General features: G+C 39.3%; 2 protein-coding genes across 5 annotated transcripts; both read right to left on the minus strand.

Moving 5' to 3' along the window:
* Positions 1–36704: 36704 nt before the first annotated feature.
* Positions 36705–54359, minus strand: LOC132040995 (protein tesmin/TSO1-like CXC 5). Of its 4 annotated transcripts, XM_059431714.1 has the most exons (9): positions 52091–52201; positions 51848–51866; positions 51531–51652; positions 51007–51184; positions 46383–46739; positions 46040–46143; positions 45871–45965; positions 38054–38443; positions 36705–37237 (listed from the first exon to the last, which is right to left on the minus strand). In XM_059431714.1, the coding sequence occupies exons 3-9, from the start codon at positions 51563–51565 to the stop codon at positions 37014–37016; spliced, it is 1383 nt and encodes a 460-aa protein (XP_059287697.1). In that variant the 5' UTR covers positions 51566–51652; positions 51848–51866; positions 52091–52201; the 3' UTR covers positions 36705–37013. The 4 variants fall into 4 exon arrangements, with proteins under 4 accessions (XP_059287697.1, XP_059287695.1, XP_059287696.1 ...); XM_059431712.1 differs by lacking the exons at positions 51531–51652; positions 51848–51866 and adding an exon at positions 53404–54356; XM_059431713.1 differs by lacking the exons at positions 51531–51652; positions 51848–51866; positions 52091–52201 and adding an exon at positions 53404–54359.
* Positions 54360–69503: 15144 nt separating this feature from the next.
* LOC132039037 (zinc finger BED domain-containing protein DAYSLEEPER-like) lies at positions 69504–70328 on the minus strand. The gene is made up of 2 exons (XM_059429587.1): positions 69803–70328; positions 69504–69659 (listed from the first exon to the last, which is right to left on the minus strand). The coding sequence occupies exons 1-2, from the start codon at positions 70142–70144 to the stop codon at positions 69504–69506; spliced, it is 498 nt and encodes a 165-aa protein (XP_059285570.1). The 5' UTR covers positions 70145–70328.
* Positions 70329–72089: the final 1761 nt, after the last annotated feature.

Raw genomic sequence — 72089 nt, forward strand, 5'->3', positions numbered from 1 at the left:
TCGGGTGTCCATCATGCCCTATCAGGATTGGGGTGTGACATAAAAGGATTCATACCATGGTTAAGTCTTAAAGACACTCTTAAATTCAAACTAGAATAATTCATGAGTTAACGAAAATTGGACAGCATTTCTCCTATTTCATCGACCTCCACCATATCACAAAACAACTCCCCAACAACTATAGTAACATCCACAATATCATAATCAAGTAGTCATATTCCATTAAGTCTCAAAACATTCTCATATTCAACTTATATCAACAACTTCACACCAACCCTTTCCACAATTGCATACAACACTTCCTTGTCATTATTATCACCCTTCACAACAAGATTATACTCATAGCATTCTAAGAATCATATCTCAAGCTAATTTATTACTCAAAATATCATTAGTTCTACATTTGAGCTTCATTTTCTGCTTTCTTCCCTCACCCAAGTTATTCAACAACCAAGCATGCTTAAGAACATGAAATAGACACGAAAACTAACCTTTTATCTCATAGGAATGAGTATTGGATCAAGTTACCAACTTGTATGAAAACCCTAGCTTCAATACCAAAGAAATTCTTGAAGTCTACCAACCCTAGTGAGTCTCCCAACACATGGATATCATGATTCTTGCTATTTGATCTTTGATTTCTATTGGGTTTGAGTGGAATATGCTTGGGAGAAGGTTAAGTTTGGGAGAAGTGGGAAATGAAAAATAAGACAAGGGTCGTCCATATATATAAAAGAAAAAAATTGGCCCGACCGATTTATACGGCCATTTATATGGTCCGTATAACTTATACGGTCGATATAAATGGACCGAATAATCCCACCATGGGATTACCCTTCCCTGGAATGGTTATAAGGACCATTATACGGGCCGTATAAGTTATACGGTCCGTATAAGCAGTCGTGCAACCCAAATTTTTCTGAAACTTTCTCTCATCAATTCATTCAGCCTCCAATCCTTAGGGAATCTTATTGTCACACCCTAATCTTGATCAGGGTGTGATGGGCACCCGACCCCGTAACCGGAGCCGAGCGAACCCGCTGACTCTTACTACGTACTGAGTTTTTTTTTTTTTTGAACCTTTAAAGCAAACATACTTAATAAGATTACTCATACATAATGAGACTCTTTCGTTGCTTTTAAATCAAATAAGAGATATGACTGTACACAACTCATGTCATGATACAAACTGGCTCTCAAAACCCACGACTCTGTCTGCAAAGTCTCTAACTTCGAATGAAACATCATGGCATAGTATGCGACTCCTGCGACACTCCCGGAGACAAAGGAGTTTGCCAACTTCGCCGGAACATCTTCCATCCGTCCGGGTGTACTGCGCGGCATGAAACGCGGCCCGAAGAAGAGGGTCGGTACGAGCATTGTGCGAGTATGTAAGGCATGAACAAGAACATAATAAGAGATGTAGAGCATGTCACGTGAAAGAGAGTATCCGTACATAAGAACATATCATGCATATCGTGTGTAAAGCATATTATGTAATATGAGTGCCTCTTAAGGCGGAATCATGCATGCTTAATGCGCGGACGTGCGACCGATCCATATACTATCTTGCGGAACGTGCGGCCCGATCCATATACATTCTTTGCGGAACGTGCAGCCCGATCCATTTATATATATATATACGTATTCTTTCTTTGGAAACATCTCATTTTCATATATAAAGAAAATAGAACATACCATATTGCCGAGGCGTCGGCTCCGATCCATTTAACCACTTGTCCCGCGTCCGGGCATCCCGCGTCCGGACGATATCATATCATTCTCCAACTGATCAGGTGGCTGTGCGCCTATAGCGCCTGCCCTTTTCCCCATCTTCCCCATATACATATACATATACGTATACTTATACATATATCATGTGCATATATCATGTAAGCATGCAGGAGAGCCCGAAGAAAAGTCATGTATCCGTCGGAGTGACGTAAGGTCGGTAACCTCCGATTACTTTATGGAATAATCATGGGCGCTTTGTCTCACCTTGAAGGGACAATTATAAGGCGAGACTATCAATCAAGCTAGCATCACGGGAAAACATACAACAGGGTCATAACATATCATTTCATATACTTTGAAACCTTTAAAATAGTCATTATCCAAAAATAGCTTAACATTTCATATCGTCGTATTCATGGTAAGAACATATCCTTGACATATTCGTCCTAATCATTTTCTCATATCTGGCATCATCATTGTCGTCATAGAATCATAGTCGTTGTTTTGGTCATAAAAACTTTCAAAAATCGTAAAACTTGGTTTTGGAGAAAAATGAATATTTTGGAAAACATTCATAAACTTTTAGAAAGGAAATCATGCTTTGAAATCATAACTTCTAACTTTTGAAAATAAGGACGTTATGGGAGCATTTATAAAATCGCAACGTATGATTCATGCCATAGAAGGAAAAAGGACGAGCCTTAACATACCTGCGCCGCGCCTTACTAGCTACGCTTACTCGTCCGAACTTGTTGGTCTACCTTCAAGAAGATTGACGAAAGCATTAGACTCATTACCACGTACTTGTCTTAACCTTTCAAATACATTTACTTGTTATCTGCCGAAATTTCGGCAGCATCTCCTCTGGAAATACGCCATCCCCGAGATTCCAACTCGGCTTATTTTAATCAACAACCATCCGGGAATTCAACCCGGCCAAACTATCCACAATACCAACACTTATTGTAGCAACACTTCAATATCCAATCCAAACCAATTTAATTCAATTCAATTCAATTTAATTCAATTCACATAATCTTCCATCAACTCAAATGACATACTACTTTATCCGAAACCTTCAATTTCCACAACAACCATACATTTCATTACCATTCACATACTTTAACTTCAACAACAACCTTTATTCTACATAACATAATCCATAACGACAACAACTAAAATGTCAAATAACGTCAATTACCATAACTTACCAATTCTATACCATTCGGCCACACCCACCATACATAAGTTTTCATGAATTTCCATTCTTTTCTATACATTACAACAACAACCAATATACATGCACATACGGCTACAACTTCAACATTGCATAACTTCACACTTTTCATCTATTCTACATTATGGAGTTCATTGCAATTAGAACACTAAGTAAAGTTAATTCATCATCACACACACACCACCCGAAATTTTTACAACCATTACAACTTCAACACGAGTCATCAAACATTCATTTTCATCATAGAATCTACACAACAATCGATCAAGAATACTAAATCAATTCAATTTATTCCTCCTACACCAACCACCTATATCCACGGCTACCCTCTTAATCATGCAAGGTTTCATGAGTTCCACCTATTTCAACACATGACAACATGTTTAAACATCCATAACACATGCAAGAAAGTATTGAATTTTACCTTCTCCCTTCAACTTCTTCACACGGCTAGGAGTATTTTTGGCAAAACGAATGGTTTTCTTGTTCCAACAACTACTCCACATCGAAGAGGACCCTCCAATTAGCATGAAAGCATGAAGAAACATTTTTTTCATGATCAAGTTTCAAAGGGCTGGTTCGGCCAGCCCCTCTTGGCCGCCCTCCCTCTCTTCTTCTTTTTCTTTCTCCACCTCTCTTGAATTCTCTAGAGAAAAATGATGAATTTGTCTTACCATCTCATCACACACATATATATATATATATAAGTAGTGGCACATGACCATCCATTCCTCTCTCTCTCTTTTTCTCTAGACTTTTCTTTCTTTTTCTTGCATTTTTTTTTTTCTAAATAAAAAGATGACTTATTCTAGTCATCCTCCTTCATTCTTTTCTTCACATGGCCAATATGGCCTTCTTGGAACTTTCATGAAACTCATGTGAAATTCCATTTTGCCCTCGACTTTCCTCAATATTACCATTTTGTCCCTAACCTTCCGCATTATTTCCACGGCCCATTTTGCGAATTTCTCTTCTTGCCCTTAACTTTTCTCAATATTTCCATAATACCAATGTTCATAAATAATATTCCTAGCAACTCGTTCATTAAAATTATTTTAGAACATAGTCTTGTCCTCAACTTTTCACCATTGCCTCACAATATCCGAACGTACGAAATACGGGCTATAACATCCTCCCCCCCTTTAGAACATTCGTCCTCGAATGTTCGACTAACCTTATGGGTGCCATAATATTTCGGGAGGGTTCCTTTTATAGCTGCTCCTTCCCTTATGCCCGTTCTTTATCCTTTACCTCGTTTTCCTTATAATCGAACTCCTTGATCTTTTCATGAGCCCTTGCTCCATGTCATAGGTTTTGCTAACTCGCTGCGTCACCTCCATATCCTTGTTCTTTCCGGGTCCTTTCTTCTCTATTATTGTCTCGTCACCGCACCTTAACGGTAGCCATGTCTTAGTACGTATTCTTTACTTAACACTCCAATGTGGCTGTAGGCTATTCCTTTATCCCCAGGTCTATCTCTTAGTATACCCATTGTTATTTCGTTTCTACTTTTCTCCCAAGTATCCTGGCGACATGCCGACATTTTTTGAACTCTGATTCCAAGCTAATAGATTTCTCTTTTTTTTTTTTTTTTTGACACTTGACAGTGTTGCGGTTCCTTTTTGGGTCTGATATAATATGGTCTCCCCCCCTTTAAGGGGCTCCTTATACCAACAATCTTTCTATCAAGTCTTCGTTTATACCTTGTTTCTTATCTTTCTTCTAACTCCATGCCTGGCACCCCAGAAATTTCTTATCCTAAATTTTCTTTTACCTTCCATCCACGTCATCCCTTTGTCCGCCTTCCCATCCACTATTCGTCCTTTCACTTCCTTAGTTCGCTTGTTCGTAATTCTTCCTTGACTGCGCATTAGTGCTGTAGCTGTGTGTCCATATCTTTCAAGCATTCTGCTACTCTTGTTCTTAGCACAGAATCCTTACAATTTTACTCTCCCTATCCTAGTTACTATTCCTCTAGTCTTGCTTATCAAAATCGGTCCTCAAACCTCGTACACTCCTTTCCTGTTTCCTTTTATCACTTTCTGTTCTTTTTCACATGTCTACTTTGAGTCCTTACCCAAATAATCTCGCGCTTTGCCGGTAATTTCTCTCGGGAGCCTCCTTTACTGAGGTTTCTTACCCTTCGCCTTCTTTCGACACTTTGTTCTCTTTGTTTTCCATTAACACACTCTCTTTCCTTCCCAACTATCTCCATATTAGACCCTCCAGCCTTAGTCCATAACAAAATAATGACAGCTTTCCTTGTAGCACTTATACCGTCCACTTTCGCTGTCACTCGGGCTTCGATTCCCTTACTTGACTAATGTCCTTCTCACCGTAGCGTCAGTTGCTGGGACTCACATGTCCTCCGATACAATCATATATGGGATATCCTACACCTTCATATATATATAATTACTATCAACTAACCCACAAACTATTTCCAAACACTGTTCAAGCCTATCCTAATTCCCGGGGCTGTAATGCATTTTCTGTCTCTTCACCGAGTTAGTCTGCCTCGTCTCCCGTGACCTCTTAAGGTTTCTAGCCATTCCATACACTCTGGTTTTCCTTAGGTTACTCTAATCTCTCATTCGTCTCTTATACTTAAATTTATGGAATTTCTTCATACTTCCCAGGGGGGTCACCCATCCTCCCACCTGAGCACGCTTAACCTCGAAACCTTGGTGAGATTCGATGCCTTAATACTGATATTTTTGCGTCCACTTTCTCATATGACCTTTATTACCTGATTTTAAGCCAGTCGAAGCCTCACAGCTCCCGAAACATTTTCGTAATACGTCCTTTCTTTTACATTTACCGTTTTACCCTTTTCTCTTCTCGATATTCACCTTCCACGTGCATGACTATTTCTGTCCGGCGCCCCTCGATCAACTCCACGCCACATTCGTAACAAATATATTCATCAACATCTCACTCTTTTTTGACTTCCATATCATTCCTTGCCTTTTTCTCGCCCTCCGTCGCCTACGGAAATCGACGATTAGCATAAGGAATCTTATTTCCTATGACTTGGCTCTATTGCACGATCTAATGACAGAAAGAAGGTCAACCATTCCTAGATGCCCCGCAGCCTCCTGTTTATAAATGTGGCCGGCTTCACACTCATAAACAGGACTCTACCGGACACGACTTTGCAGACAGCCCTTAGACCGACCTCGCTCTGATACCACTTTGTCACACCCTAATCTTGATCGGGGTGTGATGGGCACCCGACCCCGTAACCGGAGCCGAGCGAACCCGCGGACTCTTACTACGTACACATTTTTTTTTTTTTGAACCTTTAAAGCAAACATGACTTAATAAGATTATACAAAGTACAAATTTTCAAGACTCTTTTTGTTGCTTTTAAATCAAATAAGAGATATATTAACATAATGTATAATAAAACATATCAGTGATTTTCAAAGCTCGCTCTCCAAAACCCACGACTCGTCTCGCAAAGTCTCTAACTTCGAATGAAACATCATGGCATAGTATCTTGACTCGGCGACACTCCGAATGAAAAGGGAGTTTGCCAACTTCACCGGAACATCTTCCATCCGTCTGGCTGTACTACTTGCTTGGCATGAAACGCGCGGCATGAAGAAGAGGGGGTCGATGCGAGCATTGTCTTGAGTATGTAAGGCATGAACGAAACATAATAAGAGATGTAGAGCATGTCGCGTGAAAGAGAGTATCCTTTACATAAGAGACATATCATGTGCAAGTCGTAAGTAAGTACATGTAAAGCATATCGTTGAAGGCGGGATCATAAGTATGAGTGCCTCTTAAGGCGGAATCATGCATGCTTAATCTTTGAACGTGCGCCCGATCCATATACTATCTTTGCGGAACGTGCGGCCGATCCATATACATTCTTTGCGGAACGTGCAGCCCGATCCATTTATATATACATGTATATATACGTATTCTTTCTTTGAAAACATCTCATTTTCATATATAAAGAAAATAGAACATACCATATTGCCGAGGCGTCGGCTCCGATCCATTTAACCACTTGTCCCGCGTCCGGCATCCCGCGTCCGGGACGATATCATATCATTCTCCAACCGATCGGTGGTACGCGCGCCTATAGCGCCTGCCCTTTTCCCCATCTTCCCCATATACATATACATATACGTATACTTATACATATATCATGTGCATATATCATGTAAGCATGCAGGAGGGCCCAAAGAAAAGTTATGTATCCGTCGGAGTGACGTAAGGTCGGTAACCTCCGATTACTTTATGGAATAATCATGGGCGCTTTGTCTCACCTTGAAGGGACAATTATAAGGCGAGACTATCAATCAAGGCTAGCATCACGGGAAAACATAAAACAGGGTCATAACATATCATTTCATATACTTTGAAACCTTTAAAATAGTCATTATCCAAAAATAGCTTAACATTTCATATCGTCGTATTCATGGTAAGAACATATCCTTGACATATTCGTCCTAATCATTTTCTCATATCTGGCATCGTCATTGTCGTCATAGAATCATAGTCGTTGTTTTGGTCATAAAAACTTTCAAAAATCGTAAAACTTGGATTTTGGAGAAAAATGAATATTTTGGAAAACATTCATAAACTTTTAGAAAGGAAATCATGCTTTGAAATCATAACTTCTATCTTTTGAAAATAAGGACGTTATATAAGCATTTATAAAATCGCAACGTATGATTCATGCCATAGAAGGAAAAAGGACGAGCCTTAACATACACACGCGCGCGCCTTACTAGCTACGCTTACTCGTCCAACTTGTTGGTCTACCTTCAAGAAGATCGACAAATCGTTAGATTCATCGACATATACTTGTCTTAACCTTTCAAATACATTTACTTGTTATCTGCCGAAATTTCGGCGTGGTATCTCCCCGGAAATACGCCATCCCGAGATTCCAACTCGGCCCAATTTTTATCAACAACCATCCGGGAATTCAACCCGGCCAAACTATCCACAATACCAACACTTATTGTAGCAACACTTCAATATCCAATCCAAACCAATTTAATTCAATTCAATTCAATTTAATTCAATTCACATAATCTTCCATCAACTCAAATGACATACTACTTTATCCGAAACCTTCAATTTCCACAACAACCATACATTTCATTACCATTCACATACTTTAACTTCAACAACAACCTTTATTCTACATAACATAATCCATAACGACAACAACTAAAATGTCAAATAACGTCAATTACCATAACTTACAAATTCTATACCATTCGGCCACACCCACCATACATAAGTTTTCATGAATTTCCATTCTTTTCTATACATTACAACAACAACCAATATACATGCACATACGGCTACAACTTCAACATTGCATAACTTCACACTTTTCATCTATTCTACATTATGGAGTTCACCACAACAATTAGAACACTAAGTAAAGTTAATTCATCATGGGCACACACACACCACCCGAAATTTTTACAACCATTACAACTTCAACACGAGTCATCAAACATTCATTTTCATCATAGAATCTACACAACAATCGATCAAGAATACTAAATCAATTCAATTTATTCCTCCTACACCAACCACCTATATCCACGGCTACCCTCTTAATCATGCAAGGTTTCATGAGTTCCACCTATTTCAACACATGACAACATGTTTAAACATCCATAACACATGCAAGAAAGTATTGAATTTTACCTTCTCCCTTCCACTTCTTCACACGGCTAGGAGTATTTTTTGGCAAAACGAATGGTTTTCTTGTTCCAACAACTACTCCACATCGAAGAGGACCCTCCAATTAGCATGAAAGCATGAAGAAACATTTTTTTCATGATCAAGTTTATGGGGCTGGTTCGGCCAGCCCCTCTTGGCCGCCCCTCCTTCTTCTTTTTCTTTCTCCACCTCTCTTGAATTCTCTAGAGAAAAATGATGAATTTGTCTTACCATCTCATCACTTATACATATATATATACATAAGTAGTGGCACATGACCATGCACATGCCTCTCTCTCAATTTCTAGACTTTTCTTTCTTTTTCTTGCATTTTTTTTTCTAAATAAAAGATGACTTATTCTAGTCATCCTCCTTCATTCTTTTCTTCACATGGCCAATATGGCCTTCTTGGAACTTTCATGAAATTCATGTGAAATTTCCGTTTTACCCCTCGACTTTCCTCAATATTACCATTTTGTCCCTAACCTTCCGCATTATTTCCACGGCCCCTTTTGCGAATTTCTCTTCTTGCCCTTAACTTTTCTCAATATTTCCATAATACCAATGTTCATAAATAATATTCCTAGCAACTCGTTCATTAAAATTATTTTAGAACATAGTCTTGTCCTCAACTTTTCACCATTGCCTCACAATATCCGAACGTACGAAATACGGGTTATAACACTTATTACACTTCATTAACCATCTAAGAGGCCCTATAGGTCCTCCTCAATACATTACTAAGTAATTATTAGCTCGATTGTTACGAAACCTTCCCAAACATTACTTACATTTCACTTCCTTCGACGAACTTAGTTCCACTGATTTATATGACTTCAAAATCTTATGGTTCGCACTTTAAGCTATCTAATACTTTGCTTAATCTCCTAAGGACTTCATATTCACCTTAAGCTCGCATTAGTCCACTCACAATGCAACAAGTCCGAAATTCTTGAGATGTAACAACCTCGATACCAGAGTACTCTATCCCCTACAATCACAAAGGATGACTTTTATTTCTGAGGAGCTGTATCCTGATAATGAACTAAAACAGGATCCTCATACTGACGTTCCTTTATCTCAACCACTAAAGATGACATCGCGGTATCTTGAACTGTAACTCCTGTATCACCTGAGTCTAACAACCGAACTCCAAGGTTAGTGTTATATCCCATATTTTGTACATCGGGATAATCCGAGCCGACCATGATAAGTTAAGGACAAGACTACTTCGGGATGCGAGGTAGAGACTTTTGGACACGATGTTGTTTTAAGGCATAAGTTGCTTATAATTTTATTGGATGGAAATATTAAGGAAAATTTGGGGTTAAAAGTGAATTTTAGAAACTTAATATTTCATGAACCAAGGGCCATATGGCCGTGTGGCACATGTGGGCCAAGAGCCACATGTGTTAATTATATATGTAGAGAAAGATGACTAATTAAATCATCTTCATCATATCCACCCCTTAGAAAATTCAAGAAACTTGGAGAACCAAATGAGAAGGCCATTCGACCATGGTGAGGAAAAATTGAAGACCAAAAATAGTGATCAAAAAATTATTTTCTTCTAGCAATTCTATCAATTGAAGGGTCCTTATTAACGTGGAGTAGTTGTTGGAACAAACAAAACACTCATTCTTGCAAGAACAAGCCCTAGCCGAGTGAAGGAATTGAGTGAAGAAGGTAAGGTTTAAACTTCTCTTTTATATGTTATGGATAGTTTGTGTATGTGGTAGTATGTAGAAATGAATGAAATTCATGAAAATAGGGATGTTGATGTTGAACCGTGTATGTTGATGTTTGGCCGTGCATATATGATGTTGTGTAGGAATGGTGAATTAATTGTATTTAGCATGTTTGGGTGTTGTTGTAGTGTGTGGAAATGGATGAAAATCATGGAAATTGTGTGTTGAGGTGGTGGCGAAAATGGTACATTTGTATGTTAGGGAATGAACTAATTTTATTTAGTATTCTTGGGTTGTTGTGTTGTGGATTCTAGGATGCAAATGAAACTTTAATGGTTCAAATTGAAGTTAGAATCGTTTGTGACTTGTTGTAGAAGCTAATGAACTTTTAAGCTAGTTTCTTGTGATTATGGGAATGATATTGTCAATGTGTGAGTTGTTGGTGTAGATGATGAATTTGGAAGAAAGACATGTGTTGTTGTGTTGATCTTGGGTTTGGGGTGATTTCGGGTGGCATTGTATATTGGTTGGGTTGTTTTGAATAGTGTGCGGATTATTTGAAGCGTTCTTGAATCTTGTTTGAATGGTTTTGGATTAGTACTTGAATGTGAGATCATTGGTATTGATTTGAATGTATGTAGTTGGATTGAATATAATTGGATTGTTGTCGAAGTATGTAGAAAAGAATTACTAACGCTAGAATGCATTTTGAATTGATTATTGACGTTGTTAGTATGCTTGTTGGTATTGTTGTTGAAGATTTGGCCGAGTTGAATTCTCGGGGTTGTTGAATTTCCAGGGGAAATGCTGCCCAAATTTCTGTAGAATTAAGTGCTAGTTTGGGATTGAATCCCTAAATGTCTATAGCTAATATTTGGTGTCAATGATGTTATTGTAGACTTTGGGAAGCTCGAGACTCAAGCCTGATTAGCGTAGGAAGCGGACAAGGTATGTAAAGCTTACTCTTTCTTTCTTTTGGCATGTCTTAGATGTAAGTAAGATATGACATGATACGCGCCGAGGGGTAACTCTATTCTTATGATCAAGCATGCTTACGATTTTTATTCATCTCTTGATATTGGTATTCTTAAGGTAGTAGAAATATGGTCCTTATGTCTTTGATATGATTGGATTTGAAATGTTGTATAAACGGTTTTGTTCCTAAAGGATCTTATGTCTAAAAGTGTCCGTAACTTTCATAGACAGAACCGGATTGCTTTGATATGCTCGTAGGTGATTCCATAACGTATAACGACTTTAACTTTCATGGGCGGGCCCGGATTGGGTTGACGCATATCCGTGGGCCCCGAGACTTTTCTATGTTTGAGTCTAATGGCATTTGGAAAGAATTTAATATGACTAGTGTCTTGACCCTCGAGCGTCGGTTACTTCTTTATCTATCGGGCCTGTAATGACGATTATGATCTTGATGTCCATAAGCGACTCCATATGGTTTGATACGTACCTATGATTTCTAAAATTCTATTTGACACGTTCCCGAGTGATCTTCGGAGGAAACTTGATTTGACTATTGTTTGGCTTTTAAAATGAGGGTTCGTTTTGTTCATTCTGTTGAATCGGTAATGATGATTATGTGTGTGTGGTTACTTACTACTCTGCTCGTGCGTGGTCGTTACATCTTTCACTGAGTCCCGGGCCAGGACATGCTTTCGTGCACAGCTCTACTGTATTATTCACCGAGTCCCTCATTAGAGGGCCGGGACACGCTATGTATATGATGATGTGATGATGGTGCCAGCCCACAGGATGGGCCGAGTATGATGTACATATGATGGAGACAGGATCTCCTCCACCGAGTCCCTCGTTAGAGGGCCGGGACACGCTATCCACCGAGTCCCTCACTAGAGGGCCGGGATACGCTATTCATCGAGTCCCTCATAAGAGGGCCGGGACACGCTATATGTATGTATATTATGGTGATATGATCTTACTTACCGAGTCCCTCACTAGAGGGCCGGGACATGCTATATGTATACACAGGTGCAGAATGATTGTCTGATTGTGTCACTAAGCCCGATAACAGGTTGGATATGACATTGTTATGCATGGTTTATGTTTAAGAGTAAGCAGGTGGATATTCGATTATCGTACTCACTACCGTACTCTTATCTCGGTTATGCTCTGTTACTATATTTCACCTTTACATCTCAATACATATTCGTCTTGCGACCCCCCTTTCTTCGGGGGCTGCGCTTCATGCCCGTAGGTACAGACGATCGTTTTGGTGACCCGCCAGCGTAGGACATCCACTCTGCCGCCTGAGAGTGCTCCTTTGTCCCGGAGCCCATATTTGGTATAAACTCTTCTGTTATATATGTATATACGTACATGTCTATTCAGGGGTACGGCGGGGCCCTGTCCCGTCATATGATTCTGTTATTACTCTTAGAGGTCTGTAGACACATATGTGGGTTGTGATTAGTTCTTGTATGGCTATGTTTGTGTGATTTATGTTTTGGGCGGTCCGTTCGCGCGGTGGCGTTGTCGGCTGCGTGTACATATGTTCGGACATATTGTGTATTTTACGACAGCCCTGCCGGCTATTATGCAGTATATATATATTCGTATGTGACAGGCTGAGACGACGTTCGATTTTCGTATATGCTTAAGTTATCCGTATACTGATTATAGCTAGCAGGTGTGTACGAGTGCCCAACTCGGGCACTAGTCACGGCCTGCGGGGTTGGATCGTGACAAAAGTGGTATCAGAGAGGTTCGTCCTCGGCGTGTCTACAGACCGTGTCTAGTAGAGTCTTGTTTATCGGTGTGTTGTGCACCACATCTATAAACAGGAGGCTACAGGACATTTAGGATGTTATCTTTCCTTCTGATCCTAGATCGTGCGATAGAGCGGTATTATCAGGATGACTCCTCCCTAACGAATTGTTGTGTTTTCAGCGATGCCTCCGAGAAAGGCGACGGCTGCCCAGAAGGCAGAGTCGGCATCGAGGGGAGAGACTAGCCGAGGCCCGAAGAGTTACTAGGGCCGTACCCGGCTGCACACGAGGTTGTGTGCTCCGGTCGGCGAGCTGCGCTACATCGTTACTATCGAGAGGGAGCATGGAGCGGCGGCGGTCGGGCGAGGCGGCTCCGCGCCGGCTCCGAGGGTTCGAGCACCGAGCCTCCGAGCTCCCGGCCCGGGGGCGGAGGATAGGGCCATGCGAGATGCGGTCCGGTTGTTGACCGGACTAGTGGCGGGCGGGCTCGCGAGGCACGGATTAGGGGGTGATTATGCGGACGGGCGTGATGGTTGAGGACCTTGTGATTTCTTGACTTGTAATCCCCCCCGAGTTACACGGTCCAAAGCCCGAGGAGGACCCCGAGAGTTTATTCGACGGACCGGCACACACCTTTGGGGTAATCGGAAGCACGGGGGCTGGGTCTGTCGGCGGCTTCATATCGGTTGCGTGATGTAGTGGTTAATTGGTATGAGTCGTGGGAATTGTCTAGGGGCGAGGATGCTCCTCCAGCAGTATGGGATGAGATTGTGGAGGCCTTTCTTGGCCACTTTCTACCTCCGGAGATGAGGCGGGCCGAGTTGTGAGATTCTTACGCACAGCGAGAATGGCGGGAGTGTTCGAGAAGTATAGCACGGAGTTCGACTCGGTGGCTAGATATGCACCGTATGGTAGGCGTATGGACGATAGGATGCCTTAGGTATGTGATGGGGTTGGATCGTTATTTGGTTGATAGTTGCCTGACGATGGCTTCCCAGCCCGGTATAGATATTGCTCGAGTGCAGGCCTATGCACAGGGGATGGAGGATCGACATCGGGGCGTCGCGCCGGGGGGATTGTGATAGGGGCCGGCCTAAGATGGCTAGATCGGTACTGTACCGGGGAGTTTCGGCGGGCGGCGGTATCGGCGGTACATTGGGTATTCTTCTCGGCCCGGCGCGAGTACACCTACGGGTCCCCGGCCGCGGAGATTTGACGGCCACGGGGTATTCGGGAGCGGTCGGAGCTCCAAGGCTCGGATTCGCGGTCGAGCGAGTTTTGAGCGGACGAGGCCATCTATGCCTCGGTGCCTCGGTGCGGCGGCCCCTGGGGGAATGCCGTTACACTACAAGTGCTTGCTTTGCTTGTAGCCGTCAAGGCAGCCATATCATGAGGAGTGTCCGTATGTGGGTAACCCGGTGGTGCGGCTCGGTCTACGGGGTCGGTTGTCGGTTCATCTTCCTCCTGGCCTATGCGCCTGCGGGGCGGGGTTTCGAGCACCGGCGGAGTCGTGGTAGAGGTCGTGGCGGAGTTTCCGGTTCACCGGGTCCTTCGAACCGCCTATGTCGTGGCCGGCGGACAGGACCAGGAGGCGTCACCAAATGTGGCTACAGGTATATGAGTTCTTATTTGAATATTTTTATGTATGTGTATTTGCTGTATGGGTGTTACTTAATAGCGGCAAGTAGAAGTCCAGAGGCCGATAACCAAATATTTATAAATAACGGCGATTAGGGTGTGTCCGTCGCCACTAGGAACCCGGGAATCTAAGATGGAAAGTAGTCGTACCTATAGGTGAAAAAAAAGTGAATATTGAGGATTGAAAAAGGGCTAGAATAGTACCTGCGGAGTCAGGAGGGTAAAAGACCCTTTCTAATTCGGAGGGAGATGTGTTATGAGAGCGTTTCGAAATCTGTTAAGACTTTAATTTACTCTAGATTATGTGATGAAGGTCAGGCGCTGAGGTGGACGCGATCATATTAGCATTAGAGCATCGTATTCCATCGGAGTTTCAAGGTTAAGCGTGCTGGAGTGAGAGAAATTTTAGGATGGGTGACCCCCTGGGAAGTGTTCTGAAAATCTTATAAATTCGGACATAGGAAGCAAATGAGAAGCTAGAGTAGCCTAAGGGAAATTAGAGTAAACAGAGTGGGCGAAAACCTTAAGAGGTCGCGTAGGCCGAGGCGGATTAGACTGGTGAAGAGAAAGGAAGTGCATCACGGCTCTAGAATTAGGGTAAGTTTGAATAGTGTTTGGAAATATTTTGTGAGCAAGATAATAGTAATTATGTCCATATAGGTGCGCACATGATATCCGGTACATGGTTATATCAGCGGATAGGTGTATCTCGGCAACCAACATGGTGGTATATGGAAGGCATTAATCGGACAGGGTAACGAAATTCAAGCGAAAAGAAAAATAAATGGCACAAACGTCATAAGGCAACTGATGCTGTTTTCACTACAGGTTAATCTTGGGGAGTACTAGCACAATGATATTGGGAAAGAAAGAAAGGGAGTAAATGAACGGCAAGAGGATCAGAATGTCGGGATAAAAGTGCTGCCTAATTGAGATTGGAGAATTTGGACATAGGGCAAAGTATAATCAAGTAACAGTATAAGTACACCTTTAAAGGGGGGAAGCGGGTGTGAGACATGCAGGGGCGAGAAGGAGACCATTTAACACTACAATATATTTGATACGGATGCTCGGGCTACCGGTAAGATTCCCTGCTGAGACAAGTTAGTAAGATCTAAAAGCCAGCAATAAAAATGGGGTAGGAGTTAGGATGGTAATTGGGATAGTGCTGAAAAATTAATTATAGAGATCTTGAACGATATGATATTGGAAAGTGGAGGCTTAAAGGAGAGTACGACAAGAAAACAATAATGAGTAACTTACACTGCTGTGCTGGATTAAAGGCTAAGATGTGGGCAATAGGTTTGTACGCTAATGATACTGCGACCTATGGGCTGTAAGAGAAGAGAGGCGAAGACAAAGTAAAGCATAAGGATTAGTGAAGCCATGCTAAGGTATTTTTGGGCTAATTTGAGCACTTTCGCATATTTGCGTAAGATTGCCACATAATGTGCGATCGGGAAGTTGAGAGCAAAAATCTGAGCAAAGGGACAATAGACGCGTTCAAATTAAAGATAAAGAGATGACACGGGGTAATGTGCCTAGAATGTTCCAAATTAAGTACAGGGAGATTATCAGAGGATTTAAGCAAGATGGTCAAAGCTAACTAGTTACTAGAAGCGGGTGAAATTATACGACAAATTCTTTCAGAATTATACCAGCTGATGATAATTAAGGTAAGAGTCGGCTATTAGCAGCTCAGAGACGATAGAAACCCTATGACGACGATCGGCGTCGACATGTAGAATTCTAAATTGGCGAGTGGGTGTGCTCGAAGATATCACCCGTGGGAGGTGTGATGAACTTCGACAAGAAGGAGAAGTTCAATCCGAAATATATCGGACCTTATTACATGTTCGCAAGGCAAGAAGTATTGCGTACTAAAGACGTGGTCTCTTAAAGTATTGTGGCGGAATAATAACAGGAAGGAGATGACTTGGGAAAACTGAAGAAGAAAAATGATTGGTAGACGAGACTGCATGCTAGGGTAATAAAGGAAACCCCCTAAGATCCTTATAAGACCTTATGAGACTAGTTGAACATTCGAGGACGAATGTTCTAAAGGGGGGAAGGATGTTATATCCCGTATTTTGTACATCGGGATAATCCGAGCCGACCATGATAAGTTAAGGACAAGACTACTTCGGGATGTGAGGTAGAGACTTTTGGCCACGATGTTGTTTTAAGGCATAAGTTGCTTATAATTTTATTGGATGGAAATATTAAGGAAAATTTGGGGTTAAAAGTGAATTTTAGAAACTTAATATTTCATGAACCAAGGGCCATATGGTAAGTGTGGCACATGTGGGCCAAGAGCCACATGTGTTAATTATATATATAGAGAAAGATGACTAATTAAATCATCTTCATCATATCCACCCCTTAGAAAATTCAAGAAACTTGGAGAACCAAAGGAGAAGGCCATTCGGCCATGGTGAGGAAAAATTGAAGACCAAAAATAGTGATCAAAAAATTATTTTCTTCTAGCAATTCTATCAATTGAAGGGTCCTTATTAACGTGGAGTAGTTGTTGGAACAAACAAAACACTCATTCTTGCAAGAACAAGCCCCAGCCGAGTGAAGGAATTGAGTGAAGAGGTAAGGTTTAAACTTCTCTTTTATATGTTATGGATAGTTTGTGTATGTGGTAGTATGTAGAAATGAATGAAATTCATGAAAATAGGGATGTTGATGTTGAACCGTGTATGTTGATGTTTGTACATGCATATATGATATTGTGTAGGAATGGTGAATTAATTGTATTTAGCATGTTTGGGTGTTGTTGTAGTGTGTGGAAATGGATGAAAATCATGGAAATTGTGTGTTGAGGTGGTGGCCGAAAATGGACTGTTTTGTATGTTAGGGAATGAACTAATTTTATTTAGTATTCTTGGGTTGTTGTGTTGTGGATTCTAGGATGCAAATGAAAGTTTAATGGTTCAAATTGAAGTTAGAATCGTTTGTGACTTGTTGTAGAAGCTAACGAACTTTTAAGCTAGTTTCTTGTGATTATGGGAATGATATTGTCAATGTGTGAGTTGTTGGTGTAGATGATGAATTTGGAAGGAAGACATGTGTTGTTGTGTTGATATCGGGTTTGGGGTGATTTAAGGTGGCATTGTATATTGGTTGGGTTGTTTTGAATAGTGTGCGGATTATTTGAAGCGTTCTTGAATCTTGTTTGAATGGTTTTGGATTAGTACTTGAATGTGAGATCATTGGTATTGATTTGAATGTATGTAGTTGGATTGAATATAATTGGAATGTTATCGAAGTATGTAGAAAAGAATTACTAACGCTAGAATGCGTTTTGAATTGATTATTGACGTTGTTAGTATGGCTGTTAGTATTGTTGTTGAAGATTTGGCCGAGTTTAATTCTCGGGGTTGTTGAATTTCCAGGGGAAATGCTGCCCAAATTTCTGTAGAATTAAGTGCTAGTTTGGGATTGAATCCCTAAATGTCTATAGCTAATATTTGGTATCAATGATGTTATTGTAGACTTTGGGAAGCCCGAGACTCAGGCCTGATTAGCGTAGGAAGCGGACAAGGTATGTAAAGCTTACTCTTTCTTTCTTTTGGCATGTCTTAGACGTAAGTAAGATATGACATGATACGCGCCTCGGGGTAACTCTATTCTTATGATCCGAGCATGCCTACGATTCTTATTCATCTCTTGATATTGGTATTCTTAAGGTAGTAGAAATATGGTCTTTATGTCTTTGATATGATTGGATTTGAAATGTTGTATGAACGGTTTTGTTCCTAAAGGATCTTATGTCTAAAAGTGTCCGTAACTTTCATAGACAGAACCGGATTGCTTTGATATGCTCGTAGGTGATTCCATAACGTATAACGACTTTAACTTTCATGGGCGGGCCCGGATTGGGTTGACGAATATCCGTGGCCCCCGAGACTTTTCTATGTTTGAGTCTAATGGCATTTGGAAAGAATTTAATGTGACTATTGTCTTGACCCTCGAGCGTCGGTTACTCCTTTATCTATCGAGCCTGTAATGACGATTATGATCTTGATGTCCATAAGCGACTCCATATAGTTTGATACGTACCTATGATTTCTAAAATTCTATTTGACACGTTCCCGAGTGATCTTCGGAGGAAACTTGATTTGACTATTGTTTGGCTTTTAAAATGAGGGTTCGTTTTCTTCATTCTCTTGAATCGGTAATGATGATTATGTGTGTATGGTTACATACTACTCTGCTCGTGCGTGGTCGTTACATCTTTCACTGAGTCTTGGGCCAGGACATGCTTTCGTGCACAGCTCTACTGTATTATTCACCGAGTCCCTCATTCGAGGAGGCCGGACACGCTATGTATATGATGGTGTGATGATGGCGCCCGGCCCCGGGATGGGCCGAGTATGATGTACATATGATGGAGACAGGATCTCCTCCACCGAGTCCCTCGTTAGAGGGCCGGGACACGCTATCCACCGAGTCCCTCACTAGAGGGCCGGGACACGCTATTCACCGAGTCCCTCATAAGAGGGCCGGAACACGCTATATGTATGTATATGATGGTGATATGATCTTACTTACCGAGTCCCTCACTAGAGGGCCGGGACACGCTATATGTATACACAGGTGCAGAATGATTGTCTGATTGTGTCACTAAGTGTCACACCCCAATTTCTGTTGGGGTGTGATGGGCACCCGACCCTTGTTTAGGGCCGAGCGAACCCGCTGACTCACATAACACTCATAATCACGCTGGCTCTCAAATCATAACATAAATACATGCCGAAAGTTTTCTCGAAAATAACATGCTTTTTACCCTTCTCGAACCAAAGAAAATTTGTATCATATAGAAACATATGGAACTTATAATACAATGCATAATAACACATCGACTTACATAGCCGCTTACATAACCGACATCCTATACCCACAACACTGTTTGCAAAGTCTCTAACACAGAACATGATACTATAACATAATACTTTGACTTGGCAGTACTCCGGAGCAACTGGAGCTCGCCAATCCCGTGGAACATCTTCTACTAATGTCTTCAACTCATGCGGGTGTGCACTGCGCACGGCATGAAAACGCGACCCCGAATATAGGGGGTCGATGCGGAATATGTGCCGAGTATGTAAAGCATGAAATGTAGTAAGCGGGATCACGGCACGAAGTAAAGAGTACGAGAAATCATAAGACTTGCCTTTTGAAAACATTTGTCATGTATATGCATATATCGGTAAGTAAAATCTTATCATAATCATATCGTCATATCATCGTATATATATACTAGTACCCGGCCCTCTAACGAGGGACTCGGTGAGTAAAATCATATCATAATCATGTATGCGTACGGATATACATATATACGTACCGTGCCGGCCTACAGTGAGGGACTCGGTGAATAGCGTGTCCCGCCCCGCCCAGCAAGGGACTCGGTATGCCATCTCACCGCCGTCTCCATCTCATCACATCATCATATCATCATATATATATATATATATATATATATATATATATATATATATATATATATATAGCGTACCCGGCCCTAGCGAGGGACTCGGTGAATAATGCGAGAGAAGTTGCACGAATGCGTGCCGGCCGGGACTCGGTGAAAGACATATTGAGCTTGCACGAGCGAGTAGTGAGAAACCAAATGCAATTAAAATATTTCCAAGACTCGATGAAGTAGTCCAAACGGAAGGTCATTTGAAAGTCAGACAATAGTTATATCAAATATCTTTCGGAAATTATATACATCATAAACGTATTACCAAAATCATCGGGATCATAGTCATATTTAAACCATAGGGATCATAGTCGTACGTCAAACCAATCCGAGTTCGCCTCGGAAAGTTACAAACTTTATTCACTTTAGAACTTTCTACGAACAAATCGAAGCGATCAAGAGCCTTTCCGTGAAAGTTACGGACGTTCGTAGTTTCGGAATCACTTAAGAATAAAACTCTTTTTGAAAACGAACTTTCATGCAATTTTCGACATTTAGTCATACAAAACGTAAAGATCATAATTCGATTACATTAAGGGTATGAACATCAAGAAACAAATAAGAATCATAAGCATGCTCAGATCGCGAGAATAGAATTACCTCGAAACTCGTGTCATAGCTTACTTACACTAAGACATGCCAAAAGAAAGGTGAGCTTTACATACCTCATTTGCTTCCTATGCTAGTCCAAACTTAAGTCTCGGCTTCAAGATCTACACAATGTCAATGGATATCGAATATTAGTCATAAACATCGAAGAATCCAATTCCAAGCCATTACTTTTTCTACGAAATTTCGACGAAGACTTCCCTATAAATTCATCAACCCCGAGAATTCAACTCGGCCAAATCAACATCAACAATACCACCAATCATAATAACAATGTCGACGATCCATTCAAAACGCATTCTAACATCAATAACTCTTTCTCACATACTTTGACATTTCATTAAATTCAATTCGACTGCTTGCATTCAAATCAACATAACCACTCATACATTCAATTTCTAATCCGAACCCATTCAAATAATATTCGAGAATGCTTTAAACAATTCATACAATATTTCAAACAACCCAAATAAAACTCCAACTCACCCGAAATCACTCTCAAACCCGAAAACAACACTAACACATTTCCTTCCTCCACAATCATAAATTATGTCAACAATACATACGTTAACAACTTCATTTTCATAAATTCAAGAAAGCATACTAGAACCACATTACATTCTAAATCAGCCCACAACAATTACGACTTCCATTTTGAGTGATCAAACCTTCATTTTCATCACATAATCCACAACGAACAACAACGAAACACTACATAAATTAGTTCTACACTTTTACACCACACTATATGTATTCGGCCACAACATATCACACCATGATCACATGAATTTCATTCATTTCCACACTCCACAACATACACGACAATCAAATTACACTAAATAGAATTTGTTCATCATACTTACTCCAACAACATAGGCTCACGGCCACAACTTGCAACACACATATTTTTCATGACTTCCATTCAATTCTACACACTACAACGTACACAAATCATGCATAACATATAAAAATAGAGATTGAACTTCACCTTCTTCACTCCACTCCATCTCTCGGCTAGCTTGTTTTTGCAAGAAAGAATGTTTTGCATATCCCAACAATTACTCCATGGTGTAGAGGACCTTTTAATTGGTATGAAAACTAGAAGAAACAAGTTTTCTTGATCAAGTTTTCTTGGAGCATATTCGGCCGACCATGGCCGTTGCTTTTCTCCTTTCTTTTTCTTTCTCCACTTCTCTTTAAGTTTAGAATTTTAGAACAAAAGATGAATAAGTCTTGCTTATCCATATATATATATTTAATCTCCACAAATATAAAATGAACACTTGTGCCCTCATAATTTGGACTAATTACATTTGGCCAACCAAAGGGGAGAGGACCCCACCATACATGGCCATATGCTATTTTTTTTTCATGAAATTGCAAGTTTCCAAAACTTCACTTTTGGCCCCATATTTCATGAAATATTAGTTTCCATAATTTCACTTTTAACCCCAAATTCCTTAATATTCCATACCAATAACATCATAAGCGGCTTATGCCTTACAACAAAGTCGGAGGATAGCCTTGTCCATAACTCTTCGCAACCAACTTAAAAATATTCCGACGTACAAAATGCGGGATATAACATCCTTCCCCACTTTAGAACATTCGTCCTCGAATGTTCAACTAGTCGTATGGGGTCTTCAGGATCTCGAGGGGGGGTTTCCTTTATTACCATAGCATGCAATCTCATCTAGCGATCCTATTTCTCTTCCATCCTCCTCGCCCGAGTTCGCAAGTCATTTTCACCTGTTATTATTCCGCCACGGTGCCTTAACGGAAGCTACATCTTTAGCACACAACCTTCTGGCCTTACAATTAGTGTAATAAGGTTCGGTGCATCTCAAGTTAAGCTCTTCCTTCTTGTCGAATCGATTACGTCCTTCCTGAGATGATATTTTCAAGCATACCCATTTGCCGATGCGGGATTCTAAGTGTCGATACCGGTTGTCGTCATATGATTTAAATCGTTTACGAGCTACTAATAGTCGTTCCCTGTTTTAACCATTATTGACTGATACAATTCTGAAAGAGGTTGGCGTATAAATTCACCCTCCTTTTTGTGGCCAACTAATGCTGATCACTGGCTTAAATCGTCTTACAATCTTTCTTTACTCATCTTGTCACATTTTCAACACATTGCCTCATGTCATTACCTTATCTCTAATCCGAACTCTGCTATCGTCCCTTTGCTCGGATCCTGCTCTCGGCTTTCACCTTGCCATACATAATGTTGCAATCTTTACCGAATGTACAAAAGGGGTCAAATTATTCTATGAACCGCCTCGACGCGAGCTTCCACTAATCCTTATATTTCACTTTATCTTTGCTTCTCTTCTCCTACCACCAGTGTCGGAATACGTTTTTGGTTCAACCATAAGCATATCTTGTTCGTTCTCAGTACTAGTTCCACCTCAGCAATTTATCTCAAGCCATCCTAACATCTTTCCTTAATGCACCCAAAGTATTATCACCGTATTGTTGTCCCGACCCTAAACTTACCTCGTTAAGCATTTACTTGGTCTCACCCCCAGTGTACAACTATTCATAGGTAACATGACTGTCGTCGCACGACCTGCATATTTTATCTTAGTCACGATCGTTCCTTTTCCTGGTTCGTATTATTCCACATCTTACTCCCGCGCTCACATTTGCTAGGAGTCTACCCTGTCATGCTCCTTTTCCCTGCTTTTCTTACTTTCTACCATAGGAAACTTTCTACTGCTAGCAACCACTCCATTGCCTACATCTTAACCTCTGATCACGTATAGCCGTACTACGCTTTCACGGTGCCTCCGTAAGCTACTCGTCACTTTCCTTTATCATATCCTCTTTTTAAGTCTCCATTTCCTAATATCATGTTATTCCGGATACTTACAATTAATTCTCAGCGCCATCTCGATTATTGCCCTGACTTCTATGCTTTTGCTGCTGGCTTTTCGTTCTCTCTAGCTTGTCTTAGCAAGGAACTTTTCATGCGGCCCACGCATTCGTATCTAGGACATTGTAGCTTCGATTGTCTTCGCCTTACACTTGTATCTCTCTCCCTCGCTTCCCCTCTTTAGGGGTGTAGTTATACTATCGCCCAATTCTACCTTGCCCTAAATTCGTATTTCCAATCTCAATTGAGCGGTACTGTTATTCCGGCATTTTGATCCTCTTGTCGTTCATTTACTCGCTTTCTTTCCTTTCCAAATATCGTTGTATTAGGACTTTCTAAGCTTAACTTGTGATGAAAAAAGCATCAACTTGCCTTGTAACATTTGCATTCTTTATATATTTTTTCCTCTTGAACCTCGTTGGTCTGTCCGGTTAATTCCTTCCATATGTCGCAACGTTGATTACCGGAATACACATGTCCTTTGATCTAGCCATGTACAGGGTATCTCATACATACTTATATACACATATACTCTCTACTGTCTTGCTTACAAGGTATCTTCAAACACTATTCCAACTTACCCTAATTCCAGAGTTGCGATGTACCCTTTTCCTCTTTATCGGTCTAATTCGCTCCATTCTGCGCGACCTTTTAGGGTTTTTGCCCACTCCTCAGATTCTTAGTTTGTCCTTAAGTCACTCTAACTCCTCATTTACTTCTTGCATATGAATTTGTAGAACTTTCAGAAAACTTCCTAAGGGGTCACCCATCCTAGAATTTCTCTCGCCTCAGCACGCTTAACTTTAGAACTCTAGCTGAATACGACACTTTAAGGCTCATATAACTGCGTCCACTTTACCGCATCACCCTTGTCACGTATCTTAGAGTAAATCGAAGTCTTAACAGATTTCGAAACGTCTTCAGAACACGTTTCCTCCGAATTAGAAGGGTTTCTTGGTCTCACGACTTCGTTTTATTTCAACTCCCTTTAATCCTCAATATTCACGTTCACTTCTAGACATGACTATTTTTCTGACTTAAACTCCAGATTCCCAACGGTGAGAATACACCTCGATCGCCGTTGCTTATAACTACTCGGTCATCGCCCTCTGGGCTCCGTTCTCAGTGTCAGCCGTACTCGTAGCTTAGTCAAAAAAAAAATCATTACTATTGGCGCGATCTTCCGGGACATATTACAAACTTATATCTCACTCTCACTTTATTTCTGGAAAAATTTCGGCAGAGTTTCCCCTCAGAATGCTTATCTCGAAACACCGTACACGGGAAATACCAACGATACCTCACGTAATAACATACATATATATGCATATCACATCGTATCACAGCCTCGCACTGGCTCCCAACATCATCGACGGTAAAAAAATAATAAACATACCTTGTATGCCCACTCGGTCGGCATCCGTCACACTTTCTTGTTTACTTTCCCTTTTCGATCTCAACTTGTGTTCCAATCGTCCTTCCATGTCGACCCGACGTGTATCTTTCGTACCGTCGCTTACATTCATGCTTCATAGCTTCCAATACTATCGTCCACTTTCCGCCGCCGTTCTTCTGTTTGAAATCAAATATTGTATCGGGAATCTCGTTTCCTATCGACTTGGCTCTATAGCACGATCTAAGAAGTGAAAGAAGAGTAACCACCCTAGATGCCCCGTAGCCTCTTGTTTATAAATGTGGCGCGCGCTTCACATAAACGGGACTCTCTGGACACGACTTTGCGAGACAACCCCTAGGATGAGCGCTGCGATACCAATTGTCACACCCCGTTTCTATTGGGGTGTGATGGCGCACCCGACCCTTGTTTAGGGCCGAGCGAACCCGTGACTCACATAACACTCATAATCACGGCTCTCAAATCGTAACATAAATACATACGAAAGTTTTCTCGAAAATAACATGCTTTTACCCTTCTCGAACCAAAGAAAATCATCATATAGAAACATATGGAACTTATAATACAATGCATAATAACACGTCGGCTTACATAGCCGCTTACATAACCGACATCCTATACCCACAACACTGTTTGCAAAGTCTCTAACACAGAACATGATACTATAACATAATACTTTGACTTGGCAGTACTCCGGAGCAACTGGAGCTCACCAATCCCGCTGGAACATCTTCTACTAATGTCTTCAACTCATCTGGGTGTACCTGCACGGCATGAAACGCAGCCCCCGAATATAGGGGGTCAGTACGGAATATGTACTGAGTATGTAAAGCATGAAATGTAGTAAGCGGGATCACACTGAAGTAAAAATGGAAATCATAAGACTTGCCTTTTGAAAACATTTGTCATGTATATGCATATATCGGTAAGTAAAATCTTATCATAATCATATCGTCATATCATCGTACATATATACGGCGTACCCGGCCCTCTAACGAGGGACTCGGTAGAGTAAAATCATATCATAATCATGTATGCGTACGAGATATACATATATACGTACCGTGCCGGCCTACAGTGAGGACTCGGTGAATAAACGTGTCCCGGCCCCGCTAGCAAGGGACTCGGTATGCCATCCTGGCCGCCATCTCCATCTCATCACATCATCATATCATCATATATATATATATGTTACATCCCGTATTTTGAGCGACGGGACGATTGAGGTCAGGACCATTCCGGGATACGAAGTCGAGACGTTTGACCTTCGATTTTGTCGTCAGACTTAAGTGTGTATGATTTTATTGTCATGGAGCATTTAAGAAAAAATTGGGACCAAAGATGGAATTATGAGAAATGGCCAATTATTGAAAAAAAAGGAGAGAATGAAATAGGGCCATGTGGCCCGCTCACCATAGGAGTGGGCCATGGCCACATGGTTGGCTATTATATGAAAAGAAGATGACTTAAGGGACCATTATTTCATCTTTTCAAGACTTAAGAAAAATCAAGAACTTAGGAGAAGAACAAGCTTCACCGTTCGGCCAAGAACAAGAAGAGAGACCAAGATTAAGCCTTCCCAAAATTATTTCTTCTAAGCAAATCTACTAATTTGAGGGTGCTTGATAACGTGGAGTTGTCGTTTCAAGCGTTGGATTACTCGTTTTCACCCTTGGCCAACTTTAGACAAGTGAAGGAGTTGTGAAGAAAGGTAAATTCTAATCATGTTTTATGAGTTATGGAAGGTTTATGTGTGTTGTTGTATGTTGATATGGATGAAATTTATGAGATATGGTATGTTAGTGTTGTAGCCGTGTGGTGTGTTGTGTAGTAGTAGAAATGGATTAATTGTATTTAGTATGTTTGAGTGTTGTTATGAAGTGTAGGAAAGGATGGAAGTCATGGAAGTTGTGTGATGTTGTTGTGGCCGAAAATAGACAATTTTGTATGTTAAAGAAATGAATTTATATTATGTAGTGTGTTTGGTTATTGTGGTGTGTTGAAACGAATAAAAATCATGAAGTGTGTATGTTGGTATGTTGGCCGAATAAGGCCCTTCATGTGTGCCAAGAAATGAATCAACTTGTCCTTAGAGTTTTGGTTGTGTTGTTGAATTTGGCCGAGTTGAATTCTCGGGGTTGGTCTATTTATAGAGGAAGTGCTGCCCAATTTTCCATAGGATTATGTGTTAGTTGGAAATGAACTTCTAAATGCTTATGGTTGACGTTGGTATTTATTGATGTCATGTAGATCTTGGGGAGTTCGAGTTGTAGGTTTGATTTGGGCTAGCGTCGTGTGCGAGCAAGGTATGTAAAGCTTAACTCTTCTTTCGTTGGCATGTCTTAGTTGTGTATAGGCTACGACACGAGCCTCGAGGGGATTCTATTCTCATAATCCGAGCATGTCTATGATTCGCGTTTGTCTTTTGGTACTCGTATGTTGATGTGAGAAAATATTGGTTTTGATGTTGTTAGAAAAATTGATTTTAAAGTTGCATAAAAAACTTGGTTTTCAAAGAGTTTTATTTTTAAACAATGTTGAAACTACGAACGCTCGCAACTTTCGACTAAGGGCTCGGATTGCCTCGATATCGTCGTGGGAGGTTGTATGACGTGTGATGAGTATGTTTTCCATAGGCGGGCTCGGCTCGGGTTGACACTCGTCCGTGGGTCCCGCGACCTTCCTTTGTACCCTTCTGATGACGTTTGAGAGAGTTTGGTATGACGATTTTCCCGATTCCCAAGTACGGTCATTTTACTTACTTTTTGAACCTGTGGTGATGATTTTATGCATATGGTTACTCACGACTCTGCTCGTGCGGTTTGTCGGTACATCGTTCGCGGTTCCCCGGCAGTTTGTTGTCGTGCGCACTATGATATATTCCGGTGTTATCTTTGTGTTACGGTTCCGAGACCTCGCCATGGTGGCCGGGTTCCGTTTATGGAGTTATCTTGTGATATGGCTTATGATGGGTTGTGATGATGTGTTGCGTTCGGGGTTGTACGGAGATTTGAAACCTTCGGTGTTATCTTGTGTTATGGCGCCGTCGACGGGCGGGCGACCATATTTTACGTGCCCTTTTGCATGCTTTCTATTTTAAAAATAAACATTTGGCATTTTGGAAATGTACTTACTTTTTACGATCTTGTTTCGAGTGTGACTCGATTATTTATGTATTTTCGCTTTGCATACTCGGTACATATTTCGTGCGACCCCCTTTCTTCGAAGGCGTTTCATACCGCGAGTACGGACGACCGATTTGGCGACCCGCCGATTTAGGAGACCTATCTGTTTGTGTTGGAGTGCTCCTTTTATCCGGGAGCCTATATCTTGGTATATACTCGTTCGTTGCATATATGTGTGTGTGTGTCGGGGGTACGGCGGGGCCTGTCCCGTCATATGATTCCGTTGGTTTGTTTAGAGGCACAGTAGACGTATATATGGGTTGTGTGCCTACCACGTACGTGTGTGTTTGTATATTATATGTTTTGGGCCAATACGCCGTCGATAGCACTTGTCGGCTCCCGATATATATATGATTGAGTTCAAGATGTGTTTGAAACAGTTCGATTTTTGTATATGCGTAAGTCAGCTGTGTGTGATTCGGGTTCGATGAGTGTGTTTGGATGCCCAACTCGGGCACTAGTCACGGCCTACGGGGTTGGGTCGTGACAAAAGTGGTATCAGAGCGGTTTGTCCTCGGAATGTCTACAGGCCGTGTCTCGTAAAAGTCTTGTTTATCGGTGTGTTGTGCACCACATCTATAAACGGGAGGCTACGGGACATCTAGGGTGTTACTTTTCCTTGAATCTTAGATCGTGCGATAGAGGCGCGCTATTAAGATAACTCTTTTCGACCCGATTGTTATATCTTTCGGTGATGCCTCCCGAAGAAGGCACCCGCCCGAAGGGCAAGGCGGCGGATGAGGCTGGTCGGGCGCCGAGGGTTACACGGGCTCGTGCGCGGAGACTAGGCCGTTTTTTACATTCGGAAGAGGGGTTCGGCCACTCCACCGCCCCGGGAGGGCTGGGTAGGTCCCTCGGCGGCTCCGGCGCCGGCTCCCCGGCGGGTACGGAGGATAGGACGGCGGGGAGGCCGTACGGTTATTGACAACAATAGTGGCGGGACAAGCTCGCGGACGCGGCGGAGGGCACATGATGATGACGACGGGCGTGATAGCACGAGGGTTCGCGACTTCGACATGTGGCCCCCACGAATTTTTTGGTCTAAGCCCGACGAGGACCTCCATGATTTCATTCGGCGGATGAGACGCTCGTTGGGACGGTCGGTCGGGGCTTCGGAGACCGAGTCGGTTGAGTTAGCCTCGCACGGGTTGCGAGGCATTTCACTGGTGGTATGAGTCTGGGAGCTCCGGGGGTGAGGGTGCTTCCCGAGGCGCGTGGGGACGAGTTTACGGCCGCCTTTCTCCGTCACTTTCCTGCCGAGGTTGCGGAGGGCGAGGGTTGATAGATTTTTGCGGATACGACGAGAGGGGTCGGAGCGTTCGTGAGTATAATTTGGAATTTTATTCTGGCCGGTTCTCTTTGTGGCGGATATGGCCCCAATCTCGATTGGATGGGGGTTTGGCGGTACTTGATTGGTTTGCTGAAAAGGGGGCCGGGAAACCCATATGGGGGCCGCCGGTTACGGGGGGCCCCGGGGGGGTGGGGGCGTCGGGGACGGTCCGGTGAATCGTGAAAGGGGGCCGCCCGAGGGCTGATGGGGGGGGTATGGGGGGGAAATTCCCCCGGCCGACCTCGGTGTCGGTCCGGTGGATATTTTTGCCGCCGGGGCCGGGGGTACACGGTCGGTGGGGGATTTGATGACATAGGACCGTCGGGCGGATCGGGGTTCCGGGCCGGTCGCCGGGCGGGGGAGGTTCCCCGGCCCGGGTGAACCCCCCGGACCTGTCCCCGGTGGGAGGGGCCGGGGGGGTGTTTCGTGCCGGGGGTGCCCCTGCTTTGGCCGTCGGGCCGTCCACGGTGAGGAGCGCCGCCGTCGGGGGTTGGTTTGGGCGGTGCGGCGCGGCCTCCGGGTCGGTGCCGGTTCATCTTTTCGGCGACTACGCGCCACTATGGGTCGGTGTGCGGCACCGATGGCGTGGCGAGAGGTCGCGGTGGAGCCCCCGGTGCTAGCGGTCCTTCGAACCGCGTATACGCTTTGGCGGTGGGCGGGATCCGGGCGGTACCGAATGCGGATGCGGGTATATAAGCCATTTTGTAATATTCTTATGTATGTGTGTTTGTTGTATGAATGTTGTTTGATAGCGGCGAGTAGGGATCCGAAAGCCGATAATTCGGTATTTATAAATAACGACGCTCAAAGTATGTTTGTTGCCATAGAGAATTTGGGTATCTGGAACGGAAAGTAGGCATGTCCGTAGGTGAGAAGTTAGTGTCGAGGTTTGGAGAGGGCTAAAAATAGTAAGTGTGTTATGAGAGCGTTTGAATACATTAGAACTTCAATTTACTCCGAGTTACGTGATGAAAGTCATGTGATAAAGCGGACGCGATTATGCGGGGTAAAGCATCGTATTTCATCGAGTTCCGAAGTTAAGCGTCTTTGGGGTGAGAGCAAATTCGGAATGGGTGACCCCGCAGGAAGTTTTGGAAATCCCGCAAGTTCGGATGTAAGAGGCAAATGAGAAGCTAGGATTGCGGCATGATGTGTGCGTGGAAAATTGAAAAAACGAAATCTAAGCGAGGAGCAATAGAAGAGTCCGAATTCGAGATACGAATATGATTGGCGAGTACGTGTGTTATGGTAATAACGGGAACTTTCCCCGAGATCCTTAGACAACCTCATAAGATTAGTTGAACATTCGAGGACGAATGTTCTAAAGGGGGGAAGGATGTTACATCCCGTATTTTGAGCGACGGGACGATTGAGGTCAGGACCATTCTTGAGGTACTTTCTTCCCTTAAATAGGCGTACCAATCATGGGTTCACATCCATTCTCCTAGTTAAATCTCAGGAGTTTAAAATTTCCTCGTCGCTCTCATAGGACCTGTTTATTTCTTCTCAAGGATGCACATGTGTCCATTATTTACAACCTTCTTGGTGCTGGTTATGAGGATGTCTAGGTTGGTTCCAGGGTCCTCATGTTCATCCCTTGTCACGTGCAACCTTACTCTATCTCCCGTTGATTTATTTAAATTTGATCCTATCATCTGCCTTCTTGCTTTCATCTTAACCTTTTCCTCAAATATATTACCTGATCCTCAATGGGTATTCGTTTTCCTTGTCCAAGTTTCTCTCCCCTTCATAATATCATAACCATCCTTTTTCCTAATGCTCGTGCTTACATATTTGGTCGCATTACCGCTATCCGATTTTAATTCCCGAGAAAACCCAATCCTGATTTTTTTTTCCGTAGCCCTTGCTACCTCAATTTTGACATACAGCACCATCAATACTTTTAACATGTCGCAACATCAATCATAAGGGTGTACATAATACTCGATGTAGCCACTCATGACTTATCTTTTTCTCGCTTTTCAACACCTTCTCTTGCGAGATCTCCCGTTGCCATTTGATTTTGTCCTGAATCTGTGGCTTTAATACATCTCCCCTCTCTTTTTACCCAGCTAGCGAGAGAATTCTAATTGTAAAGTTCATATGCTCCTAATTTCTCTCGGGCTATTCTGGTTTCTCATATTCTTTTTTTTTCGTATGTCTAAATCTGTAGGTCTTCCTAGCATATCTTTCTATGTCCTAACTGTGAGCCCCGGCGATATAACTTTACTTGAAATCTTTACTCGTACTTGTACCCTGTCTCTTTGTCTAAAATAATCAACCTCGCATCCTTTACTTTCTTGTAGCAACCGAATCGATCTTTGCATAATTTTATCTTCACTTGTACACCTACTCTCTTCTCTCCTTTCACAAAGCCCGACATCACACCTAATTTCTCTATCGTCAATAACCTTCACAACACCCGTCCGAAAAAAAATTGAGGTAAAGCCTTCTTAGAAGGATTAGCTAGAAATACACCACATATTCCTAAGGTTGATACAATGTCTACTTCCTTCGTCGGCCAAGCAACATCACATTTAGAAGTTATATAAACAATCCAGAAAACGATCATAATTATAAACCAACTGACCTAACCATTTCTCATTCTTGAGTTCAAGGTCATTATTAATACCCGAAGTAACTCGGCCATAATGATTCTCAGAATAGTATCAACTATCAAATACTCAGAATCCCCTTGAAGTCGAATGACTGGTGACTTCTAAATCCCAATGTAAACTCACTTCATATAGGAAAGTTCGATAAAACGAGTCTGAGTGTCTGTCATCAACCCGTCCTGATCTTATGTACATATATATAAACTTCTAGAGTAAAACTTTCCCCTACTCGTTAACTTTTTTCCCTTATCAATATCTCTTCGTTATCTCTTACTCACCAATCTATAAATCGTAGTACTGTATTTGAATTCTTAGTGCCAACTTTCCCTATATCTTCAATAAATCTCAATTCTCTGAAATCTCGAATGCAACTCATTCCAGTTCCTTTAAGCACTAATCATTTTTCCCCTCCAGGGTTCTTCCCTTAAATTAAAATCATTCTAAAACTTCTCTTTGAAAGCGTCTCATAATGATTCATTCAATCATGACTTACCAAACATCCAATTGTCATATTTTCCCTCCATTCTTTCTCTCTAACATAGACATTCAAACAATTCAATTTGTAAAAATTTCGGCAGAGTTTCCTCTATACTTCTTACTGCCTCATTCCTGTACACAGCCTAAAAAACACATCCAATGCCTCACAGGGCGATCACAAATACCCGTAACATCTAGCTCGAGCTCTTATATCAAAGTCTATCAATATCAATAAGGCAGGAAACATACTTTCGAAGTAACAACTTCAATTCTCGTCAATTACCTCATAGCGGCATAATCAACTGCTTATCCATAATCAAAACATTTAGGGTTAGAATCATAGACATGACATCCTATAATTTAGCTCTACGGCACAATCTAAGATGAGAAGGAAAGGTCAATCATTCCTAAATGCCCCGCAGCCTCCTGTTTATAAGTGTGACGCGCTTCACACCCATAAACAAGACTCTAATGGACACGGCTCGTAGACATTCCCTAGGACGAACCGCTTTCCGATACCACTTTTGTCACGACCCAACCGGAGGGGACGACGGGCACCGAGGATAACACACCGAGCACCTCCAAACATACATCTCATAAACATTCTGGGTGGACCATAAAGATAGCTCATGGATATCATAATCTGTAAGGACATATATCACAACATAACGGCACATCTCTAGATAATCTTCAATAATTAGGTCCATCATCACTAGCCGACAAGGCTACTAAAATGTTATACAATGATATGAACCGGTAGGGTTATGAAACGTCTACGAGCCTCTACATAGAATACAATCGACCATAAGGACCAACACCAACGATCGCAGAAATACCGCTCCCGAGATTCCGCTCGATTTAAGCTGCTTATGGGTTAGATCGATCTACTCGGGGCATGAACGCAGCGCCCACAAGAAAGGACGTCAGTATGAACAGTGTACTGAGTATGTAAGGCATGAATAACATCATAATAAGCAATATGGAACATAACAGGAGATAAAGAGATAACCTGTACATCTGATTGCCTCATAAGGCGAATACCACGCATGCTTAGCTTTCTTTTAAAAAAAACATTCCTCATATATATATATATATATATATATATATATATATATTGTCGCGGAACGAACGGCCCGATCCATTTATCCATATATCCCGCGTCCGGCATCCCGTCCGGACGATATCATAATATACCAACTGATCGTGTGGCTATGCGTATATAACGCCTCACCTTTCCCCATATCCCTAATATATATATATATATATATATATATATATATATATATATATATATATATATATATATATATATAATATAAGTAGATGCATGAGAGCCCAAATAAAAGCTACTACTTTATCCGAGTGACATAAAGTCGGTAACCTCCGATTTATATTATGGAACAATCATTATCGCTATATCTCACCTTGAAGGAACAATTATCATAAGGCGAGATCAACAACAATGAATAAAATAATGAAATAAGTTCAATAATCTCATAATAGCATCAAGACTGAAAACTTTGGAATCTCTAGAAATGGAATCATCATCATCATCATTATCATCACAGAAAACATCTATCTTTAGTATCATAAGAACTTGAGAATTATGAACTTCTAGCTTTTGGGGAATAAGGCCGTTATGGAAAACGTATGTATGTTCATAAGAAAGGAATCATGTCTTTAGAAAGAAAGGGATTAGCCTAACATACCTTTTTGGTCTCCTACTACTTAACGTTTATCCTGCCAAGCTAGTAAATTTACGTTCAAGAGAATTCATACCACTGTTAGGCTTATCGTCATATGCTTATCTTAGGTCTTCAAATTAATTCCTTTTAAAATCTGCCGAAATTCGGGCAGCATCTCCCCTGTTTATACCCCTAGCCCGAAATCACAATACCAACAAAACAACAACAATAGCAATAGTAATATCAACAACATCATTATCAACACCAATATACTCCATAAAACATCCCACACGATGTTTTTCCCAATTTCTCAACCAACCATAACAATATCCACAATACCATAATCAAAGAATTATATTCAATTTAATCTCAAATTAATCCAAAATCTTCTTTCAAATTCATTCCATAGTCATCATCTTCACTTTAATACTTTGCAACTTCTCTACTATGGTTCTCTTCTTTTATAGGACTTGCTAAACCTTCAAATCAACTTAATAATGAGAGATAGGATGGAAAACATACCTTACCCTAGAAGAACTTCACCCCACTCAACTTCTTCCAAGACCAAATTCATCACAACATTAAGTAGAGACAAGAATAATCCTTCTCCATGACTTAGCTTGGGGTTTTGGAGTTTAATCCTCTTTTGTGATGGTATAGAATGTTTTGGAATGGAGGAAAGCCTTCAAGAATACTCTTATAGTGGAGAGAGAAGTGTGAAAAATTCTAGAGAGGTGTGGAGATGTTAGGAGAGTTCTAGGGGGTTATGGAGTTGAAGAAAAATGACTAAAATGAAGTGTAGAGGCCCTTTTATAGGGCCAAATTCGGATTCGGCCGGGTCAAAAGATAAGTGGGCTTTAAGTGGATTTTCCGGATTCCCGCTCAGGTTCGGGTTCCTCTGACTGTCCGTTTTAAAATGGCCATAACTCCCTGCTCCGATGTCGCATTGACGAACGGTTTGTTGCGTTGGAAACTAGACTCGACGAGCTTCATTTCCGGCTTTTGAAACACCTTAAAACTCCTAATATACCCAGAGATATACCCCTCCAAAGTTGATCCAAAATTCTATCCAAAATTTTGCCAGCTTTTTTCAAAATTTTTGACAAATTTATTTTCTTCGATTTGCTTGATCCCGGAATCTTCCAAAACTCCTCATACATGATATTTATCATTTATTATACTTGACAATGGCCATGTCCTTTGGTTTCAAGGCTGTCCTTCCCGGTTACGACTTACAAGATCGTAATTCATCCTTTACTTCATTGTTACGTACTTCCCATGGCTTGTTCCTTCCAAAACTTCATGGGACGTCTCCGATACTCCATTAATACGATGAAGTATGTGGCATGCTCATGCTCTGAAAATGCGAGGTGTAACAGATTTTGACGTGTTGTATATATAGGAGTAGTTGCCGCCTTCAACTTATGAACAAATAATTAAGGCTGACAACTAATAATCTGTGTCAAGTTTAGGGAGGTTTTAAGTATTCTAACTTAATTTTTGTACCTTGTTGCATAAATTCAGTAGCGAAGAATAAATGGAAAAAGATAAAGCAAACAACACAGAAGATTTGAGCTTTACATCTTTGCAAAGAAATTCTAGCCTGATTTTTGTTTGACTTTACTGAGTACAGTGTTGCAACTCCATTATTTTGTTTACACCTTTTTATTTGGCTAAAAATAATGAATATCTAGCAAAGATTTTCTTTTTAGTGATTTGGCCCGGAAAAAAATCACAATTGAAACAATAGTCGTTGCACCTGAAAAAACAATACACAATTGATACTTCATTATTGTAGCTAAAACTTTTTTTTAATTTTTGTCTAAATGATGGAGTTCCAGCCAAGTTATTTACAAAAATTGGCCCAAAAAAAAAAGTAAAAACATACCGTTCTAACGAATATTTTTAGAAATACAAAGGAGATATAAAATATGCATTGCATATTATGATGAAGCACAAAGAAATAGACAACTATAACAAATAAGCCATTGCATATGACTAGCAATTAACGGCCGAAAAATTCCATACCTGAAAGCTGATTTTTAAATTTTCTCCGCACATTCCTAAAAACAATATATGCATACTTTTCACCGCTTCAGCGTCCAGGAGGTCAAAGCTATCAAATAAGTTAAAGGGTAATTAAGACTGCAAATAATTTAGGCTGACAACTAATAATCTGTGTCAAGTTTAGGGAGGTTTTTAAGTATTCTAACTTAATTTGTATACCTTGTTGCATAAATTCAGTAGTGAAGAATAAATGGAAAAAGATAAAGCGAACAGCACAGAAGATTTGAGCTTTACATCTTTGGAAAGAAATTCTGGCCTGGTTTTTGTTTGACTTTACTGACACACATGGATTTCAGAAAAGAAAGTATTAATAAATTTAACTTCTAATGAAAATATACTATGGGAACTGTAGTAAAAGTTACATGAGTGGGACTGGTTATTTCTAACGAATGAAGCCTGAAATAACCTTGCCACTGCATCGAAGAGAAAGTCAAAAAAGAACAGCCTAATATTACAAAGATGCAGCAGCTTGAGACAATCTCATCCAAAAACTCTTTACAAATTATTTCAGATTTTTGTTTTCACCTGCCTATATTCCCATCCGGAGGATGAACTATAGGACATGCATTATTAGCAGAAGTAGTTGCAGGGACAACCTTTTGCAGTGGAGGTGGAACAGTATTGGCAACACCATTACTGAAAGGTTCATGTTGATTATTTGAATCAGTCATGGCTATGCCGTTGCTGCTCACATCATTTTTGCTACCTGAATCGGCACCTCGCACCATTGAGGAACATTTTGTTTCTGTATTCAGAATAGACGTGTTTAGTCACAAATACTCAGGACATCCCAAATGAGACACAGCAGTACCAATAAATGACCCAAAGCATAATTGGCATTTTCAAAGGTCCCTTCCCCCTTAAACATAATCAGAAAGAAAGAATATTGCTGACTGACAGGCTACGAAAATTTCAAGTATATTGCAAAATAGTTGTAAGAAAATGCTTAATTCAAGTTTTAAGGACAAGAAGGGAAGAGGAAAGTAAAATCTTTACCTGCCTGGTCTCCGTAAATATTTAAGTACACAAACTATATCCTTTTTATTCAGATATCTTTTCTCAAAACTCAAAAGATATAAATTACATGTGCATACTTGAAGAAAATAATCCACATAGGGAATACTGACTAGCTGGAAATAAAGGCCAAAGTATTGTTTTGTCTGGTATTTGGTAAGTCTTTTGAGCCTGGTTAGAGGTTTGCAATGTCGGTGTAAGTAAATGTAAGATTTATTCTATTTTAGTGAACTCCAAGTTTGTCTTGCTTAATATTGGAATGAGTTGGGACAGCATACAGCGGAATGGTTACAAGAGGATTTATTCAGCCGGTCCCTACATAACTTCAAATTGAGGCATAGTTGATTGATTGCTTTATTGAAGCTTTCTTGTAGTATCATTCTGAGGGCACATTTTCATTGGAAGGAATTTTATGGCTTTATTTTTTGATAAGGTAACAAACATTTTATAGCTTATTTATGTTTTCATTGATGCAGATGCATTTGACCAGTGCTATCAATTGATGAAGTAGAATCAAATTTTCAGACATAAGAAAATAGGAACTTGCCTTTTATTTCTCCTAAAGTGATCAGCTTATTAAGGCAATCACGAGTCTGTGCCAACACGATCCTCTCCAGTTCTGGGTAGATTTCTGTCATGCCCTGCCCATGAGGCAGTTGGAAAGATGTATTATAGCTAAGGCTTGTTAGGTCATTAGGGGGAGCAGCAGCAGCAGTAAAAATCGTATCGTGTTCATCACACATGAGAGCTAATGTTACCGGAGACATTGGCCTTTCTTTTGATCTATCAGCACCATCAAACCTAGACTCATCCGCCCTGATATTCTCAGCCTGAATTCTAGTTGAACAATCATCAGGCATGACCTTCTCAACACCTGAGGAAGGATAAGAAGCTTCTCTGTGGCACTTGGCCTGTTTTAATGATCCATCCCTTTCATCTGAAAGCATTAACACATAATCAATTAAAACATCATGTATTGAATACTGGAAATGTTAGCTAAAATCAAGCAAATCACATGGAAAAACGTCCAGATGATAGACCCAAAAAAAAAAAAAAAAAAAAAAAAAAGGATAAACAAAAAATCCTGGTGATTGTCCAAAGATGATTTAGCATGATAATTTCCTCTATCTGGCAAAAGAGATAAAACGATTTTCAATCTTCTCTTTATAAAACTCTTTTTCCACATCAGAAGAATTTGTAGGCGAATTTAGATTCTAAATTAGCTATCTTCTAAAAGAAGCGTCGTGCCAGCATATGCATAAATACCTACCGCAGCTTAGCCGTCCTCCATATAGCGCCTCGAAAAATTTCGAGTTAAATTTAGTACTTAAGGCACTATAATAAGGTTAGAATCGTCTTGTGTGCCGAAGAGGATAAAGATTAGTACAACATAACTTGATGTGTTTGACTGTCCATTCGAAGGCCACATCACATTTACTATTCTTTCCAACAACCGAAATTCGGGTTTAGATACTCCAGCCTACTATCCGGTCAAATCTCTCTTCTCAGGCACCTTTTCTGCTAATTTTCTTCAGTGTGGGGGTCGCCTAAAGTTATTGCACTCTTCCATTCTCTTGTCAGAATTTTTCGGCATCTTTTCGGCCAATTTCAGAGAATCAGAAGCTCTTTGTCCATTTTGATATTGTTCTTTGAAATATACTCTCTACGTATTTGGTTAGCTTTTTCTAACAGGCCATTTTTTGATGACCTTACGGTTAAGTGATCTTAGACTCCCAGACTCTAAGCAACATAACTCAACAGAGGAAGCTCGAGTTAAATAGTTTGAACTTCAAACTAAAGGTTCTGAAGTAATCATATAACTTGAATTTCCAAATCGTGTGTTGTTGGAACCAAACACATTAGACCTGAAAGACATGGTTAAAACGAAGGGAGTACAATCAAACAAATTAGCAACACCCTTAATGGACAGCCAGAAAAGCTAACAAGGGAGGAAAATGATAACAGTTATGCCGGAAAAGTCGTTGGGAAGCGGCTGGAAGACCGCTGGTACCCTGAAGATGGTCCCCAGTGGCAAGCAGAGGGCTCCAATAAACCTTCAGTGTATAAAAGACTTTCAAAAAGTGTTGCTAGAAATAGAGAAAGTCTCGGGAAAGTTGGCTGGAAAGGATGGATCTCAACAACCAGCGGATTGGCTAGAAACAGGATGGGTGAGGATGACCAAGCAACCCAAGGAATAATGATCTGCGAATGGAGATGGCTGGAAAGTGCCTTACGTGCTGGGGCGTGGTCTTGATGCGGCGCCGAAGATCTTACTCTTGCTTGCGTATGAGAAGTCAGCCTCCAGAGAGGTTTGTTGAGCTTTGGCCACCGGAAGGTCCCTAACCTTGTGGTGGTGCCGGTTTTCGCATAATACTCACGAAATAGGTAGTTGACACAAACAGCCTAAAAGTCGCTGGAAAACATGCGGTGACTATCTTTTCCTTTTCTGGACGACACTGGTGACTGCACGACGAGAAATTGACAAGGCTATGATTCCATGCGAGAAATAAAGACACTGGAGAAAAGATTATACAGATGCATAACTCAATTGTCTTACGCTGAGCCCTTTATCCACACTTTACATAGCACATAATCATGTTTTCTGAATGTGGGATACTAACACAAAGTATAACTGGATAACCTTCAACTATGTACATGAACTATCTAGCAATACATAAGGTATATCTCTCTAATTTGTAGATCACTTCCAGCAACATGTCCACGATACCCCAATACCCAATACTTAGTCTCCCTCCTTTTCTTTGCTCTTGTGCCCGTTATTCCTGTCTTTTCCATTTTTAAAAAAAATTGCCCTCTTCCTACTTGGTTCTGTTCAGAAAAGAGATGGAAGGAAAATGAACCAGGACCAGAGAAAAATCGAGTCAAAGAAGTCTTTGACATCATGGAAACTACTCTAGTATCCTGTGTGAAGGCCGTACTAAGGTATTACCTACGTATCCCAAACTACCCATAGGCCCAGTCCAGAAAACGCTAAAAGAAGTGGACGAGAATCAGAAACAAAACTTGTAGCCTCTGGAAATCCTTAGTAATGGATAAAAAGTGCTACACACATCAATGACTCATTTGGCTAAGATTTTCATAGTTCTGAAGTTTGACGTTTTCAGTTTGGGGCAATGTTTTCACTTGAAATACTTAGTTCAGAAGGTAAACATTAACGCCTCCATTTAAACTATTACCTAGAATCAGATTCAGAGAAAAATTAAAGGTATTGCTGCTGCTACTTAGGTCAAAGCTCCCAAGTATTAAGAAGAAAAAAGGCTTGATTGAAGTAATAAATAAATATAGACAGAAGAAAGCACTTCATATTCAGCGAAAGACTTAGAAACAATTGTTTCTATCAAAAAAAAAAAAAAAAAAAAAAGAAGACACAATTGTAAGTATGTGCCATGGAAAATCAAAACGAACTTAAACGTAAGAAGCTGGAAAGTCAATTTAACAATGAAAGATATACTTAAAATATTGGTGATGCAAGTAGATGTGTGAAGATTTCAAGAAAAAGAAGAAACTTCTTTGTATTTCTTGATGAATTTACATCCCATGAGAATGGGTTCTTATACAATAAGTCCTATGACTAAATAAGGAAAGAAACATTACATAAAGAACTACGATCAATAGAATATCAATCAATATCAATTACTCCTATAATTAAGCTAAGAAATCAATCAATCAACAATCCCCCTCAAGTTGGTGCAAAGATGTCACACATGCCTAACTTGCAAACTAGTGTATGGAAATTCCAATGTTGAGGCCTTTGGTAAACACATCAGCTAGTTGTTTTTCTAAAGACACATGGAACAAACTCAAGACACCACTCATAACTTTTTTTTATGAAGTGTCGATCAATTTCAACATGCTTTGTCTGGTCATGCTGAACTGGATTATGAGCTATACTGATTGCAGCCTTGTGTCACAATACAAGGAAAGTTTCCTTTTTCTGACAATCTCAATTCCTCGAATAGCTTTTGTAACCTCAAAAGTTCACAAACTCATTGCGCCATAGCTCTATATTCTGCCTCCGCGCTTGATCTAACAACTATACTTTGCTTTTTGCTTCTTCAAGTGACCAGGTTTCCTCCTACGAGTGTATAGTGACCGAATGTAGATATTTTGGCATCTAGAGATCCAGCCCAATCCGCGGCTGTAAAGGTTTCTATTTGGAGATGACTGTGTCTGGAAAAAAACAAACCTTTCCCTGGGGCAGACTTCAGATATCGCAAAATGTGAAAGACAGCTTGCATATAAGGATCTTAGGAATCATCCATGAACTGACTCACCAGGCTGACTGAATAGGTTATGTCTGGTCTAGTGTGTGAGAGATAATTGAGTCTTCCAAATAGCCTCTGATATCTCTATTTATCAACTGACTCTGCAACTCTGCTTTGTAGTTTGTTATTGCTTTCAATAGGCGATTCTGCTGGTTTGCAGCCTGTCATACCCGTTTCTTTCAAGATATCCAGAATATACTTTCTTTGAAAATAAAATTCCTCTTTTTGATCAGGCAGCCTCAATTTCCAAGAAGCAATGTAGTTTTCCTAGATCGTTCATCTCAAATTCCTATGCCAGCAACTTCTTCAATAGGATTATCTCCTCCTTGTTATCTCCTGTTATTACTATGTCATCAATGAGGGTGGTATCAGCATTGCTTTGTTGGTAACCGAAGGAGATCATTGCTTTTTAGAATCTGTCAAACCAAGCTCTAGGAGATTGCTTCAATCCGTACAAGGCTTTCTTAAGTCTGCATACCTTTCCTTGACTTTGTTCAGTACCAAGACCATGAGGAATCTCCAGATACACCTCTTCTTCTAAGTTTCCATGAAGAAAAGCATTCTTCAAATCAAACTAATGTAAGTCCCGGTCAAAATTAGCTGCACAAGACAAAAGAATTCTAATAGTGTTCATTTTTGCAACAGGTGCAAATGTCTCTTGATCATCGACTCCATTAGCCTGAGTGAATCCCTTAGCCACCAATCTTGCTTTGAATCTTTCAATGGAACCATCAGCTTTATGTTTTCCAGTGATGACCCATTTGCAACCAACCAACTTTTTGTCTGTCGGTGATGCGACAAGTTGTCAAGTCTCATTCTTTTATAAGGCCTTCATTTCTTCAATTATAGCTTACTTCCCTTTAGAATCTACAAAAGCTTCCCAGCGATTCTGGGGAATAGACACAATAGAAATAGTCAAGGCAAATGCTCTACAGGAGGGAGAGAGAATTATAGGAGACAAAGTCAGAGAAAGGGTGTTTGGTGCAAGATCTGACTCCTTTTCTGTGAGCAATAGGCAAATCTAACTCATTAGGAAATGTAGTTGGGCTTCGGCAGATTGCATGATGGCTTCTTCTGCCATATTTCTCCTTGAGTATGTTATCAAATCAGGCCTATCCAGATAAAGACACATTTAAGAGCTCTAGGATCAAAGTTCCTAGTGTAAACAAAGCAAACACAACCAAATACCTTTGGAGGAACAATATATTCTGTCTTACCCATTAAAGCTTCCAGGGACTATGAAAATCAAAGATTTTAAGAGGCATTCCATTGATAAGATAGGCAATTACTAGAACAACATCGCCCCAATATGTTTTTGGTAGATGCATGGTAAACAGAAGGAATCTTGCAACTTCTAACAACTGTCTATTATTCCTTTCGGCAAACCATTTTGTGCACTAGTATAAGGATAACTGGTTTGATGGATTACCCCATAAGACTCCAAATAAGCTCCAAATTGTTATCCATGTATTCCGTGCTATGGTCAATCAAAAGATCTTTATCTTAGCTTCAAACTGAGTACAAATCATTTTATGAAATGACTGAAAATAGGAGAAAACTTCACTTTTGGCCTTTAACAAATACACTCATGTCATCTTAGTGCAAAAATCAATAAAAGTAACAAACCATCGACTTCCAGACAAAGAAATTTTTTGAGTAACACCCCACACATCAGAATGAATAGTCGAAAAGGGAATTGCACTTTTATTATTACTCATAGGATAAGTGTTTTTAGTTTGCTTGGCATATTCACACGCATGACAAAACAACAATCCAAACTCAGTTCTAGAAAACAAACTAGGATATAACTTTTTTAAAGCAAAAAAATGATGGGTGCCCCAACCGTCTATGCCGTTGCATTATTTTTTGGTTGACATCCTTATTTCTTCCCAAATAGGTCTGACTAGTCTCGAGTTCCATCAATCATTTATAAGTCATCATGCAATCTACCACTGCCAATCTTCACCCTGGTTTGAAGGTCCTAAAGAAACACAATGATCAGGAAAGAACTCAATACTACAGTTTTGTTCTTTGGTAATGGAGCTATCAGATAACAGGTTAACCAAAAGCTCAAGATCATGGATTATAATGTAATATCAAGAGCACAAACGACTGTACTTGTTCCAGAGACCGGAGTTAGGGAGCCATTGGCTATTCTGACATAGTCTCCTTTGGGACTAGGAGAGTAATTTGAAAGCCTTTAGAAGAGTTTGTCATGTGTCTATTCGCACCAAAATCAATAATCCAAGAGTTAAGCTGAGCATTAAAAGTAATGTCTAATTGCAAATAATTGGAAGTGGCAACATTAGAAGAGTCAAGTTTGTTCAGAAGACGGCGAAGATGTTTAACTTCATTCGGGGACAAAGTCTCACAAGAAGTAGTGTCTCTGGAAGTCTCCACATTTTCTGCAATATTAGCCTGACCCCTTGATGGACCTACACGCTTTCCTCCACGACCTATAGTCGGTCTATCATGTAATTTCTAGCATGTCTCTCTTGTATGCTTTGATCGACCACAATAATCACTATGCAGGTGATCTTTATCAGAAGAAATGATTGTCTTTGGTTGCTCATGAGACACAACTAACTAGACTTCTCAGTTGGTGCAAAATAAAGCATGACACCTCGTTGGTTCTCTTCCTGTTGAATATAGGAATATGGATCCTCAAGAGAAGGAAAAAGAATCTTACCGAGTACTTGAACCCTGATCTGATCATACTCTTGGTTCAAGCCAGCCAGAAAATCATAGACTATTTTCTTTTCAACTAGTTGTTGGAAGAGAACTACATCATCAGTACACTTCGCTTGGAGATCCAGATAGTAATCAATCTCCTAGCATAACCCACTTTGCCCTGAATAATAATCAGTGATAGTCAAAATACCTTGCTTAGTGGCATGGATTTTGTTTCGAATTTCAAGATCTGGGCATTATTTTCCTTGCCAGAGTAAGTGCGCCTAGTTGAATTCAAGATCTTTTCAACAGTATCAAACAATAGATATTGCTTAGAGATCCGAGGGTGCATAGTGTTCAGAAGCCATATCATCACAAGGGAGTGATCAAAAATCCCATTGACTATAGCTAGAATTTGTCATAGTAGGTGTTTTCTTTTCTCCAGTGATATACTCAATCAATTTCCTGGATTTAACATTGAGCAAGCAAGATATGTACCTGCACCATCCAATTTTACAGCACTAATTTGAGACATAGAATTATTATATGTTTTGGTATCACCAGTTTGAACAAGTAATAATCTTAGTGTCAAAGAATCGAATAGGGATATTCAGAAATAGAGAAATAACCTTCCAGAGTTAAAATCTGCCTTATCTCACCAGAAAAACTCAGCGGAAAACTCGCCAGAAAAAATTATGCCTGGTTGGAATCTGCCGAAACTTGGATGGGAAGGATTGGAATAGGCCTGCGACCCGAGATCTAGAAATAAATTCTAGGAAACATCGCCAGAAAGCTAGCTGCCACGCCAGAACCCTAATCCCGGTGATCAGAAAAAATCAAAACTGGTAGGGATGTACTCGGAACAAGCCTGCAACCCAAGATCTGGAAGACAATTCCAGAAAACTCGCTGGAAAGCTGTAGATCTCGCCGGAAAAGTAGCCACTGCATCGGAACCCTAATTCCAATGACTGGAAAAAATCAAAACCGGTAGGGATAGGCTTGGAAAGTTCTGGCGACCCCAACGAAGAAAAATATTTTCAAAAAGAATTGACCGGAAGGAATTTGTGTTGCGGATAGCCACCAAAAGAGAGAACACACAACCTTTGATGAAATATAACCCTAGTGCTGCAACGGAGATAACTCACCTCAAAAAGGCAGTGATTGCTCTGATACCATGAAGATTTCAAGAAGAAGAAAAAGTTTCTTATTATTTCTTGATGAATGTACAAATCATGAGAATGGGTTCTTATACAATAAGTCCTAAGACTAAATAAGGAAAGAAGATATTACATAATCAATTACAATCAATACAATATCAATCAATATCAGTTACTCCTATAATTAAGCTAAGAAATCAATCAATCAACAATGTGAATTAAGTCAACTTCTCAGAAAAATCGATGTATACCTGCAAGCATCTTGGCCACTTCCCGTGCATAAACAACTAAAACAGAGCAAAGCTCCTTGATATCATGCGGCTGGATTAGGTCTGCTAACAAAGACCTACAACAATGAGGCAACAATTAGTTTGCTGAAGGAGCAGTGGGCATTAATTTCTCAAGGATAGTTAGCAATACCTGTAGGTAAGCTTTGAAGGACCTAATGCTGCAGCAGTACCAACACGAGGACCAGGAACAGAAGACAACGAAGATGGTGGAAGTGAAGATTTAATCTGGTTTTCCTGTATGAGAAGATTTGAGTTCATTAAACTATTTTTTTATTTGGCCAGAGCTAAAGCAAGTTGTTTCGCTTGCTTATTAAAAAGCATAGAAACGCTGATCAATGACCATAAAATACAGAAAAACAATTTATTGCTGTTCATTATAAAGTTCATGTCCGATCAACCCATGCCAGAATATGCAGATAACATGCACAATTGAAAAGCAAGTCAAGTTGAATCGAAGAATGGTTGATGTTTACCTGTTGAATTTGACCAGGCCTATGAACAGGGTCTTTAATCATTGACCCAAAGAACAGCTCCTGAGGCTTTCTTTTCTTATTCACTGGAGGAGATCCATAACCAGAGGATCCAATGGCACCGGTTATAGCAGCATTTGCTGCCAGCTGGAGATATGCCATGTTGTTGGCATGATCTCCACGGAAAAGAGCCTGCCTCTCTTCACTTCCTTCAAAATTTTTGCAGTCCATGCATTTACAATTTTCAGAGCAAAGAATGTTGGCTTGGAAGCACTCACAGTACTTCTTAAGGCAACCTGATTTCTTGCAGTGGCAGCCTTTGTTATGCTTTGGCAGTACTAAGCCATCCCTAGCTTCCTCCTGCATAGAATTAAATCAGTTCTAAGCTGTCATAGAGGACAGAGACATGCCAGTTTTTTCAGTACAGAAACAAATATGATTGCTATTTGTAATCCATTACAAGCAAAAACATCAAGATCCATATCTCCGCAAACTTCTTACATGAAACAGTAATTTTAAATGATCCACACGATTTTAGAGAAGACAAAAATATTAGTTCAGTCACTTTGGAAAGCAACAGTATCACACAAAGAAAAAACTAAAAGAGTAGGACTAATATCACAAAGCAAGAGGCAAAAAGTGAAACAAGAAGAAGAAGTACAAGTATAGCAGCAATGCCTGAAAGTAGGACGAAAACTTTTGTTATCAAAAGTAAATATTTTTACTTTGATGACTCAATTTCATTTGCTTACTTCAGACAAATACTCCATCCTACATGCAGTGAAGCAAGTTCACTTCAATTCTTAGATTGACCAATTTGGAAACTGATATTTAACTTAATTTCTCAAAGTCTAGAGAATAACAGCCGGCCTTTTTTGGATGATTGAGAAATCTGTCTGGAGTTCAACTTTTTGGGCCTACCGCAACCTTCAAAACTCGGGGATGGTGGGCCTGCCCCTCTACCCTTCTCCGCTTAAATATTGGACCTAGTTCGCTTGGCACAAGGCTAGAACTTGTGACCTAAGACACAAGTCCCTCAATCTTTGTCAATCGAGCTAACCCCTGGGGGTGAGACTAACATTAGGCCTTATCGAATTAAATACAAGGAGAAACAGTTCATTTATTCATTCCCCTTTTTATCCTTGACTGTAAACCTTAGAGATCTCTTCTTCTTTTTTTTCTTTTTCTTTTTTTTCCATTCAGACTTGGATGCAGACATCTATGATTCCATATTATAAACCCGCTAAATATAGCTCAAATAGACCACTCTTTGTCTTTGAAATACTTCGCTATGATGCTTGTCTCATTTTCATCAGGATTAGCAATTATGCAATTTCCAATAATTAGATTAGCTGTTAAATATGCCAAACAGTGAAATTGCTGAATTTGATAAGTCGTGGATTTTAGGGCTTTTTACATCCACTACTTATACTTTTTGAGTAGTCTTTTCAAGTGTTTGTTCGTGTTTTCATAGTGTTTTCGTGTGTTTTCAGATTTTGTGAGTCGAGGATAAAAGAGGGTCAAAATGGAACAAAAGGAGCAAAAGAGCAATAAGTTGCGGCAAATATGCGGCACTGCAAGTTGGACTTGCGGCCGCATCTTTTGCCCAGAAAAATGACAGTGAGCTGAACAGAATACCTCAACTTGCGGTGAGAATGCGGCACCGCAACTTCAGAGATGCGACCGCATTTTGGAAGCCTGAATAGCCAGTGAGCCAAGCAACATGCATGAATAAGCGAAGCATATGCGGCACCCCAAACTCAGTTTGCGGCAGCATCTTCAGGAGGACTGGGAAGGAATGCTGAGTGACTTGCAGTCGCAAACTCATGTTGCGACCGCAAACTTAGGCCGCAAGTCGTCAATTTGTCCGGGATTTGACTTTTGTCCTCCCTCTATAAATACTTTTACCTAGTGCTCTGTGCACATTATTGAATATTCCACACATTTACTTTCTAGTTGTCTTTAGCACTGAGAGAGCTTTGAATATCATTTATTGTCGAAGCTTTTAAGAAGATTCTTCATCTTTTTGTCATCTTCTCCATTAACATTATTGTAAGCTCATGAATATTCTCTTTGCTACTACTTTCTATTTAATGAATATGAGTAGTTAAACCATTTAGCTATGGTTGTGGGACCAAAGGTGTTAGTTATGTGATTGGGTTTTGTATTCATCCTCCATTTATGTGTAAAGATGTTTTTCTATTCACTCTTCAACCTTTAATGTCATTTAATGGTGTACAATATTATTTGTGCCTAGTTACTTTTCCTTTGCTTGAGAAAGAAAGGGAAAGTTAGGAAGAGTAAATAGCAAGAATTTGAGGCTTATAAACCTCGTCTAATAACTTGAGCTAGAGATAGACGATTACTAAAATAAAATGGGTGTTCATATTTTTCACATTCTAAAGCTTGAGAAAGCTTAGCAATGATATTTATCAATTTGGTTGAGAAACTTTTGATAAACTCGAGTAGCCCATATTTAATTACATCTACACATATAAAGGAGTTGGATTGATACCCATCCGCATTACTTTCCATTGAAACCACAACCTTAGTCCCTTAACCAATAGTTTACATTTCATAACAAAACTCTTAGACGTTAATGATCAAACTTCCAACCAATTATTATTATATTTCCTTCTCCCCCGAAATATAGACTAATAGTCGAGCGTTACACTTAACTAGTATATTTCTTCATTGTATTCTCTGTGGGATTCGACGCCAACCTCGTTGGGTTCTATATTTGACAACGACCGCTTACTCCTATTATTGAAGGTGTAATTTGGGCGTTTCAGAATTCAGAATTAAAATAAGGAATGAGAAATATGAAAATAAGAGCGCCATAAGGGTTTTGACAAACGGTGTCCCCCAATCCCATGTTAAATCTTTTAGAAAGGTTAAGGATAGAGTTTAAGAGTTAGAGATAGACAAAGACATACACATACGCATATAAGAGTAGATGTGTAAATTAAAGAGAAATGGACTTCAAAAGTCAGGAGAATTTACTTGTTTCAATATTTGAGATACGACGACGGGGTGCAATAGCTCTTGAAATCAAGTTAACTGAAAATGAAATCAATGACATAATTCATCAAAGACGTTAATTATTTTTAAATGGCAGATGAATATGGCATTTCGTTGTTCCATTTTGAAAGAAATGAATAGGACCCTAGAAATGTGTATATGTCATTACGTGAATGCCATTTTTCTACAGGTGTTAAAGATAAAGGAGCTAAGAACATCTTATAGCAGGAGATTTACAGGGCAGTCTGGATATACATTGCTGGAAAACATCTTTATTACTTTTCCATGTGATAAATATATGAATAGATGGATAACTTGAGATATATGCAGAATATGAATTATTACTATTGAGATATATTCAGATAACTTGAGATATATGCAGATTGAAATGAATTAGATGAGACTTCCACTGGTCCAGCTCACAAAAATGAAAAACTCTTGTTGTAATTTGCAAGTTTATAATTCAACTTATAAATTTGTTAATTGCATTGACATTTTTAATATTGAAAGCTATACTTGAAAAAATTTGAGGCTTTAAGGTTTTCTTTTTCAAATTTGTGTCTTAGTCCATTATTTTAGTTACTTATTTTGTTTTTGAATTTAAATTTGAAGTAGTAATTACAAAAAAACAAAAAAAAACAAAAATCGACCTACGTTCAGCCCACACTCAACCCTGCCCAAGCCCACATCCTTGGGGGGCTAGGGTTGAGGCTCAGACCAGCCTACAACCCAACTCCTAAGGGAGACTCCCCAGGCCACTGGCCCTTAAGGGCCGAACTGGTGACCCAGCCCGGCCACATACCATCCTTAGTGGGAATGCAACTAAAGCATTTACAGTTAAATCATATTATTTGAAGTCATATCAAGGAGAGACGAAATGTGGAAGAGTGTACGGGATGCCAAGGCGCCCCAAAAAAGACAACATTTTCACATGGTGTGTAGTGAAGGATACAATACAGAAAGGATAACGGAGATGAAACGGATCATCTTTTGGTGCATTGCTTCAGATCACTAATCAGCTTTGGAGTCTTATATTGTCATTATTTAATATATCCGGGGTCCGGGAAAAGTTGTTTTGAGCTGGAAAATTTAGAAGATTGGCCAAAAAAAGAGGTAATTCGGAGAACCACACCATCATGCACTTGTTGGATTATTTGGAAGAAAATAAATAGGAGATTTTTCCAAATGAAAATGATGTAAAGAGTCCAAGAAAATGCTCTTTATTTCATTTACTCTTTGGTGCAAAGAACACAATTCCACATGTATAGATGACTGGGATAGCTTGAAAGATTTTTGTGGTTAAACCACTTTTATGACTTGTATATAGTTTTTGACACTCGATTTACCCCCCCCCCCCCCCCAATTCCACATGTCTGGGATAGCTCAAAATTTTTGAAACCACTTTTATGACTTGTATATAGTTTTTGACACTCGATTTACCCCCCCCCCCCCCCCAGTAATATAATATAGGCCATACGGATATCAACCAGAACCATAAATAAAATATTTTCAAATCTCAAACAGAACTAAAATAAGGATGGCTTCACCGGTGCTTCAGATTTTAATGATGCATCATCCGTGAATTTGCTTAAATTCAAAAGAATACCTTATTATCTCGAGCTCCATGTGGACTGCTGGCAATTTTAGGTCTGAATGCATTTGGATTACGCTCTAAAGTAGCTTCAACTGCTTCTCGCCTAGCAGCTTCATTTTCAACATTATTAAGACAATTGGCACAGTTGCACCCATCACAGTATATGCCAGAAGCAAAACATTCACAATACCTGAACCAAAAATTATAAATAAATAAATAAATATATACACACACACACACATATATATATATATTAGAAGCAATCAAACGTAATCACACTGCATATGAGGTTTGAGCAACTTAAGGGAAAATAAAAGGAAAACTGTGCTGCCAAAAGCAAGGAACAAAAAAACAGATAATCATCTAGCTAAAAAAGTAGTCGTCTAGAACTCTAGACGACAGTTAACCACACCTAAAGAAGAAAAAACCTGCAAATTCTTTTTTTATTGTTAAAAACCCTGCTTATTGTTGATATACAGAACTGGGATGTCAAAAAGAAAAAGGCTTAGAAGCAATGGCCAGGATTATATTCAGACGTCTTTTTATCAGAATCAGCAACAGATAACATCATCTTTATGTCTGCTGATAAGATGTTTGATTTTGACAAAGGATAGGTGGAGAAGGATTATACAAAAGCACCATTTGTTAAAAAGGTTTGGCTTTTGATCAGTGGCGGAGCCACATATAGCCGAGGGTGTTCATCCGAACCCCCTCGGCGGAAAAAAATACTGTTTTTATAAGGTTAAAATTATTTTTTATGTATATATAGTAGATGATGAACCCCCTTAGGCTTCTTCGTATGTTTACTTTTTATATTTTGAACCCCCTCGGCGGAAATCCTGGCTCCGCCACTGCTTTTGATGTTTACGTTCCTTCAGTGGTGAAAGAATATAATATATGGATATCATTAATGTGCATGAGGTATTGGAAAATGACAGAAAAGAAGTTATTCGAAAGCCTGTCAGGTTCAATTTAAATCATTACTAAATAACGACCTTCCTAATCTGGTAGCTAGTTCAATGTACTTTCAAATATTAGCCAGAAATATTGGTGGGAGATTCTACATATATTGTGCATGAAAGTAGGAAGTACTTACAACTTCAAACATCGAGAATGTTTACAGTTACACTGCTTTGGCTTTTTAGGTGTCCCATCTTTTCCTTCACTGGCACTTTGCCTGGACCTTGCTTTTGGTGATTCGGGTTTCCTGTAAAGAGAAAGCGTATAGGATATACAAATCTCAGAAAGTGTTTATAGAGAACATTCCCTGCCTCCCTCTCCCCCTCTTTGCTATACATCTTTGAGGTGAGACAAGTGGGATGGCCTTAACTATGAATAATACATAACACCACGCATAGAATCCTATTCGATTAGCATTAGTGGTCAAAATTCATATTTCAATCAGTGAGATGAGCAGTGATTTGATAAGGAAAAGTGTAATAAGCAAAAAACCTCCTAGGATTTTAAGGAGGAGCAAAGCACACACTTCTTCAAAGTTAAAAAGCAAAATTTTAAGGAAAAATACAAAAAATAACCAAACAAACAGGAATTTAGTACTTATAGCATCAAAATGCAATTAAGCATCAAAATGCAATAAACTTCATTAATTTCAATATCCAATATACACCAATGACAAAGGAATCCGAACATTTCAAATAACATCAACAAAATTTCCATAAGCCCACGAAAAGATAACTTCACTAGCAAAATTGATTTTCAGCATTCAATTAATTAGCCATCGAAAAAAATACATTTCCCAATGTTAACTTTCACTACTGTATTAAGAGTTAGCTTATGGATGCAAGTCTCCTTTTCTGTTTGTGAAGTCATAGAATGCCTAGTCAATCAATAAAACTACAGATACAAGCCGAACGAACTCTCATCAAATCATAGTAAAATTTATAATACAAGAAACAAAGCTCAGAAACATGTGTAAGTAGTAGTGAGAAATTCTGTCATAGTTCCATCAACATTGGAGATCCCTATGGAAGCCATATGAGAGAATGCCAAACTCTGTTATAACACATGCCCAAAGGCTGCATGGGTGAACTTCACAAACAAAACAATTAGAATTTGTACTTTCAAGAACCTACCTTTAATACTCCCTCCGTTTCAATTTGTTTGTCTTACTTTCCTTTTTAAAAGACGTTTCAAAAAGAATGTTTGTCTCTTTCTTTATTTCCTAACTTTCCATATGTTTAAGACCGCAAGATCAAAAGATATTTTAGTACATTCTACGCATCTTTAGTGGGACCCACAAGATTAAAAAACATTTTAGTACATTCTGCGCATCAAAACCAAACAAACAAATTGAAATGGAGGGTAATAAATTTAGCTCAAAAGAACAGTATCTATTATTTCCCCAAAGAAAAGTTCAATATTTCTAGCAAATTACAGGACTACACTTACAAAGGTCGAGTTGAAGGATGAGGAGGTAGTACAGGAGTTTGTTGCATTGGCATCAACATTATGTGTTGCTGTAATTGTGGCTGTGTCTGCAATTGTAGCTGTCTCTGTGATTGTGGCTGTGTCTGCTGTGTTGACACTGGTAACTGACTACCCGTGAAATCCAGCTGTCTCGCTAGCTTCTTTGCCGGATAATCCATTGCCACGTCAGCACTAGCCAGCTCCGATTCAGCCTTCTTTGGAGGGCCCTCACTTTTCTCCATTTAAAACCAAAATAAAAAGGAGTTGTTCAGATGCTAAACACTAAACACCCTCCACTTCCAATCGGAAGGTTGTTGGTTCGCCTCCACTTCCAATAGAAAGGTTGTTGGTTCAAGTCACCAAGGAAGCAGAAAGGGAAGCTCCTGGATATAGAGAGGTGAAAAAAAAATCAAAGATTCTCCTGTGAAATTCTGAGGGGAAATTCAAAATCCGAGAAAAGAAGCTATGTCATTCATTCACGCAGAAAGAAAAAATCAGCCCAGTATCGGCTGGATTTTCAAATTTTTTAATCCACAAAATATCGATTCGCAGGTATGTATGTGTGCGTATAAATAGAGAACGCTGTATGTATATTTAGACGCAGAATCAAAGAAGAAGAAGTAGTAAATAGCCTCTGTCTCGCTCTTCTCCCTCTCCAGCTTTTGAAATTCAATTCGCAGTTATAGGGACGGTAAGATCGTCACATCAATCTCATCCTACGGTTAATATCGCGGGCGTTAATCACACGGCTCAAATTCATAGAAGCATCCAAGGCTTTTTCTACCACCGTTGGATGAATGGCTGCGCAATATACTATCGCGGGATGGATTTTATTATCAAATCTCTTATTGCCACGTAGCTCTAGAGGGAAAGGGATTTTTGTGTTGTGGTGGGTGTGAGAGCAGCAGATAATATGGAGCGAGCGAAATGACCTAAGATTCTTCTTGCTTGCTTTGGGGTGAAAGTAAAATAAGTAAAAAGTGCAGATGGATTTTGGCGCTAAACAAGGATCCAATGAAGGGCGACGATTGCATTACCAGGTTTAGAGATGGACGGATAGGATTAACTAAGGATTCTAATGGAGTTTAAATAGGTTGTCCCTTAAACTTCTCCGCATATTCCATTTAGACACTCAAACTAAGTCATGGTCCAATTGAACATCTCAAGTCCTAATATTCCAAGTATACACTTTCGGTTCAATTTAAAAAAAAGAAAAAAAGAAAAAACTTTGTGTGCACTAGAATGGAGGTATTCCTTTATTTTGTCAAAAGCTTTCTGGCGGGCTTCATCCTATTTTCCTGCGAAATTTGGATTTGGAAATTTGTGTATCGGCTCGCAAGTGGTTATTCCAGAGAAATTCAAAGTCTGATGGGACTCGAAGAAATTCTAACCCCCCGTTGGAATGGTTTGTAGGTTCCAAACATTGTTCTCATTCGTCTACTAGCCTTTAATTATACGCATTCAGCTCATGCTACCGCGGCGGGACGTCGGAGTCAATAATGCGTAAAACCCATACATTTTCTACCAGAGGTTGATGCGTATAATTAAAAGATATGACATATTTTATGAGATTAATAACTACTTAATAAACGAATGAAAACAAATGCAAAAAAAAAAAAAAAAAAAAAAAATTGACCCGAAAGTGTCTAATTGAAACACCTTATTAGGAGTTGAGATGTTCAATTAGAATAGGTCTTAGTGCGAGTGTCTAAATGGAATATCCTAGCATTTGAAGAAGAAATAGGGTATTATATCTGTTTACAGCTAAAACTGATTTTTGGACAATAATTTTTGTTTTAAAGGGGTTAAAGACAAGTAACTCGTATTCGATCACAAACTCTTTTTCTGGTAGTTAAACCGATAAAAATATGTGAATTCTAGAAAGTGATTGGCGTAAAAATAAAGTCACAAGTGTTAGCCAAAAAAAGTAAGAAGCTTGTGGTATTCTTTAAGAGCTCAACAATGAAGTTAGGGTTACAAGTGTGCAAAATGAGATGTCTCTTCCTTCTCCTAGAAGGTATATTCATTTACACAAGGCCTAGATTTTTTTAACATTCCCATCAAACAGTGTCACAAGGCTCGAGACGGACTAGCGTTAGATGGGAGTTGTTACAAGTGCGCTCCAGCTATAAAAGGAACCATGCTTGGGTTAAATGACCTCGTGGCAACGACTTTATTACCTACTCGACCTTAGAGCATCCTGTCTTTATAGGGTGACACTGACCCAATATGTTCTTGGACAATCGTACACATGCGCCCCGGGTTATGCCCTGGAACTTTTCTAGTAACCTAGATCGGTCTGAATCCTTGTCTCCACGTGTTGACCTCTAACACCCATTATAAATAGTCCCCACTTTTCGGGTACTTGATGAAGCAAGCCCGGAAAGTGGAAGAGTTTTAAGTTTTTAGCAGGAAAACATGTGAAATGTTTTCTAACGGTTGAGAAATAAGACATATGTCAGTGCCGAAGTTACTACCCTTGAATCTCATTCGGCAGCGCCTCTTCAATGCCCCCATTGGGACACGCGACATTTCATGGCTGGGAGCGACCCTGCGGTTGCCTGCCATAATGATTACTCTTTTCCCTATTTAAACCAAAGATCACTTTAACAAGAAAATCTACCTTTATAATTGATCCCATAGATCACCTTCTTTTTGCTCATACTCCCATCATGCATTGTTGAATTCCTTCTCTTTCATAGTTGCTAACATATATAAGTTGGTGTTACTTGAAATATTGGTATTAACTTTGGAACACATTGCTTATACCACCATTTCACCACCGCCTAATGAAGTTGAACCAGTGGACCAATAATCCCAGTTGCACCAGTGTAGTATTACCGTACTGATGCTGCAAACTCTCTAGTAAAAAACAAATGTTTAACTGTTTCTCCATGTTATGGATGATCACAAAGATCTACATCTTGATACAATGGCTATCTTCATTCTTTTCAGCACGTCATCAACTGGTAATTTATACTTCCATAACCTCCATAAGAAGAATGATACTTTGAAAGGCACTCCCTTCATCCACAACTTCAGAAAATGTACTGAAGTTTGATCTTTTTGCCTTAACAAATTCCATGCACTTCCTACAGTAAATCTACCTCTGCTAGTGAGCACCCACCAAGGTTTATCCTTCTCTCTGATTGTCCCATGATGTTCAGTTCTAACCTTATATGGTCCATTATATCTGCTGGTAAAGCTGCTTGCATTCTCTGTATGTCCCATCCATCTGATGCCATAAAATAGGACAACTCTTCAATACTGTAATCAATGTGGAAATCTGCAAGAATACTCTTAACAAGGGAACCAATATTAGTTCAATTGTCCTCTCATACATCACATGCTCCATTACTTGGTTCCCACCAAATTAGTTGATCCACGTGATCTCTAGCCTCTAACATCTTCTTCCTTATTTGCGAACCCCCCTTCCACTGCATCCTAGTAGGCTTAAGTTTCTTACAATATTTGTTACACATGAAATTTGACCATAGAGAGTTAGTTGTTCTAAAACTCCACCATAGTTTGCCAAAGAGAGCCTTAGACATATCATATAATGATCTTAATCCTAGAACCCTTTTAGTATTTGGAAAACAGATAGTCTCTCATGATACCGAATGCTTGCTTCTGCCCTAGTCTCTCATGATACCGAATACCTGCTTCTGCCCTCGTCCTTGTTGCTCAAATAGAACCTTGCAAAGATATTATATAGCTTATTTATAATATATTTTTTAGGCACTACTGCTGGAAATATATAGATTGGAATACTTTGTAATACATTATTGATAAGTACTGCCTTACCTCCATATGATAACAATTTAATTTTCCAGCTCTAAAGCTTTTTCTTCACTTTCTTGATAAGATCATTATAATACACCTTTTTCTTCCTAGCATGGAAAATTGGACACCCCAAGTATTTCAATGGGAACTGTCCCCTTGTAACATTTGTTCCACCTTCTGAAACAAATTTTCTGCTACCTTTTGATACATATAGAAAGCACTTTTATCCCTGTTGATAAGTTGTCCTAATACTGCCTCATACTCCTGCAGAATCTTCATCATCTTCTTCAGTGATTCCTTTTCAGTATCTGCAAATATTATGGTATCATCTACATAAGCCACGTGGTTGATATTATGGCTCCATTTTGGCATGCCATATCCCACATAACTGCTGCTGTCATTATGGGAGAATCTTGTGTTTCTATCCCCGTCCACAAACCATTCCAGTCCAACCTTTTACCTCTAGTATTCCTCTTCAAAGTGCAAATATCTTTTTATCTCAGCCTGAGCTTTCTGCAGCACAATTCTGTTCATGTTACTAGGATTTTCTTCAAACAGTTTCTCCTTTATCCTGACAATCTCCTCCCTGATGATCAATTGTTTGAAAATATCATCAAAAGTTTCCCTACTCCTTTTTGATAAATCACACCCCTTTCAACTTTTTCAATATGCATTTGATGTTAATGAAGAGGTCATCATTCTCCCAACTAGACCAGATTTGTCTGACTGTATCAAGAAATGATTCATGTTCAGTCTTGCATGTAAGAAACTTAAATGGCCTGAGATGATCTTGAGTTGCTTCTCCATAAGTGATTAATTGAGGAGCATGGTCAGAACGAGTCCTTGCCAGATGTTTAACTTCAATATGCCCAAACCAATTCTGTAGTAGAGTATTCACTAGCATTCTATTCAATATTTCAAATATGCAATCATCCTTTCTCTTCGATTCCACCATGTGAAGGCGCTTCCTTTGAGATTAACTTCTTCTAATTCACAAGAGTAAACACAAAAATTAAAATCTTCAACATCTTGTAATTATACAGGAATGCCACCTATTTTTTCTTCCTATTTCATAACCGCGTTGAACCCCTCCAATCATCAAGGGCTCAGTCATGTTATGAGCAAGTTGATTAATACTATCCCATAATTCTAGTCTCTTAGTATTATCACATTTAGCATACACCAGTATGGTGATCAACTGTTGATCCAACTCTTGAAAAAAGAGCTTCAAGGTAACTTGCTGAGTAGTATCCAATAGAACTTCCACTTCAATGTTATCTGTCACAAAATGCCAAATCTTACCATTGCAGTTTGCATTAACTGTATGCATCCCTAGTCTCCTCCTATATTGTTGAATGTGCCTAGCCTGCTGAAAAGGCTCCATGAGAGCTATAAAAAATAATTTGTGATGTTTGTTAAGCATTTGAAGCCTGTCAAAGGCCTTTTGAGTCTTCACTGATATTATATTCCAAATAAATGACTTCATCATCATTTAAAATTGAATTTAGCTGCAATCCTCTTTAGTAACACCCTGGTGGGTTGTTGCTTATCAATAGGGTTATTCTTGTTACCCTTCTTTTGACCCTTGTTGTTGGATTGTCTTTGGAGACACTCTTGCCTGCTTGTACATCTTCTCCATGTTCTGAACAATATTTTCTCCTTTATCCTCCTCCATGCTGATATTTTCTTTTTCAGCATTCTCCTGTACACTTGTGTCAATATTATGTGAAACCAAATCATGCAGACTTCCTGCATTATTTCCTCTACCAATATTTGCGTCACTAGAAATCTTAGGATCAATCATCTCAGGCTGGCTTGGATATGATTCTACTTCCTTGCTATCTTCTGTTTCTGCACTTGCATATGAAAGTTGACTTTCTTCATTGCTAGGAGAACTATTCTCCTGTATCTCCTTAATATCAATTTGCCCTAGCAGGCCTTCAATGATGATATCTTCAATATGACCCTCCTGCAGTTTATCTATATCATGAACTGAGATCTCCTCAAGATTACGATTTCCCTCCTGGTGACCTCTTCCATTCTGTTCTTCCTCTTTTGTTGTTGAACTGTTAATTACATGTCACGACCCAACCGGAGGGCCATGATGGGCACCTCTCATCATACTTCCACAATTATAACTAGGTGAGCCACATGGCCTACTCGTAATTCCTGTGCATCAATAATACAAATCTTATCGGGCGAGGGCACTTTAATAACGCATCAACAACTATGCCCATATATAAATATATACGCAAGCTGACAAGGCTATCAAAATGATATACAAAATATGAGCTGACAAGGCTAAGAGACATCTAGCTATACACAACTGTCTACGAGCCTCTAGAAAGAGTATGTAACATCATAAAGACGGGACAGGGCCCCGCCATGCCCATATATGTACACAAAAGAATAGTACCAACAACTGCAGCTCCGAATCAAATGGAGCTCCTCTAGACAATCTCTGATAAGGCAGCCTATGGGTCGAGTCTGTCTCTCTGTCCACCTGCGGGCATAACGCAGCGCCCACAAACAAAAGGACGTCAGTACGAACAATGTACTGAGTATGTAAAGCAAAGGTAATGACATGATAAAAGCAAAGGTAACGACATGATAAAAGCATGACTGATAACATGAGATTGAAGAGCCATTTGTACCTCTTGAGGTGTTCATCATAGTTACTTACCCTTTTCTTTGGAGAAGACTTTCCATACATATACATATTGTCACACCCCAATCTTGATCAGGGTGTGATGGGCACCCGACCCCGTAACCGGAGCCGAGTGAACCCTCTGACTCTTTCTACGCACTGAGTTTTTTTTTTTTGAACCTTTAAGGCAGACATACTTAATAAGATTATTCATACATAGTAAGACTCTTTCGTTGCTTTTAAATCAAATAACATATATAGTTGTACACAACTCGTATTATGATACAAACTGGCTCCCAAAACCCACGACTCTGTCTGCAAAGTCTCTAACTTCGAATGAAACATCATGGCATAGTATCTTTGACTCGCGACACTCGAGAACAAAGGGAGTTTGCCAACTTCGCCGGAACATCTTCTATCCGTCCGGTGTACCGCGCGGCATGAAACGCAATTTCCCCCGAAGAAGAGAGGGGTCGATGAAAGCATTGTCTTGCGAGTATGTAAGGCATGAACGGTAACATAAAAAGAGATGTAAAGCATGTCACGTGAAAGAGGGTATCCTGTACATATGAGACATATCATGTGTCAGGGAGTAATCTGTACATATGGATCATATCACGTAAAACTGTTACCTGTGCATGAGTAAAACTGTATGGAAACATGGACCGTACCATAGGCTAAAAGTAACCTGTACGTATAAGTGCCCTTGGGCAGATGCTATGCTATCTTAGCTTTCCTTACTCATATATATACATATATACATAACAAATAGAGTATATCATATTGCCGAGGCGTTGGCGGTACCGATCCATTTAACCATAAATATGCACATCCCGCGTCCGGCATCCCGCGTCCGGACGATATCATGTGCCATACTCCAACCGATCGGTGGATATGCGTATATAACGCTCTCTGCCCTTATCTCCATCTTCCCCCCGTAGATATATGCATATTTCACGTATAAATATCGGCGTCTATAGCGCCTCTCTCTCGGCTCTTTCATCATATACATATACTCATATCATATACATATATCGTCGTACTATAGCGCTTCGATTCTTTTTGTCATGTGTGTACATACTTATATCATATATATTTACCGAACGTCTATAGCGCTCGATTCCTTTATTATATATATATATACGTATGCGGCACACACACGGGCCGGGTCACAAGGCATAATTACATGTATTTAGAATCCTTAGAATAGTCATTCCTATAATAGACTTGGGATATCCAGAAATAGTTTAACATTCTCATGTTTTCATTTTTATAGCAAAGTATATCGTCTACATATCTAACGTAGGCACTTTCCTCATCTTTGGCTTCCTCGTTATCGCTATAAGATCACATTCATCATGGATACACTTGCACTAGGATGATACTGTACTTATCGTTTAACAATCGAGACAAGAGTCAAGGATTTCATTAGGATTCTACTCCAAAACAAGCCAAATGAAACAATAAGGAAAAATCCGGGAGCAATGGGCCCACCTCGGGTCAAATGAGGCGGCGCACACAATTTACGTATAGGACGTTTCATGACATTACTTATGAGAGTTTTAAGGTAATCGGGTCTCATTTATGCAAGTTCTAGAGGTCTAAGAAGTTTTCCAACATTTCGCTCCGTTTCTAGTTCAATTCTACTGAATGAATAGTAGCGAATTTCAATCTTGGATTTCGAGAAAAGGAATGGTCCCCGAGGCCCGTATCCAACTTAGTACGTCTAAGACATGCTATAGAAAGAAGGGTGAAGCCTTACATACCTCTTTCCGCTCCTTTTGCGACTCCAAATTCACGTTCCAAATCCGCCAAAATCTACAAATTGGTCATGTTTACCCAAAACTTGATTAGAGCCTTTAAAAGTTGATTCTTTAAAGTAACACTTTGACTTGCCGAAATTTCGGCAGCATCTCCCCTGCAAATATACCATGCCACCAAGTTTAACTTGGCCGATTTCAATCAACAACAACCCCGGGAATACAACCCGGCCAAACTAACAACATTCAATTCACATAATCTTCCAACAATTCAATTAACATTTTTCCTTATTCGAAACCTTCTAATTTAACAACAACCATACATTTCATCATTATTCATGTATACTAACTCCAACAACAACCTTTCATCTTCATTACATAACTTACAACGATAACACCAAAAATGTCAAATAACATCGATTTACCATTACTTACCAAATTCTACACCATTCGGCCACCACAAGAATACATAAATTTTCATGGATTTCCATTCTTTTCTATACATTACAACAACCATCAATATACCACATACTCTTATTTTCATCACAAAATACGTAACCATATCAACTCATATATTACATGAACATTATTCCATCGCCTTCACACCTCACATACACACACGGCCTACACCCATTTTCCACAACTACAACTAAAATCATCAAGCTTCCATTATCCATATAGAACTCACAACAACAATAACCAAAACACCTAGATAAATAATTGAATCATAGTCTCCACACATGCACACCCATATTCGGCCATGCATATATATATATAGCCATCATGCAAACTTCCATATTATCATGAATTTTATCCGTCCCTACATACTACAATGTAAACGAACCCCTCATAACATATAAAAAGGAATAAAATCTTACCTTTATTCTTCCACTTCCCCACTTGGTTAAGGTCCATGAATTGTCCATATAAGTGTTTTGCTTACTCCAACAACTTCACCATGTTAAAGAGTATCTTCCAATTAGTAGGAACACATGAAGGAATAAATTTTTGGAACAAAATTCCCATGGCCCCATTTTTCTTCACCATGGCCGAACCCCTCTTCTTTCCCTTCTTATTTTTTTTTTTGTTCTTTCTTTTTCTCTTGAATTAAAAGATGAACATATATATATACACATCCTCCACCACTTTTCATATTTGCACTTAAGTCCCTCAAGTATGACCTTATATCCTCTTTCTCCCTCTCTAGACTTTTCTTCTTTTTTCTTGATTTTTCTTTTCCTTTCTTGAATTTCCTAAAGTGGTCAAAGATGACCACTTATCTTCCCAAACAAGCTTTGGCCCTTCAAGAATTTCTTCTTTTTCTCTTTTTTTTTTTAAACCTTGTGAAATTACCATTTTACCCCTCGACTTCTCTCAATATTACCATTTTGTTCCTAACCTTCCGCATTATTTCCACGGCCCATTTTACGAATTTCTCTTCCTGCCCTTAGCCTTTCTCAATATTTCCACAATACCGATGTTCATGAATAATATTTCTACCAACTCGGACATTAAAATTATTTCAGAACGTAGTCTTATCCTTAATTTCTCACCATTGTCTCGCTATGTCCGGACGTACGAAATACGGGCTATAACACATATACATACACATATACTTAGCATCATCATTATGACATACCCGGCCTTAATAGGACTCGGTGTGTAACATACCCGGCCATAATAGGACTCGGTGTTATTCATACCCAACTGCAGTCGTGTGCGCACAATAGATATCATACCCGGCCATATAGGACTCGGTGTGAAGCATACCCGGCCACAAAGGGACTCGGTGTTACAACATAGCTCTATATATACATACATCCATATAGAATTACATAAGTAAAAGAAACATCATCATCATCATTTTCACTATATCTTTCCCTTAGGAGATCAATTATCGTAGGATGGAATCAATGATTTCAGGGAGTACTAGGAACTGTGAGCTTTAGTGATTCTAGGAATGAAGTCGTCATAAAAGACATCTATGGATTTCCACTTGAAGGTATACAACAATGGGATCATGCCTTAAGAAAGAAGGGTTAGCTTTACATACCTTTATGTCTTCTTAACTACTTAACGTTCACCTCCAAAGCCCTAGATATCTACATTTAAGAGGGTTCATACCATGGTTAGGCTTCAAAGACACCCTTGAGTTCAAACTAGTATAATTCATGAGCTAGCAAAAATTGGGCAGCGTTTCCCCTATTTCATTGACTTCCGCCATATCACAAAACGACTTCCAAACAACCATAACAACATCCACAATATCATAATCAAGTAGTTATATTCAATTAAGTCTCAAAATTCATTCTCATAATCAATTTATATCAACAACTTCACATCAACCCTTTGTACGCTTGTATGCAACACTTCCTTGTCATCATTATTACCCTTCATAACAGATTACACTCATAACATTCTAACAATGATAACTCAAGTTAATTTACTACTCAAAATATCATTAAATCTATATTTGAACTTCATCTTCCACTTTCTCCCCTCACTCAAGTTGTTCAATACAGCTCCAGATGGATCATAGTTGTGAATCTCTGCATTATCAATCTCTGCACTTGACAAATCATGTGAATCAGGCAGTTTTAATTAAAAAAAATGTGAATCAGGCTTGTCAGTTTGCATATCTCCATTCTCCACTGCAGTACATGAAAGTTCATGTGAAGCTGGTGTATCAACAGTCTAGTCATTTTGAATATGCGCATCATTAACCGCTAAAATTGATAACTCCTTTGAAACTTGACTATTAATAGGCTTGACTATCTAACTATCAGTATCTTCAACCACATTACTTTACTTCTCTCTTGAAACATGTAAATCTTCAACCACATTGCTTTCCTTCTCTTTTGAAACCTGTAAATCCACAGGCTTGTTTGTAGTACTTAAGACATTAATATCCTCTCTGGTGCTATCTTCTTTTTCATTGCTAATTTCACCTTCTTCAACCTCCTCTTCCTCCACCTTATCAGCCCAAGATTTTGTGGATGAAACAACAATCCTTTGTTCGGAATCCCCTTGATTATTTGCAAAAGTCGACTCCACCCAATTCTTAGTATTGTAATGAGATTTTTGCTTCTGTGGTTTCTCTTGTGAAGTTGGAGATTCTTCAGTCTTCTTATCATTGGACTTTTGACAGTTCCCTTACCAGCTTCTGCATTGTTCCCCATATTTTCATTGTTTTTCCCAGTTACAACATTGTTTTGATTTACTATGTTGTGATCATTCTCCTCAACATTGTTAAGGACATCACATTTATTTTGCACTTGCACTTGTACCCCCTTTATCAGCATTGTTGTTAACTCTTTTATCTTTATGTTTAACAACGTTGCCACTTGATAGGACTTTAGATAAGAACTTTTGTGCAGGATAATTTCTACCATGAAACTATTTCTAAACCTGCTTCTTACCGTTATCCTTTACAGCATTGTCTCTATTAGAGAAAGATGTATTAGGAACTTCTTTCTCTGATGACTTGAACAACTCAAGATGAAGTATACGACATTCATTACACGAATGACCCTGGAGCTTACATTCAGTACAATATTTGGGAAGAAAATCATACTGAATTTTCACCTTAATCAATCTAATGTCCTTTGAATCCTCATCCTCTATTTCCATCATGACAAACTTTGGTAAATCAACAAGTAAATCCACCTGTACCTTAACCCTACACAACCAGGCCTCGTTTTGTTAATGGTAGCCATGTCTAATTGTAATGGTTTCCCTACAGCAGATGCTAACGTAAACAATGATTCTTTGACAAAAAAAGTGCGTAGTAGGTTTCAGAACGATATCCAGGCCATTGCTTGCAAGGTTTCTCCATCCACTTTAAACTTAGAATCATAAATGAAAGGCCTCTTTAGATAAGAAAACCATCTTCCTATTTTAGATAATAAGCACCTTTAAAAATGATTTTAATGAAGTCCTCCATTAACGTGAATCTGATTAAAACATGTTTGTTTCTGAAATAACCCACTTGATAATCACCTTTTGTTCCATATTATGCCTGGATAATTTTTCTCAACTCTTCGAGTTCAGGCCATCCTTCTGACAACTTTCCAATTGATTGCATATTGAAGGTTCTCAATTACCTCAATTCGCTTTATTTCTGCTTCTGTCTACTTCACTATTGGAAGCCCATCCACGTATGTTATCGTCTTTATTGAAATTGAATAGTTGTTGCATGGGAGCATTGCCATTAGTGATCAGCAATGTTTGAGCAAAGTTGGTGTTAGGGTTAGGGATGGGAAAAGGTTTCGAGATTAAAGCAACAGTGGCGGATGGATGCCTTTGAACCAACAGTGGGAATTGTGTTGTAGAGGTTAGTGGTGGATGCTGGCCAGCCTCTGTCGACAGCTAGCCAGTGGTTGGGCCAGCCATGTTGCAGCTAGGTTAGGGTTTACATGGGATTTTTAGGAGATAGAAGAGAGCGTTTGTTTTAGGTTCACTAAGCAAACTAAACCTCCCCATTTGGCCATCTCGGTTCCTCAGGTATAGTAATTTTCTCCTGACTTTACCCTTTCCGTATTCCCCACCTGTGGGATTACACTTGTTATGTTGCTGTTTATCCTTTCCAAATTTTGAAGGCTCATTCCTCCACTTGTTTCTGTACGAAGTCATTCCCTTCCTATGTCCGCTATGTAGAAGTCTAAGGGCAATATGCAGCTCTTCCCAAGGAAGTAAAACATACTAGGACAGAGGTTAGCCAGCTTCTGTCTGATAATGAGATGATGGAGGCCTTCAAGACTTCATTGGCGCTAAGATGGGAGGAGACCAAGAGGATATTGGAGGAGCGAGAGGCCTCCATGCTTGTTCTCACCGAGTCTGTTGGCATAAACATGTGTAAGTTTTGATGATTGACAAAGTGAATGAACAAGGTCTGAACATGTTCTATCCAAGACACAGATGCAAGATGCGAGTGAACCAGGTCGTTGGACATGTTCTATCTCAGATACTGAGACGAGTAAGAGTTGAACGAACTAGGTCCAAGAATATGTTCCTTAAAGTCCTAATGCAAGTAGGATTTGTGATTTATGGTAAGGATTTAGCGGACAAGTTGCAAGATTTCTTACCATAATTATCAAGATACTTCAGATTGCTAAAAAGATTCTAAAGCCACGTGAAAGCAAGATTTCTAAGTCAACTCAAACCCTAACTCTCATAATGGGCCTCATCATATAGGGTTTGAGTTCAGTCGACTTGATACAAACCTAAAGCTATATTATTTCAAGTCATGCCATGAAGAAGTTTAACGCAATCATAGACAGAGAAAATAAAAAACTAAGCAAACCCTGTTATTGCAATAATTGAGAGAGTCTAAATACTGAAGTGCGACCTAATACAAGAAGAAGATTGAAGAACTTATTTCATAGAGTTTATGTGTTACAGTTCTTGAGTCTATATTCGTGTATTAGGATTGAATATCGAGTTGTACCTTTATCAACTTTCATATAAACAAATTGTAATACGTATAAATGCTTGTCAAATTCAACTTCAAGTTGAGGGCAACTTGAAGTGGGCTCATTAATCTAGTGAGATTAGTGAGATATGAATTAGAATTTAGTTTCTAGGTTACAGAGTTTATAGCTCTAATTTGCAAAGGCTCACAATTGTAGTGGGGCTTGGGCAAAATCCTACAGAGGTGTAGGTCGTGGGTTTTTCACCCTTTGTGAGCAGGGTGGTTTCCACGTAAAAATGATGTGTCATTACTTTCTTGTTGTTTATTATTCCGCATACGCTAGCTTGGAACAGGTAGAGTAACGTGTTCAATCCTATAAGCGAAAATATGGTATACATTGATAGATAACTGGTCATGCAAAATATCAATTGGTATCAGAACAAGTTCTCTTTAAAAGGCTAACAGCACAAGAGAAGATCATGATGAATGTTGCACCACCAATTGGACACTGTCAAGATCAGTCAACTCATAGACCACCAATGTTCAATGGGAAGTACTATGCGTGGGGGAAAGCTCGACTGATACGCTCAAATTACATCTTTAATTAGCGTAAAACGGATGATGTCAAATATAGTAACCCAACTAGGTTGGGGTCGAATCCTACAGGGTACGGTGTGAAAAGGTTACGAAACTCATAGAATGCTTAATTTAGGTCTAATGTCTTAATCCGATGATTTTTTTTTGTAAAAGTTGGTTGTTTATGACTAATAGCTAACTAATTGCTTTGGATTGTAATTTATGGTAAAAGAAACCAATGTTGTGTCCCCGTTAGATAAAGTGTATGATCATGGGTATTGATCTTAATATACTTCTAATGGATCATTATATGAATGCACTTAACCTCTATATGAATCTCTTCTATTTCCCAATAAATAAAGATTATCTCTTTCTATGATTTTCCCAAATATAAGAAAGTAACTATGAAGAATGGTTAATTATGCCAAGTAAATTCGTCTTATTCCTAAGTGAATCTATTAAAAAAAGTTTAAAGCTTTGAGTCCTTGTTATTTATTCTTACCAACCCTAATTATTTTCCCAAATAAATCAAGGTTTATTGCTTTAATCAATGTTTGCAACCATTAATTATGAATGAAGAACGAAGACTAAATAAACCCTAATAATCTATTATGTGTATATCAATCACAAAACCCAATCACAAAACACCCATCATTGGGTTCACAACCCTAGTAAGGGAATTTAGCTACTCATGACAAAGAACAAGAAACAAGAAATTGAAGAATTCATAATAGCTTACATTTGATGAAAAGAGCAATTGATAATACTTGAATTGATGTAATGAATCTCCAAAACCAAGAGAGTATTTAATGTTCTAAGCCAAAAGCCAAAATATAATAACTGATAATGAATAAAACCCTACATTGGACTATTTATAGGTTTCAAAAACGTAAAAGTATAAAATTTGCACTTAAGTCCCAGGCGGCCCTTATACGGTCCGTATAACATTACATGGACCGTATAAAACTTATACGGCCTCTAGAGCTATCAAAACGGGCTGGCCCAACCCAACCCAACCCAACCCTAACGGGCTAGGGAGTTAAATGGGTTAGGACGGGTTGACCCTTTTTATTGAAGGGCCTTAATGGCCGGCCCAACCCAGATACTCTCTGCGGGCCACGGGCTAACACGGGTTGGCCCTTCAATAGAAATTGAAAGTAAACTGAGACATCATAAACGGAAAAAAAAATCACAACCTGTCTTCATTTGCAGCCGCAGTACAAATTGCATAAAAAATGATCAATTCAAAACTGCTACCATCTCACGTGATTACTAAGCAGTAAGCAAGATAGCCACTGGAAAATCACCAACCATTATAGGTCTTCACTTTAATAACAGGTGTATTATATAAGATAATAGTAATTAATATCAAGCAAAAGAATGAGCAGAAGCATAGTAACTAACTGGTCAACATTTAGCCAGCAAACTTCTACAGTTTGATAATCCAAAAAATATACAAATCTTGCACTAAAATTCTGCCCAGTCACAAAAATAAAATCCTAACGAGTTAAAATTAAAAAACTAGTCAATTAAAGCTTAACAACTTCACTTCAACTTGCAGCTGTAACATATCCAGAAGGACCAGAACCATCGATCACATTTGAATCAACATGAGGTATCGTTTCAACATGCCTTCATCTTCATCTATATTTTACATCACATACAAAATATTAATCGATTAACCATTAACAAATAGATTAAGAAAAACAATAGTAATTTAACCAAAGAAAACATTACCAAAGATTAGGCCAAGTAAATCCATGCAGCAATTTCTTGTAGTAACAAAGAGTTTGGACATTCTCATGATGGATACAACTTCTGTACTTGGTAACAACATGACCACCAATACTAAACACTGATTCTGATGCTACGGTAGTAATTGGAACACTGAGTACATCACGTGCCATCACTGAAAGGTCGGGATATTTCCTTTCATTTTCCTTCCAATACTTAATAACATCCATCCCATGAAACTTCTATAATCCGACTTCATTTCCTCCAAATAAGGTCCAATTAAACTTTCGACATTGCAAAAAGATTCACTCTCGAACATTTTAAATTCCTATTAATTTATAATATGAAATACGAGATTATAAAAATAAGAAGAAGAGGAAGAAATAGGAAATATAATTGCTTGATTAAAAAGTATCACTTACACCAAAATGAATAAGAAAATTCATCAAGAATAAAGTAAAAATTACTTACATCAAATAATCTGGATTCCTTTTGTTTGGATCGGCTTCTTTCTTGAGTTGGTTTACACAAAATAGTAGAAGTAGTTGCTCCAATTTGACTATTTGCATAATGTTCATAGAGCTTGTACAATTTTTTTTTCATAGTTTCAACCTTCTCTTGTGCAGAAGCATCATCTACCTTAGAGTAGCAATACCTTAAAAGTTGCAACTTCAAGCGAGGATCAAGGATTGCTCCAAAGGAAAGCACTACACTATATTTACTCCAATATTTATCAAACTTCTTGGACATTCTTGAAGCCATTTCTTTGAATAACTCCATCCGGATTCTTGTGCCTTCTCCATCAGCATGCATTCAATTTTCCAAACTTGCATAAAGTACAAGTTGGAGGTCGGATAACTTGAACCAGAAATCAAGTTAGTTATTTCATGAAAAGGTTCCAAGAATTCACATATTTTTTCTGCCCTTCTCCAATGATCAGATGTAGGACAATGAGAGTAATTTCTATCAACCAACTGTAGACTGGAAAAAGCTTTTTCATGCTTTGTGGTGCACTCTCGACATCAAGTATGTTGAGTTCCATCTCAAGTAGCCACGTCTGCGCGTAAACCCAAATTTGTACTAATTCCCACTTGCTTAACACATTGCTCAAACTTTCTCATTCTAGCATCGATCCTTTGACGTACTTCACACTTTCTCTAACTCTAAACAAAAAGCATAATTGAGCGCTTTCAAACTCTCTTGAACAGTTAAATTCAGAATATGGGCAGAACAACGCACATGAAAGTACTCACCATCACATAATAAACTCTGTTGTAAACTAAGATGCCCTTTTAAAATATTTTGCATGCTATCATTATTAGTCGCATTATCCAAAGTGATAGAGAACACCTTCTTATCAATGCCCCACTCTTTCAAACAATCATATATAGTTGCAGCCAATTCTACTCCTGTGTGAGGAGGAATCATACGACAAAAATTCAAAATCTTACTAACTAACTTCCAATTGTCATCAACATATGAAGCAGTTAAACAAAGATACCCCTCAGAAGTACCCCTTGTCCAATCGAAGTTAAACAAACTCGATTCGGAATCTTAGCTAAGACTTGTCTTAACTTTTCCTTCTCTTTGAAATACACTTTACGGACATCCTTGTGAAGTGTTCCTAGATGGCATTATTAATTCTGGACTTGCATAATTTGCCCAAGCTCTAATTCCATCATATTCAACAAAAGAATACGGCAAATCATGCTTAATGATAGCTTCAGCAAGCATTGCACGTGAAATCAATTGGTCTATTTTTCTGGACTGTATTTTACCTTGTTTATCCATAAACATTTGACCCAAATTGTGGTATTTCAATTTTTTGCATCTAATTAAATGGCGTTTTAAATGTGATGTTCCATAGTTCTTACCTTTGGGTCCTGGAGTAGAACCAACCCGATATGGATCTTTACAACCTCTACATATTGCCCTTTCTACTCCATCTTTACCTCTACCAGTCTTCTTGAAATAAATCCAAATATTCAATTTTAACTGCCTCGGTTTTTTCTGTTCAAGTTCTTCATCTTCAGGTTCATTCACCTCTAAACTAGCTTCAGGTGTACTATGTTCATCATCCTCCAATGATTTCACCTCTAAACTAGCTTTAGGTGTACTATGATCATCATCCTCCATGGGTTTTCCTATAATAAGATAAAAAAAAAGACTGTTAAATAATGTAAATTCATTATTCATTCTCAAACAGGGGTTGTAGTAACAATAAACATCCAAGACATATTATGATGAAAAACCCAATATTTGGCTTCAATTCTTTACTAAAAAAATACAAAGCGGGACAAAATTGAACCTGATGGAAGTTCTCTTTGATATTATCAAGATTTGGAGAGTATCTACAGTAGTTTGTGGATAATTTCTTCTTAAAATACTCTATAATTTTGCTTTATAGAAAAAGGTACTCTATAATTTCACATATGCTCCAACCAACACCTAATCAAACAAGACTTTTAACTTAATAGCAGACATAGCTGCACAAAAGGGTCTCATTCAAATAACTTAGTTTATGTAGAAGAAACTGAAGAGAAGATGTTGATAACGAAAACCCCAAATCGATTATAAAAAAACAAATCAATTTACAAAGTCAATAATAACACTCTTTAAGTATGGAGAAGAGAAATTACTTACCAGGTTTCGACTTACTGTGCTTCTTTTTCACTCGAAATATAAACCGAGACTCAGTCGAAGGGTAAAGAAACTAAGAAAGCTGCGCAAGAAGAAAAGAAAGCGATGTTATGTATTA

Source organism: Lycium ferocissimum, chromosome 12 (genome assembly GCF_029784015.1).
Source record: "Lycium ferocissimum isolate CSIRO_LF1 chromosome 12, AGI_CSIRO_Lferr_CH_V1, whole genome shotgun sequence".
NCBI lineage: Eukaryota > Viridiplantae > Streptophyta > Magnoliopsida > Solanales > Solanaceae > Lycium > Lycium ferocissimum.

What these genes read in the sequence shown, in the direction of transcription:
- LOC132040995 (XM_059431712.1), bottom strand. Translation starts at nt 53,663, where the DNA reads ATGGAGAAAAGTGAGGGCCCTCCAAAGAAGGCTGAATCGGAGCTGGCT. An exon ending in CCTTCAAAGCTTACCTACAG is followed by an intron (nt 45,966 to 46,039) that starts GTATTGCTAACT and finishes TCATTGTTGTAG; the next exon opens with GTCTTTGTTAGCAGACCTAA. An exon ending in CACTTTAGGAGAAATAAAAG is followed by an intron (nt 37,238 to 38,053) that starts GCAAGTTCCTAT and finishes TTCTGAATACAG; the next exon opens with AAACAAAATGTTCCTCAATG.
- LOC132039037 (XM_059429587.1), bottom strand. Translation starts at nt 70,144, where the DNA reads ATGCATGCTGATGGAGAAGGCACAAGAATCCGGATGGAGTTATTCAAA. An exon ending in AGGAATCCAGATTATTTGAT is followed by an intron (nt 69,660 to 69,802) that starts GTAAGTAATTTT and finishes ATAAATTAATAG; the next exon opens with GAATTTAAAATGTTCGAGAG.